General features: G+C 35.9%; 7 protein-coding genes and 1 pseudogene across 14 annotated transcripts; 7 read left to right on the top strand and 1 right to left on the bottom strand.

The window, feature by feature from the left end:
• Positions 1 to 8,794: 8,794 nt before the first annotated feature.
• On the top strand, positions 8,795 to 12,741 carry LOC133863667 (AP2-like ethylene-responsive transcription factor TOE3). Of its 4 annotated transcripts, none has more exons than XM_062299705.1 (9): positions 8,795 to 9,577; positions 9,752 to 9,777; positions 9,898 to 9,928; positions 10,021 to 10,108; positions 10,212 to 10,357; positions 10,580 to 10,624; positions 10,732 to 10,835; positions 10,937 to 11,064; positions 12,235 to 12,741. In XM_062299705.1, exons 1-9 carry the CDS (start codon positions 9,087 to 9,089, stop codon positions 12,505 to 12,507), a joined length of 1,332 nt encoding a protein of 443 aa, XP_062155689.1. In that variant the 5' UTR covers positions 8,795 to 9,086; the 3' UTR covers positions 12,508 to 12,741. The 4 variants fall into 4 exon arrangements, with proteins under 4 accessions (XP_062155689.1, XP_062155690.1, XP_062155691.1 ...); XM_062299706.1 differs by having other exon boundaries at positions 8,798 to 9,577; positions 10,964 to 11,064; XM_062299707.1 differs by lacking the exon at positions 10,580 to 10,624 and having other exon boundaries at positions 8,798 to 9,577.
• A 4,096-nt stretch (positions 12,742 to 16,837) lies between these two features.
• On the top strand, positions 16,838 to 20,890 carry LOC133863842 (protein RETARDED ROOT GROWTH-LIKE). The gene is made up of 7 exons (XM_062299960.1): positions 16,838 to 17,326; positions 17,857 to 17,965; positions 18,086 to 18,245; positions 18,986 to 19,134; positions 19,220 to 19,371; positions 20,345 to 20,459; positions 20,575 to 20,890. The coding sequence occupies exons 1-7, from the start codon at positions 16,956 to 16,958 to the stop codon at positions 20,710 to 20,712; spliced, it is 1,194 nt and encodes a 397-aa protein (XP_062155944.1). The 5' UTR covers positions 16,838 to 16,955; the 3' UTR covers positions 20,713 to 20,890.
• A 2,674-nt stretch (positions 20,891 to 23,564) lies between these two features.
• On the top strand, positions 23,565 to 32,556 carry LOC133864106 (protein NRT1/ PTR FAMILY 2.7-like). Its single transcript, XM_062300326.1, has 5 exons — positions 23,565 to 23,959; positions 24,673 to 24,856; positions 24,968 to 25,185; positions 29,349 to 29,887; positions 31,632 to 32,556. Exons 2-5 carry the CDS (start codon positions 24,739 to 24,741, stop codon positions 32,482 to 32,484), a joined length of 1,728 nt encoding a protein of 575 aa, XP_062156310.1. The 5' UTR covers positions 23,565 to 23,959; positions 24,673 to 24,738; the 3' UTR covers positions 32,485 to 32,556.
• A 1,936-nt stretch (positions 32,557 to 34,492) lies between these two features.
• On the top strand, positions 34,493 to 38,646 carry LOC133864223 (protein NRT1/ PTR FAMILY 2.7-like). The gene is made up of 4 exons (XM_062300501.1): positions 34,493 to 34,685; positions 34,807 to 35,024; positions 36,089 to 36,627; positions 37,601 to 38,646. The coding sequence occupies exons 1-4, from the start codon at positions 34,568 to 34,570 to the stop codon at positions 38,442 to 38,444; spliced, it is 1,719 nt and encodes a 572-aa protein (XP_062156485.1). The 5' UTR covers positions 34,493 to 34,567; the 3' UTR covers positions 38,445 to 38,646.
• Positions 38,647 to 40,995: 2,349 nt separating this feature from the next.
• Positions 40,996 to 44,764, top strand: LOC133863380 (protein NRT1/ PTR FAMILY 2.7-like; annotated as a pseudogene).
• Positions 44,765 to 46,009: 1,245 nt separating this feature from the next.
• Positions 46,010 to 47,241, bottom strand: LOC133863379 (uncharacterized). The gene is made up of 2 exons (XM_062299321.1): positions 46,451 to 47,241; positions 46,010 to 46,259 (listed from the first exon to the last, which is right to left on the bottom strand). Exons 1-2 carry the CDS (start codon positions 47,239 to 47,241, stop codon positions 46,010 to 46,012), a joined length of 1,041 nt encoding a protein of 346 aa, XP_062155305.1.
• Positions 47,242 to 47,612: 371 nt separating this feature from the next.
• On the top strand, positions 47,613 to 55,924 carry LOC133862461 (uncharacterized). 2 transcript variants are annotated; one of them, XM_062298294.1, is made up of 8 exons: positions 47,613 to 47,703; positions 47,787 to 48,261; positions 48,419 to 48,536; positions 51,623 to 51,744; positions 53,126 to 53,211; positions 55,128 to 55,237; positions 55,345 to 55,377; positions 55,602 to 55,924. In XM_062298294.1, the coding sequence occupies exons 1-8, from the start codon at positions 47,613 to 47,615 to the stop codon at positions 55,653 to 55,655; spliced, it is 1,089 nt and encodes a 362-aa protein (XP_062154278.1). In that variant the 3' UTR covers positions 55,656 to 55,924. The 2 variants fall into 2 exon arrangements, with proteins under 2 accessions (XP_062154278.1, XP_062154277.1); XM_062298293.1 differs by having other exon boundaries at positions 55,599 to 55,924.
• A 2,210-nt stretch (positions 55,925 to 58,134) lies between these two features.
• Positions 58,135 to 66,396, top strand: LOC133864565 (nuclear transcription factor Y subunit B-1-like). 4 transcript variants are annotated; one of them, XM_062300944.1, is made up of 8 exons: positions 58,136 to 58,397; positions 58,583 to 58,831; positions 59,133 to 59,262; positions 60,034 to 60,117; positions 60,249 to 60,287; positions 64,965 to 65,039; positions 65,607 to 65,709; positions 65,982 to 66,396. In XM_062300944.1, exons 2-6 carry the CDS (start codon positions 58,611 to 58,613, stop codon positions 64,983 to 64,985), a joined length of 495 nt encoding a protein of 164 aa, XP_062156928.1. In that variant the 5' UTR covers positions 58,136 to 58,397; positions 58,583 to 58,610; the 3' UTR covers positions 64,986 to 65,039; positions 65,607 to 65,709; positions 65,982 to 66,396. The 4 variants fall into 4 exon arrangements, with proteins under 4 accessions (XP_062156926.1, XP_062156928.1, XP_062156927.1 ...); XM_062300943.1 differs by having other exon boundaries at positions 65,601 to 65,709; XM_062300942.1 differs by lacking the exon at positions 65,607 to 65,709 and having other exon boundaries at positions 58,135 to 58,397; positions 58,554 to 58,831.
• Positions 66,397 to 69,601: the final 3,205 nt, after the last annotated feature.

Here is a 69,601-nt window from a genome sequence, read left to right as displayed (position 1 = left end):
AAATAGAATTGTAAAAAGACGTTTGAAAAAAATCAACAGTTTAAATCATATTCTTTAAAATACACGATTTTAAAATCAAAATCGTGATTTTATCAAACGCTAATTACGTTTTTAACATGTAAAATTAATAATGACAGAAACAATAAGACAGGGATAGAGACTTATCAAAAAATAAAATAACACAAAGACAGAGAAACAAACAAAAGAAACAAAGTTCCAAGCCACAAAAATGAAGGAGTGTTGGACTGGACGGTGGACATTTAACAACACGTGCAGTAGAAAAGGAGAGGACAGTTTGGTAAATTACCGCAGTATAACTTTATTGGGATTTACAAGAGGAGAGAGAACTCTGTCCTGTATTGAAGGGAGAGGAAGAGGCCACGTCACTCAAGGAACCTAAAACCTCGTATCCTACCGACAAGTACACAAGAAACATTTTTCTATTTAAATTCTCATCTACTTTCCCAATTTCCGAATATTAAATTAATATCTTTACATTATATTCCCACTTGCAGATTATTATATACTATATACCTAATCCAATTATTGTCCCTGATCTGAAGAATGAATATTAAATTATTTATAGTATTAATATTATATTGCATCATAAATTTATATTTATTAATATAATGAAGTTAGGAATTAAATATTAATATCATATTGCATCATAAATTTCAGTTTATTATTACAATAAATTTACAGGTACAACTGTATGTGATGAATCATATGTCTCCATGATTACGTGCATGATATAAAAAGCGTGAGACTAAAAATTAAATTATATTTTTCTCTTACAATTATTTTATAATGTTAATGCAATAATTTCTACCGTCTCATATCATATTATAAAAATGCTTATATAAAGATGTCACAATGAAAGAAGTTTAGGGTACTATCATTCTTTTATAAAAAATCATTTGACATGTTACAAGATTTTATAAAAATGAATGTCATGTTAATTGTCAAATATCAGTTTACATTTTAATAACTAATATCATAAGTGTCATGTTGACAATCACGAGATAATTTGTAAAAAAATATATAGCACCTAAAATGTTCAACTTTAATATATAAAAGTGCTGGGTTGGACAAAGCAAATTGGCAAATAAGCCTTGGGATGATTGCACGTGATTACAAGGATTTTGTGTTGGTTACCTGTAGTATCACTAAAAAAATTGCAAGGTGGGAATATAAATTTCAAAAAAATTAAAAAATATAAGGTAAAAAATAAAAAATTAGCTTACTTGGCCACTACAAAAAAATAAAAAAGTAAAAAAATTGGTCATTGACCCTTGTCTATAAGAACTTATGACTCCGTCCCTGATGGAACTTATAGCTACAGAAGCATTAGCTGCTTTATATGCCACACTATTTAGCGGGGAAATAGGCTTTTTTTAAGTTATATTGGAAAGGGATGTGTTGCATATCGTGAAGGAAGTTAATTATGCTACACCATGCTTTAGCAATTTTGAACATTTTGTGGAAGATTTCAAACTAGGTCTGGGCTCCCTCATGACATCCAGTGATGTACATGTCAAAAGGGAAGCTAATTTAGCTGCACATAGTTTAGCCCAAGAGGCTATCACTCATGTCGTAGATGCTACACGGATGGAAGAGATTCCTAATGTCATTTACGGTATTATTTGTAGGGAACTATGTATCTCTTACTTCTTTATTTCAGTTTTTGCTGAAATTTATATAAATGAGAATTTGTTCAAAAAAAATAATATATAAAAGTGCTCATGGTAAAACTTAATTATTGTTGATACAGTTTTTCGATCGATGACGTGTCACCTCACAATTCGTCTGAGTTTTCCTTCTCTTGGGATCTAAAAAATAAAAACTACATCGGAAGATGCCGACAATCCATTTCTAATGCTTAAGTCAGCACAAAATTTAAAAGAGAATGCCTAAAGTAATTTTTAGGAGATCAAAAGTAGATCTAATCCTGAAAAATCTTTGTATTTATAAAGGTTCTAGAGGTAGTTGAAGAACCCTGCATGTTCCCAAATTCTCGAGAATCTACAGTTAGTGGCGACTTGGGTTCGGGGCTTTGCATGTCCCGAATTTTCGGGGAATTGCAGTTAGTGGCGACGTGGGCTTAAATGTGCAGATCTTTCAGGGTTCATGGAGCAATCCTGGTTGCACGTCTGGGGGCGAACTATCTAAGACCTTTTCAGAGTTTTTTGGATGATCCCGAGATATCCGGGAATTTGGGTTCCCGAGATTCTCAGGGTGGTCCAACTCAAGTTCTGGGACATCGAGGTGCTTTTGTGTCTGTGGATATTCAGTTCTGAGATACTTCAACTCCGGGACGTGCTTTTTATCCGAGGCTTTATAGTCTGAAGGGGTCTTGTCACATGAGGTTGCGGTATCTTCTGAGGTGGTTTATGACTGAGGCAATCTGGCCAAGTTGATCCTTCAGGTCAGGCCCCAAGATCTGACTTTGGGCCCAGGTGTCCTTAGAGCTAATTGTTTCTCCAACAATTATAAAATAACTTCATTTCGTGTATGATATATACATTTTGGAATCCACTTATGTACTATGGTTAATTAATTTCATAAACAATGTTCTAGACGTTTATCTTTTGTCTTTGTTTGGTCAGGCATTTTTTTTCTTGTTAAATGTATAATTCTTGTTGACACTTCTCAACATGTCACTGTTTTTTAATTAAGAAAAAGAATTTATTAGATTTAATCCATGCCAGTACAATAAAATTGTTTCATTAGTTCATTGCACGAGATCCCATTCCATTTCTTCCCAGGTGAGGACGTTATATATATATTATAGTTTCGCATGCTTCTTTATAAAATTGATAGATAATGACAATTGATAACCATAACATAAAATATAGACTTAGAAAATATTTAATTCTTATTCTAATCTTCTTAATTAAATCAATAAGATTTCTTATTATTATGTATTTTATTTTCACAAGAATCCGATCTGACTCAGGCAATGACGTATCTATCGCCGAGTGGCGCTCGTGTGATTCACGCTCAAACGTACGGTCACATCCTCCAACCTACAGAGATGACTTTTTGACTAAGTACGCGCTGGTTAGCGCGTGCCATACCTTAAACAGCTGGTTTTTCACGCCGTCGCACCTTATCCTTTTCTGCAAATGGAAGGTCTCTGATCAGTACGTGGCAAACAAATATGTGATTCTCTTATTGTGGAGTTGATGACGTGCAGCTTACTGCAACCGGCCACAGCCGGTTAGGTCTTGGAGTTCTCTTAATTGGTAAATTTCATAAGCAAAATGATTATCAATTTTGGGTATATTATTATCGAAAATTTTAAATACTCAATTCTTATCTTACTGTACTGATTTGTGAGTAATTCTAGACGTTATACATGTGTTATTCGAGTCATTCTAATAATGATGTGGCTTTTAAAATCACTATTTAATTAAAATTTAACAATGATCATGAATATGACATCTAAAATTACTCATGATTTATCAATTTTCATTAGCTCGTTGAATTTTTTTAATTTTTTAATTAAATATAATCTAAGAATTAATAAGTATTGTCACATCAACTTAATAAAATAGGAATTGAGTATGTATCATTACTCCATTATTAGACGTGTCCAAATTATGCATTGAAGTAGGGTGGGGTCTACCATCTAATTATTTTTTGTTTATTTCTGAGCAATTATTTTAAGGCTTGAGGATTACCTAAAAATGTCGGTATTATAGTCAAGATCAAGTGGGGACTGTTTACTTTTACCGGAAAGAGAATCTCCAATAAAGAAAGATTTTTAAGGTAGAAGGATTACCCTAAGAGGAAAGGTTCCTACGTGGGAGCCTATGACAGATTCTCGTTCCTATCTCTTATCTCCGACTCCGACCAATCATTCATCCCCTTTCCTATTCCGTTCACTTCTGTTTCCAAATGAAGAACTTTGACGGCCCAGATTTGTCCATCGTTTCATTGCTGTTTTTGGGTGGCATTTATTGGTTTCTTTAGTTGGTTGACAACTGACAAGACCTCCTGTCTCCATTAAGGTTTCTCTCTCTCTCTCTCTCTCTCTCTCTCTCTCTCATCATTGCTGATCTTTTCTCCCCACCTAATTGGATTGGTTGGTTCGCAATTTGTCCTTAGATTACTTGGATTACGGTCAAAGTTTTAATAATTATTAATTGTTCTGGCAAGTTTAAGGGCTTGTTTGGTAAGTGATTGGGTTGTAGAATATTTGTGTATTGTGTAGTAAAAAGTGATTGATGTGATATAAAATTTGAAAATGTTTTATAGAAAAGTGAAAAAGTTTTATTTTGTAGTGAATTTTTTTATTTGAATAATAATAAAAAATGATTAATATGATATAAAAAGTGTAAAAAAGTTAGAATGTTTTTGATTTGATATTTTTGAAAGAAGTGAAAAAAAATTAAGGGGGAAATGACAATGGGTTGCCAAATAATTATTTACTGATTCAAGGACTACTAAATTAACCTTAACACATTAACAATTTAAGGGCGACTAAACCATATCCTATCAGCTTTGTAAGATATATGTATAATATTTATGTGATATTTAACATTACTCTAATAAAAAAGAGTAAAGTTGAAAATCACATTTTTTATCTCACAATTATTATATTGTGTTAATGTTGCCATATATCAATTTGCCTTTTCATAATTTTTTTAAAAAATAATATTATGTTTTACACTCATTTATTTATTTCACACCAATTGATGTGCATGTTCTAAGTAGCTAACATGAAAATAAGCCACTTATAACACGACACACCCAAAAAAAAAAAAAAAAAAAAATGTCAAAGTATTAGTTAGTTAAATGTCGTGGCGTTTGTGTCTTTGACAATTCCCAGGTAATGCAGTTAAGCATAAAATTTAGTTTGTCGTTTAAACACCCAAAAAGAAAAAGAAGAAGAAGAAGGTAGAAGAAGTTGTCGTTGCTGATGGCCCTTAGTTCTTAGATAGTTATGGGTGAAGACGAAATTTTCAAGGAAATAGCGTGGAATGAGTAATTTCATAGGCGGTGGCCCGCAACGTGGTGGTCCACGAATGGCAGAACACTGCCTTTTGATGCAAGGAAGAGGCACTTTATGCACATCAAACACGCGATTCTCTCCTTTCCAACCACAAAAGTCTAACCATTGAATTTCCATTCATTGTACGACTCTCTAGCTTTAGCCTTTAGATTATATTTTATTAAGAACAAATTAATATTGAAATTAAGAACTTCACAATAAAATTACCTACAAAAATTAATATCAATTATCTTAATTTTTGTGTAAAAATAGTAGACGATGTTTAAATACTAATACTTACGTGATCAATATTGAAAATCAGGTTAAAAATATATAAGGTTAATTTATTAAATTGAAGAATTATTATTATTTTTTAACTAAATTTTAAAAGAAAATCCTGTACATATATTAATCTTGATATAATTAAAGAGAAATTAGAATTCATCATTAAGGATGTTAACCTTGTTCGTTCTGATTGGATGGCGCGTGATCTCACAACCATTTTGGAATTTAGATCCAAAGACCAATGTACTTATGATGGGTCTGAGAGTAGTGTAGTACAGAAGAGGGCTCCCTTTTTTACACGTCAATGATAGGTACTCGCATTTTTAAGGAAAGGACAAATCCGTATAAATCGACGTTCCTCGTCCGTTTCTTTCGTCTTTTTTCCACTTAAAAAACAAATCTGAAATACACCCAAAAGTAAATAAATAAAAAATCTGAAATTCATAGCCTATGCATAGGATTGTTATAGGAAGTATACTTTCTTCCAACAAAAATCAATTATATTTTAATATATACATATATTATGGTCTGATTTTATTTTATTTTATTTTTAAATGTGAGATGGATGGAGGGTGGTAAGACTATAATGGAGTTGAGTCAAACTGAGCCGAATATTGAATGTTCAGATTCGGCTCGATTGCATCATGTATTTGTTTAAATTTGGCTCAAACTTCAATCAAGTGTTGGGTTCAAACTCGGCTCGTGGGGACCGCTGCCTTGTTTGAACTTGGTTCAAACTCAGTAAGGTCCCATTATAACATCCCTAAATAATTTAACTAGTTAATAGCTTAGAGTTTTACTTTTATACCTTATATTGGTTATAATATTAGGGAAAAAAAGAAAGAAAGAGAGAAAGATATATGCAAGCTGTGTTCTTGAACATTAATCGAGTCGAGTAGCATTTATACGAGTATGCCTTGTTTATTAAGCAAGTATATTTATGTGTTCATAATCGTCTCATTTTTTAAACGAGAAAATCTTATTTGAATTTACTTAAGATTTTTGAAATTCATTTATTTCTTTCGAAACTGGCTTGTGTTTAGGTTTGGTGCATTTCATGTAATGAAGTTGTATGATCCTTTGCAACACCATGAAATTCAACCAGTGAATTTATAGTCTTAAAGATTGATCCTTCAATCTTCTTCACAAGAATCGAGTCATAGATTATATTAAAGAATTTCGGATAAAGCAAAGGACACCATACAATCTATATATAGGATGTCAATTTTTTTTTGTTTAATTTTTTCATTAATGTTGTATTACGGGGCGTTTATTTGGACTGACACGTGAGTTTGTAAGAGCCCAACAACATTCATTGAAAAATAAAAGACTATAAATTTATGCCATTAGGGGCATAATATTTTATTTTATTTTATTTTTGAGGTGTCCAACTCAACTGTTGGATTTATTGAATCCGTGTAGAAGGGACCATCTCACATAGTCACATAAATTTATAAACAAACTTAGGGGTGGTCCTTTAAAGGAGGTCCCTACACTTGGAATTGTCAACGTTTTCCAGCAAATTTTCGTATGAGGCTGTGATATCTCCGTCCGTCCTTGGAGGTATTAGGCCTATCACGAGTCGCCACATGGACTATCAAAAATGGGATGCGTGGGATATCGTGCGGGGAAATTAAACTCACGCGTACGTATATTGCTGACTTTCCCACTTTTTTTTTTTTTTTTTTTTTTTTTTTCTTTGGAATACATGAGAAAATAGATTAGAATAAGAAATAAAAAACACAATAAGGGCCGGACAACTCAAAAACAGTCTTAGGAACGAAAGCACGTGAAATCAATGCTTCTAAAGATGTGGACCATTTAACTCAAGGCACGAATATCATAAAGTCAAAATTACTATTAAAGGTGATTAAAAAATTGTATCGACTTTTTCACTTTAAGGGTATGCCTTTACCACTTAGGGCAATGACGCTCAAATTGTGACAACAAACCAATAATAGTAAGGAATTGGCAATTTCACAGGAGAAATGTTTTTTTTAGCATAATTTCATCCCCACTTTCATTTCATCGAGTTCACTTGACTGTTCTCAATCAATTTTTTTTTTTTTTTTTTAAAAAAAAAGATATAAATAAAAATAAGGGCAAAGAAAATGTACTGGTTATTACAATTTTTATTACAAACTTTTATAAAATGATGTAACAATTCATATGATATGTAGTACATCAATTACAATTAAATTTAGTTATTTAATAGTAGACATGGTAAGTATCATGTGTCCTAGGAACGAAACTAGAAATTTAGCTTAAGGGAAGCTAGATTAAATTATTTTTTTTTAAGGGTCAAAGTATAAAAACAATGTTTTTAACAAATTTAAAAGGCTAAAAAAACACTAAACCCTTTTTTTTTTTTTTTGTTGTGGAGGAGACATGGCTCTCTTAAGTCCCCCTCGTCATTGAAGGTGACAATCTATTTGACACTTATCACGTTAGTTATAATTAAAATTAATTATTTATTATATAACGTGGCTAGTACCACGTGAACTGTCACGTGATCACGTGGTTCTAAAAGCTATATAGGTGCCCCTAACAGGATTATGCACTGAGCTTGTTTGTAAACATGAATGGAATCCTGTTGTGTATTATGTCTAACATCAATATAATTGAAAATGGAGAAAAGAGTTGACATTCCCACATTTAGCCTTATATGGGCCACAGGATTAGTAAAACCACAACATTTATTGGATTTTAATAAGTTAAATTAAACACTGTGATATTGATATTATGGTATACTTAGTCAAGTAATTTAATGATCTATCTTTAAGAGCCCACCTACTCCAAACGGCAAGAAATGAGAGAGACTGAGAGAGGGAGCATGCCTTTAAATATAAAAAATTTATTACCATGAAGAAATATCAACAATCCAGACTCCTACAGTCCTTTGCCTTTGCCTTTGCCTTTACCATATCCATTATTCATTCCACTCCTTTGCACCTCTACATTATTATTATTATTATTATTATTATTATTATTATTATTATTATTATTATTATTAATTATGGTACAAGCTAAATTAGCTAATTAGTTTGGTTGTTGATTATTCTTCTTTTTGAGAAAAGAAACTTTGTTTGCTGTAACTATAATGCAAAATTCTTGGGGATAGTACAGTATGTAGGGCCGAGGCGAAGCTAGCATTTAGGATTTGAAAAAATAAAAATATTAAGGACAAAATTTTAAATTTTAAAAAAATGATAAAATAATTAAAATCATATGGTTGATAAGTCCGTCGTTAATTAATTAAACTGACAAATCATTTTTTCTTTTTTGCTTAAAACATTTCACCAATTACGGTTTGTACCTAACAACATTCAACTAGAAAATTAATGCTTAAGTTGAAATAAACAGCTTTTACTATAATTTATTTTCCATTGAAATTAGGAGAGTGAAAGAATTGCAAAGTGTAAAGACAAATCCAAAACGAAGGGGCAACCTAGTATAACCAGGCTCTACCTTCACAGTTAATACGTCCCCCATCTCTTTCTTTTAAGCCCCCAGCCAGTTTCTAACCTCTGATCGATCATCTATTATTGCCTCTCTCTCTCTCTCTCTCTCTCACTCTCTCTCTCTCTCCCCACCACGTTACGCAGAGGAAGCTATCTACCTTCTTTCCAATCTCTCTGTAAAAAAAGGTTATATTTTTCTTTTTTAATATTAGCAGCTTTGGTTGAATATTTCCTGAAGAAAATCTTGCTACGAAAATGGGTTTTTCATGTCAAACATACTTGGCTATATAAAAAGCATTTTTCTCTGAAGATCATCGATAGCCAAGGCAGAGCTTAACAAAGATATGTTGGATCTCAATGTTGATATCCTCTCCAGCTACTTACCTTGTGGGGAAACGGAGGAGACAGTAATTGTAAAGATGGAGAAGGCGCTTCCAGAGGGCTCCAGAACCCAAATGGAAGACTCCGGGACCTCCACCTCCTCCGTTGTAAATGCCGAAGAAGCTCGAAGCTCTGCCCGGGACGCTGACTCTCCGAACAACGCCTCCGAGTTCATGTTTGACATCTTGAGAAAAGGGAAACGCCATGTCCCCAGAGACGAAACCCCGGCACCGGAGCCCGTTACCAGGCAGCTTTTCCCGGTGACCAGAGAGCCGTCGAGGCCTCAATGGTTGAACTTGTCGTTTGCCGACTCCGGTGGTCAGGCCGAGCTGAGTATTTTGCAGCTGAAGCAACCGCAAGTGAGGAAAAGTAGGCGGGGGCCGAGGTCCCGGAGCTCGCAGTACCGGGGCGTTACGTTTTACCGGAGAACCGGGCGATGGGAATCCCACATATGGTATTACTTGTTTGTTTGTTCATAAATAAGCTGCTTTATATGTCAACAGCTTAATGTTCTTTACTGATCTTAACTCTCATTCTATGAGCCGTTACATAAATGAATGATTTTGTGTACTTGGAGGGTATAATATTCTTGGCTGGTCTTAATTCTCCATCTCCTTTTGATGTATAGGGATTGTGGGAAGCAAGTATATTTAGGTAAGTGGATGATCTCTTTTGTGTGATTTGATTTCATCTTTGGGAAATGAGAATTCTCTGAATAATTTTATTTTTTCTTGGATATTTTGATGAATTCGGGTGGTGGGATTAATTTGTCAGGTGGGTTTGACACTGCTCATGCCGCGGCTAGGTGAGTTTATTTGTTCAGTACTATGAATGAACATACTTAATTTGTCTCATGCTTGGTCGAGTTTTCCTAAATTTGGACATGGTGATTTTCAGAGCCTATGATCGGGCGGCGATTAAGTTCCGGGGAGTTGATGCTGATATCAATTTTGATATAAGCGATTATGACGAGGATATGAAACAGGTGGGAGTGGAATGAATTCGTTTTAAGTGCTAAATTGCTGCAATTTTCTGAGTTTTTTTTTTTTTTGGTTGCATATTGATTGTGATTTGATTGAGTTTTGCAGACGAGAAGTCTGGGTAAGGAAGAATTTGTTCATATTCTTCGTCGCCAAAGCACTGGATTCTCACGAGGGAGCTCAAAATACAGAGGTGTAACCCTTCACAAATGTGGTCGATGGGAAGCTCGAATGGGACAGTTGCTTGGGAAGAAGTAAGGAACATTTTTTTTTTTTTTTTTTTTTGGGTTTTGATGAAACCATATTTCTGGTGATTTTATGGCTGGATGTGGCCGGCTGTCAAAATTTTGATGTATATTTTGGCATTTTGGGCTTCCTAGAATGGGAATGAAGCTAATATAATATGGCTATACAAGAAGGAGAAAGGCTGGGGCAATCCTCTTTTTTATCTATAAAATTACGATGCTTGCTTGCAGGTATATATACCTTGGATTATTCAGCAGCGAAGCAGAAGCTGCAAGGTCCTTGTGATCATTAATTTATTGCCCTTGACACTAATTTGTGGTCTGAGATCTGATTTAGGTGGGGTTTAATCTAACACAAATCTTCATTTTTATTTTGAATTCAGGGCCTATGACTTGGCAGCCATGAAATATAATGGAAAGGAAGCAGTAACCAACTTTGAGCCAAGCAGCTATGAAGAGAAGATAATTGTGGATGAAAAGGGTCAAGGTACTAATAGATTCAAGCCTCTTTTATTTAGCATTTCGAAGGGGATTTTTGTTGTTGCATTTTACAGGATAAAAATAAGTTTCCTGCTACTGAATATGTAGAATGTATTTCTATTGCTATGAATTCAGGAAGTGGACACAATCTTGATCTAAGCCTCGGGATTTCTTATGGTTCAAAGGGAAAGGACAATGAGGGGAGCTGTCATTTTCTTTGCAACAGAGAGAAACTGGTAACATTCTACTTATATTCAGTCCTTTTTCAATGATTAGACTTCTTTTATTTTTTTAGAGTTATCCTTTAGAGCTGTATGTGAATGCATGTGGCGAGTGTCAGCCCTTTATGTTCAGGAAATTCTTTTGATATATCCTGGTTAATTACCAAACTACCTAGCTATGAGGTACTTCTCTTTCTTGATTACTTTATGCAGGAACTCTACCTTGTGGAAGTTTAGGAAATATAACCCATATCTGCAATAACAATGCCTTGTCAATCCTTTCTTCATTGTTTTAGGCTTCGTTGTATATCCATGTATGGAGTATATTTTGCAGTCACTATTTCTTAATTTGTAGCTCGGCCAATTTTAAGGTGATGTATTGAGTTCTGATTAGTGGTTGTCACCAGATTATTTGTAACGACCCAGAAAAAGTGCTAGTCAAATCTGCGGTATCACCCCAAAAGAGCTGACGTGGCTAACGCTTTCTCTAGGTCGTTACAAATAGTATCAGAGTCGCTTAGTAACGTCGTGTAGTAATACTATTGCACTGCATGACATGTCCCTGACGAGGACGCTAGGGGTTCAAGGGAGGGAGATTGTAACACTCTGGTTCCCTATTAGAAAAACGAGTAGCCCACATATAGTGGGTGACTTAAAAAGACACTCATAGATGCTAAGTCTCACATAGGTTTTATAAGTGATTATAGAGAAGTTCCAAATTGACAAGTCTTTCCCTCGGTCGTTACATTATTCTTCAGATTATTACTGAACTTTCCCTTACTATCTGATTCTTGGTTAAAAAGTTGGTGGATTGTCTTGTTTGCATTTCCTTGTTTTGTTGCTGAAAATCAGAACCAGGGTTGAAAAAGATTCACACAATGGAAGTAGTGCCATATATGTTAACAATTAAGAAGAACTAATAGTGCAGTTCATATTTTCATTTAATTATGTGTTATTTTCCTCCCATAAGCTAATAATTCAAACAGGGCATATTTGTGAGGTTTCAGGCATCGTCTACTGATCAAATGCCCTTATTCTAGGACTGCTATTCTTTTTCCATATACTTTGGCACTCTTTCCTAAGCTCTTTTTTAGTGTCATTCATGATGTTTTAAGCCTGCTCTCAGATCATGCAAACAACTTTGCCAGATGTTTTAAGCTAAGTAAATTAACCTTGTACTTGCAGGGAGGCGCCACAGAGAAGAAAGTTGAGACAGTTTCTCTGCCAAGATTTTCGAGCTGGGCATGGCAAATGCAAGCCAATGGCATTGTTACCCCAATGCCAGTATTCTCTACTGCAGCATCATCAGGATTCTCTTCTTCGACAACTACTGCTCCATCAGCTACCCTTCAACCCAACTGGCAGAACAATTCTGTCTACAATCTCAGCCTTCCTTTACAGGCGGCCTCCTCATCCAATACCAAGACTACTTCTAACTACTTCAGTTATAGGAGCTGAAAACCAAAATGCAGCCATTTGTCTTTATGCATTTAGAAGGTTAGGTATGGAAGACTAGTTCTTCACCACAATTCTCTGTACTGTGTAGAGATGTGTACCATATAATATTAAGCATATATTGCTTTTGTGTGGTCCAAACAATTTTTTATCCTTTTGCAAGGCTTCTGTTAATAAGCAGGTCCCTGATTTTGGTCCTCTGGATTAATTCAATACATCTTAAAATAGTGCTCCTCAGTCTTGCCTATTAATTCATCACCTTCCTTGGCAAAGCAATTAGCTTTAGTTTGTGTATCAAGATATGGTTATAAGACTATATACGTCAACTTTAACCCGATTCATTTAATTAAACGGATAGACAGGTCAACCCGACCGATATGGCTATATAGTGCAACCCCAGTGGCTAGCTAAAAGCTTCCATTCAAGCTTGCACGTCGGACGGACGGGTCAACTTCAACCTATCCAAGTTATAAGCATGCAAATTAAGATTAAAGAAGAGGGGAATGACGTTTCATCTGCTCTTACTGCACGCGCAAATCAGCAGATATTTCGGACTTAGACTCACATTTTCAACGCAATTCATCAGGCGACGTTCCAAAGCTTCTGTCCAGATTGCAACTTGATTTGCATGGGTCAACGTCAACCCAACCAAGTTGCAAATGCAGTTTACGAATATACCACTACAAAGCAACATAAACTTGAATAATTATTATTTTTTTAAAAAATTTTAAATATATAATAATAATTTAAAACGCTGACTTGCTCGTACTGAAATTTTCCGTATATAATTTTGTCTCCATTCCTATTGTAGAAGAATTATCTCCGTTTCATTTGAATTCAACTAGTACATTTAAGAGGGGTAAAATGGTCTAAACAAAAATAAAATGACCATTTTACCCTCCTAAATGAACTACTCGGCTCCTCTCCATTTCACAATTATTTGTAAAATTTGCACCAGCATCCGTAAAATATGGATATTACTTTTAGATGTCTACATCCGCACATTTTTTTTTTTTTTTACTATCGGCATCCCAACGATTATTGCGGTTACTATCCGCTATCCGCAAATAGGTCATGTGCTTATTTTAAAAGTTTTTAAAAATAATTTTGACCAATTTTTAGTTTTTTGGGCTTGTTTTAAAAATATAATGCAATACCGAAATTATGTGGAAACGAGAAAAAAAATGGGATGATGGATACGACATCAAGACATTCATAATAATCAATGCTCACAAGAGACACTTTATGTTTTTTATCCATGATTCAATGAACATAAAAATGAAGCCAGCAAACATAAAAAAAAACATAAATTACAAATCAAAAATTTAAAAGAAAAAAAAAATATTACAAATTCACATTCATAATGGCCATTTACTTTAGTTATTACTAGTATAGAGTAATTCTAAATACTTAAATCTCATCTCACAAGATATATGTGGCAGTGTCATCAACTCTTAATTATTATTTTTTATTTTTTATTTTTAAATGAAGGTTTATCCAAGAGCTGATACATACTGCTATATTAACCAAGTAGAAGGAGAATATGACGAGAATATGTGATTGAGACACCCACGTGAAATACTTGGACGCAACCCAAAGTTGGTGTCTAATTGGGCTGGAAACTAGTAATACGAAGTCCGAATCTCAAGGAATTTAAAAGAGTAGAACAAGAATTGCAGAGGTAGACCCAATCTTGATCCTGTGCCAAAAAGAATGACACCAAAATGGAGTGCATCCCTTGCGTGTAAAAGCCAGCAAACCAATCCCATCATGGAGCTATGTCAAAGTGATCACATCCAAATTCTAAGTCATGACCACACATTAAGAGCACCAGAATGGTGATTAGGGAGAAATTTTTGCAAAGAATGCTGATAATTCTTCACTAACTTGGGAGTGAAGAGTTCATGTATAATTCTTAGTAAACACGTTTGGCCAACTCATGGGCTTTGCAAGGGATCAACTAGGGTTGTAGTCTAACCGAGCCGAGTATTGCACGATCGGAATGGATTTGACACAGTTATAGTAAATATGGGTTCCAACTCATCTTGAAGCTCTGTTCAAACTCAGCTCATTAGGACTTAGGACCCTTGCCGTGTTTAAGCTTGGCTCGAACTCAACACTTGACAGCCTTCAATATCATTTTTAATAAAAGCATATATGCATAGTGGATCTTTTATTATTATTATTATTATTTTAAAAAATATTTATATATAAAATGGTGTTGTTTTGATTAAAGTCCAAAATGATGTCGTTTTGAGGAAGCTATAAATTCGTTCAAAACCTACATGGTTGCACTTGTACCGTTTTGAGCCTTATTCTCTCTCTATCTTTGAGCTCTCTTGAATCTTCCTCTATGAGAAAGACAAATTTGGAAGAAGAAAAAGAGACAGTCTCTTCGTTTTTGACAAATGAAGACGATGATGTTGGCAAATACAAAGATCTCTTTGTCTTCGACCCTGGCTCAGAACTGACCATTCCGATTGCCTTCGACTCAAACTTTTCAGAAGCAGAGGCAACTAGAAAATCACATCCATTGGATGTGATGTAGGAGTTTTTCGACTATTCCAACTCCGAGAGAGGTTTTCAACTCCATCGGAGTTGGTTCCCGCCCTTAGATATGGATGGACAATGAAATTGGAGGGAAGAATTTACTCACGGACAGTCCAAAGCATGTCATGGCCTGAGCTGCTTAACACCATTTGGATACGCATTATGGCCCAAGTTAAATCTCGTTTAGATTGACTTTGAAATGGGTCGATTTTTAATTAGAATTAACTCGTTCTGAAATTTTGGTTTTTGGATGTACTAATTTTTTTTTTAAACAATACCACATTAAAATAAAAAAAAAAAAAATTAAAAAAAAAAAAGTGGGGGGAGTGGGGTGGGGGGGAGGATGAAAATCCTTTCCAATAATCAAGAATCAACATGAAAGTGTGGACACATCAATTGTTAATTATATATATATATATATATATATATATGGGGTGGCCGCTAGCTAACCCGTCAATTAGGGGTGATCACAAGCAACCTCATTTGATGAGAAATATGTTATTTGCACAACTATTTTGCACAACAATTGTACAACAATGATGAAGTGTCCAACTTTTTTATTTATTTTACTTTTCTAAAAAAAAATGTTGAACACATCAGCACTATTAAACAATTGTTGTGTAAGGATTATACAAATAACATATCTCTTTGATGGGATGGCCATGAACCACTCTCTTTGATGCCACCACCCCCAATAGAAGGGTGGCTCCTTATGATTTTTTTTTTTCTTCAAAATTAAATTCCTATTTTTTAATTATTTAGTGAAAGGGTATAATAGCTTTTCAAATATTTTTGTTATTTATTTGAGGAAAATATAGTTAGAAGTCTTGCATTTAAAATCTTTATAAAGTCAGGAAATAAATTGTCCAAATTGAAAACTCAAGTCTAAAATGATTTTTATTTTTATTTTTTGGGTTTTTTATTTTTTGGGTTTTTATTTTTTTATTTTTTAACACGTAAGAGTTTTGTTGTTTGAATATTTGCCCCTTTTAAAATATATATATATATATATATATTTAAACAATTATTTTAAAATTAATTGATTGAGATGTTGTCTTAATATTTGTCATGTGTTTTTTTGAAAATGTGAGAAATATATGTTATTTTAATAGTATTAACAGAGTTGAAGGAAGTTCTATTAAAAAACTTGAATTTCTAACATGCTCAGAGATACATAACAATTTTATAGACTGAATTAGAGAAAATTCTTCGAACCTAATTTGAAAGAAGAGTAATGCTAGGTACTATATTTTCATCATACAATTGTCTAATAATGTTGACATGGCACTCAAAATCAACCATTGGATCTTTTTATTTATTTATTTTATTTAATAAGGAGAAATCCAAAGGTCAGTTGAAAGTGTTGCGCCAGCCTTGTTGCCTTGTTGGATATAATTATAGTATCTATCATTTCTCTAGAAAGAAAACTATGTCCATGTAATAAAATACAATAATGTTACATGCCAAACAAATATCTCACAAAACTAACGTAGCAAAGTGTCGAGGTCTAGTGGACATTGAATATATATTTTTTTAATAAAAGTTGATTCAAGAGCTACTAGACTTTGTCACGTCAACTTTATAAAATATTTGTCAGATATTTGTTTGATATATAACATTACTCAAGGTATCAATCAAATATGATAAATATTTGATAATAAATATTGAGTTAATAAAAGTGATAAATATTGATATAAGAAAATTTTTAAAATGTAAATTTGAAAATATTTGTTGAGATTTAAAAAGAAATTTTGGACATAAAATATCGAAACTCGCCCCCTTTACTAAAAGGAGAAATCCCTTGTCCCAAACCAACCAAAAAAGAGTGACGGCGAAAAAAGCCAAAACCAGTTCTTAAACCCTCGACACAGTGGCACAGAGACACTCCCAAAACCCAGAAAATGTGGCGGACCGTAGACGTCCACCTGAGAGCGCTGCGTTTCTTCCCCTCACCACAGCCTTCCTTCACAATCAGGCCCGTCCGTACAATTCTAACCCCAAAGGCTCACACTCTCATAGCCCCACAAACCCTAAGCCTCCGCACCATCGTCACCACCTCCGTTTTCTCGATCTTCAAAGGCCTCGGAACCCGCGGTTCTGGCTCGAATTTCGGTCTGACCGTCGTGCGATGCGTTTCTTCCGTCTCTCCGGCGCCGACGTTGGAGTGGAACGAGCCGGTGTCGTGCTCCGAGGTCGGCAATGGCGATAGTGGCAGCGTGGAGGAGGATAGTAAGTCCTCTATTCCTGTCAGAGCCTATTTCTTCTCTACCAGGTTTGCTTCTATTTGTTTATTTTTTTACAATTTTTTGAGAATTAGTTTAAATTATGAATGTTGGGTGTTCTATAGATTTATTTATTTGGCAATTTGAAAGTGCATTGTACGTGTTTGGTAAAATGACAAGAAGGTGGAAAACAGTTTTGACGTTCGAATTAAGTTTTGTGATTTTTTGTTCTTTTAATTATATAAACTGCACCTAAAACGACTTATTCTATTTGCGAGGAACATTTATAAAAAAACGCTTTTTTCAATTTCTTTTACTTTTATATCTGCTATTCAAAAAGATCCCAATGGCAGACATTCTCTTTTTATTGGCAACCTTGTTTTTTTTTTTTTTTTTTTTTTTTAATTTTTTTTTTAAATTTTTATCGCTATTCAGAGAATTACAAGGGAAATTTTCAGAAATAGAACTACATTTGGCCTAAACTACTGGAAGCAAAAAAAAAGCTTCCCAAAAAAAGGAAGCTTTTATTGGGTACTTATATGTATTTTAATTTTCTGGTTATTCTTTTCTTTTGATGTAGTGTGGACTTGAGAAGCTTAGTGGAACAGAACAAACCCAATTTCATTCCGCCAGCATCGCGTATGACTAATTATGTTCTTCTTAAGTTTGGCAAACTTTCTGAGACCAATGTAAGTTTGCATTTTTGGTTTATGTGCCATGAATATGCTCATCTTCTGCATCTTAACCGTAATTTTTTTGTTTTTGCTTATTAAGTTGATTGTGTTGCTGAGGACAGTTCTTTGTCTCAGGGTTTGGGGAATTCCTTAAGTGGAAGTAACTGCTGTTACATGGTAGTTTTTCAGTATGGCTCCATTGTCTTGTTTAATGTCCGTGAACATGACGTTGATGGGTATTTAAAAATTGTAGAGAAACATGCATCAGGATCACTCCCCGAAATGAGAAAGGACGGTAAGAGCTTATGTTCAGAATGTTTTTGGTTGAATGTAGAGTCACTAGATTCTCTCTTATAAGTATCTGTAAATTGTTATATAATGAGACCTTTTTGGAAAACTTCCTTCATTAAGAGTCAGTGTTTCAGTGTTTACCCGGGAAGCAAATGAAGTACTAATGATTAGAGCTGAAACTTATGGTTTTGAGTGTCCTGCTACCATAGAAAAAACAGTATATGTCCTACTTTGCGTCAACACTTACCTTTGCATTTGTTCCAATCAATTCATGGCAAAATATGCACTTATAGTTTGCCTGGAAAATCCATTCTGGACATAACTAAGGTTTTTGTTAGAAGAGAGAAATAAAGGATAGGATGGCAAATAGACTTTTCCAAGATTTTGAGTGGCTGATTTGCCTATCTGTCCTGGAATCTCAAAGAGTTTCTTTTGAAGTCACATTGAGCTTCTTCTGTTATCCTCTTTTGGGGATTATCTGGTATGCTTTCTTTCATCTTGTCAGAAATGTGTCAATGATCTCCCTTCGAAATAATATGAATTTTATCATTAGCTTTAGATAATAGATACGGTTTTTTTTCTTCCTTTATTCAATTTCTATGATATACCTTGTATCTGTCATTACCATCTGTTCTTTGCTTGAGGGTTGTTATACTCTTTGCCTCAATGAATGAGAAATGCTTGAGTTCTTATATGTTAGGAGTTCTTACTTTATCTGAATTTGAATGTGTTTTGAGGCTTCAGAGTATGAGGTGAGAGAGAAGCCTGCTTTGAGCACATGGATGGAAGGTGGATTAGATTATATAATGTTGCAGTACCTGAATATTGATGGGATCCGTACTATTGGTAGTGTTCTTGGCCAAAGTATTGCTCTTGATTATTATGTACGCCAGGTATGTTCTATATCAGAAGAGAAGTTTTTCCATTGTGAAGTTAATTCTTGATATTTCATGCTCATTACTATATCTCTTCTCTTAGGTTGACGGAATGGTTGCAGAATTTACTGATATAAATCGTGAGATGGAAACAACTGGAAAATTCAAAATGCAGAGGAAAAAACTTTTTCAGTTGGTGGGAAAGGCAAATTCTAATCTTGCTGACGTGATTCTTAAGCTTGGTCTTTTTGAGAGGTAATAGTTTCGCGGCCTGCATTAAAAAAAAAAAAAGAAAAAAAAGAAAAAAAAAGAAGAAAAAACTGTGTGATGGTGAAAAGAGGTAAAGTCTAGGTAACATGACTTTCTCGATGCTTTTTCCCAAGAAAGAAAGTGGGAACTGAAGCTGCAGGAATTGACTTTTAGCGTTCTCAAGAAATTGGGAACAGCGTACATGTGGCAAGAAGAGTTAACAAAATTGAAGTTTAAACCACTTTTCCCTAATTCATTCTGTTTGCTTGTAGCAAGAAAGCGCCAACCCTAGTGAAAGTGTTTGATTTTGTTAGAAATTTTTCAATGGATTTTTTTATTAGACATTAATTGATTTTCTTACAGAAATCTTCATGCGAGCTTTTTCTTGTTTTCTACCCCTGCCATATAGCATGATACTTGTCTTTGTTTTCATGATCTGTAAACATGTTTTATGTAACACTCAAATTGTTCGTAGTACTTTGTTATTTTGATCTTCTCTAATTTATTGTTTTATATATTATTTATTTTCATTAAATTTTGATTTGGAATTTCTTTGTGAATTTTCATAATATTCTCTTACTACTATCATTTTGCGTCACCGTCTGACTATTGAGCTGAGTAGCAATTTTATTACTGTTTTTTTCCCCATGGATGTTGGTAACACCTGTCTCTATTGAATAGCTTTGAGTATGATGATAATTTTTAGTGCTCTGTTTGGTATGGTGGATCTCTATCTTGGAATTCATACTTGGTTCCATTGAGGATGATCCATCATAGCTTCCTGACCTCATACTTCATATCTCTCTCTCTCTCTCTCTCTCTCTCTCTTGGAATTCATACTTGGTTTCTATCGACGATGATCCATCATAGCTTCCTGACCTCATACTTCATATATATCTTATATTCTCTCTCTCTCTCTAGATTTACATCTTATTTTCTGTGCATGCGCAACTATTGAAAACTGGATTGATTTTAACAGGTCAGACATTGCGTGGAAGGATGCAAAATATGCTCAGATATGGGAATATCTCAGAGATGAATTTGAATTGACTCAGAGATTTGCAAGTCTTGATTTTAAGTTGAAGTTTGTGGAGGTGAAATTTTTCTCTCATCCAAGGTTATATTTAGTTTTTAAAATAAAATTAAAAAAAAATAAAAATAAAAAACTAATTTTGCATATTGTGGCAACGCCTTGTTTTCTATTTGCAGCACAATATCCGGTTTCTTCAGGAAATTCTTCAAAATAGGAAATCAGATTTTCTGGAATGGCTCATCATTGCGCTGATAGGTGCTGAAATACTTTTATCTGTCTATGACATTGTCCATAGGTCAGCAATTAAGCTTTAGCACTAATTTCCGGTGGTGCATTAAGCCAGAACTAATGCTTTGTTCTGACTGGATGTTCGAGTTGTTGTACAATTAACTCTTTTTAACTTTTTTGTTACTTCGAAGCGTTTCACACCAGTCCATTTTGTATTTTGTAAATAAACTGTTTAATTTATTATAATAATATTCTTTTGAATCATATGTAAATAGTTTTATATTGGGATTTAAAAGAAAATTGTGCCCTCTTCATTTAGTTCTTGTCCATGCAATTCTAATTTTTCCTTTCCAATGTGCCCTTTTTTTGGAGCTCGGATGGAGTGTTGGCATGTTTCGGTGGCGTCAAAGTCCAACATAAATCTCTTTTAGAATGGAGGAATCGGCAGTAAATGCGAGAGAGTTTTTATGGGGTTTATCTGTCCATAGGAGCTTTCTTAACTTTGCTAGGGATTTGGACTCGGACGAATACGCTTCTCAAATTCTAAAATTACAGGAATTGCACTGGGTTTCTCTTCCGTGGATAGCCACATGGCAGTCATTTATTTTATTACTTGCAATCACCTGCTTGGCAACATCTACAACATTAAAGCTTTTCTTATAACCTTCTAGCAAATTCACTTGACAATCTTCATGTTAGTGATTAACATCAGTTTGTAAATGCAAATGCGATAATCACATTTTAGTGAATGATCATTTGAGAAGTGTCGTGTAGAAGCTTAGAAACTCCTAACAGCACTCAAATACAACATCCAATCGCAACAAAAACAAAACAAGATGATTATCTTTGACTGTATGAGAGTGAATGATGAAAAGATTCGAATGAGTGGAGCTTATACGTTTGTGAGATCGTGGGCTAGTTTTATACATAAAGCTAAGGGTCTGCACTTACCTTATTTTTTTTTTTTTTATTTTTTTTTTTTTTTTTTGTGGGTTGGAACTTTAATAAACCTTGCTCTAAGATTTCCAAACATCCTACCACTACTAAAACTATGGCTTTGATCGGTGTATATTTTTTCTACAACCAAAACAAAGGCTGATATAAATGTTAATTTCCGTCTCTTTCAAAGGCCGTAGGTAAATCACCTAATTAGTTTGTGTCGGAAACTATAAGTGTTGGAAATGTGAAATATTTATCGACATTTTTTTTGGTTTTTTTTTGTAGTATTGTAACATGCCAAAAGTATGCTCTAGCTCAGTACCGTTATTCAAGCCAGATAAGAATGGAGATGATTTATTTTATGATCAATATTATATATTTTACAAACCTAATAGTTTATATGTTACCACAAGTCATAGGTAGGAAAAATGAAATAAATCTCAGTAATAGATTAGGGGAGCCATTTTTGGTGTCATAGACTTCATTTGAAGTCCAAACCGATCGAGCCACGAAGAGGAGACAGATCGAGAGTGGGAATGACGTCCAACTCCATTATATGTTAATTACACAAACAGATAAGTGAGAATTTTTTTTTTTTTTTTTAAAAAACAGATAATTGAGAAAGGGCCCATGAATATGATCCCCACGTGCATTTCATTGCCTCCAATCCGACCAGCATTTTGTCCATGAAAAATAGGACTCACCACTTTACTTAATCCTCGCATCTTCTATTTCAATTACTGTTTTCTTCGCTTAAAAAAAATAAAATAAAATTGGAAAAGAAGGTCAAGCAGTAGGTGCAGGCTGTGGAACTGGTGGAATTTATTAATTTAATATGGGAAATCATGGCTGTTAGTGAGGGCGCGCACTAGCTTCCTCGGGGGTTTTTTTTTTTCTTTTTTCAAAAGTGAAAGAAAAACAGACGAGAATAAGCTTAACTGCATCCCCACTTGAGACCTGTAACAACTATTAAAAAGATGGTAGCAATAGTAAAAATGCTGTTAGAATCTAAAAAAAGGACTGCAGAGAAGAAATAACTCAATACAATTTCCAATACATAAGTTTTCCACGAAGGAAAACAAAATCCCAAACAACATAAAAAAACAACAGATAAAACAAATGGGCATAGTTTTCCTTTAAAATTAGGTTGGAGGAACTTTCTCTAATTTAATCTATAAAAATGTTATATGTCTTTTTGCACGTGAGAATGACATGCTTTTATTATTATTATTTATTTTTTTTTTTATTTTTTATTGTAAGGATAAAGTTGAAAGAAATTTTATTAAAAAAGCATGTACTCTTCCAACTTTTTCCTTCTAGTTATATATATATATATATGTGTGTGTGTGTGTGTGTGTATGTGTGTGTGTATGTGCGCGCGCGGGGCCGTGTGCGATCGCGTGCTTGTCAAATGCAAAAGGACACATGTCATTTTTATAAATTGAAGGAATTCCTTCAACCTAGTTTGAAGAAAATCTTTTTTTTTTTTTTCAAATTTAATGGAAGACCCTAATGGTAAATTTAAAACTTAATTATATGAAAATTGAGTAAGAAATGATTAGATGATGGATGTCTAACATGTCTATTGTTCATGGGCGTTTTTGTCGTGTCAAAACTTTTGTCCATCCCTTTCTTAGCTAGTGACATGATGATATATGTACTTCCTTTTCTATTTCTTATTTTTTGGAATAATTATAAAAAAGCCTCACAAACTACCCGTCGATTTTAATGTAGCTTTCTGAACTATGAAGTGTACTAATTTGACCTCTCAAACACCAAAGAGTGCCAAAAATGCTTATTTTGTTAAAATATTCCTATGATACTCTTGATACGTGTTATATATTCAATTAAAAAATAATAAAAATTTAAAAATCAAAGAAATATTAAAAATATTAAAAAAAATCTAAAAACTAAAAAATAAAAAATATGAAGGGGTGGCTCCTTTTGGGCCAAATTTTGGCTGGCCACCCCCAAATGGCAAATTAAGGAGGAGTTTCAGGTTCGACGTGTGGATCTTAACGACGACGTGCAAGAAATCCCCAAAGAAAATGTTCAGCACGCTGGACTTGTACTAAGCTATCTCCGGTCTCTGGCCCGAGATCGAATCCATCTTCTTGAACGAATCAACCTCCAAATCCATATGAAACAAGGAATTTAAAGACGACCCACGATTTCCATTACCGAATTTAGTAACCTTGTCTCTCAACTTCGCCTACCCATCTTCGTCCGAGTCCTTCGAAACCACTCTAAGTTCTGAAGCTCACCGAATTTCCTCCAAATATAATTCACAACCTCCTCTGGCTCCAACTCTTCGATTCCCTCAACCTGCTCGGTCTCTTCCTTCTTGGGGTTCGACTTCAGAAGCCCCTTCTTCAAGAACTCCTTGGCTGCAAGGTAATGGCCTTGTCAATATCGCCGAACAAATTGTCTCTAGAGTCTTCCTGATTGAGATTTTCTGCCTGGTTTGGCTTCAGGGCCGGGGGTGGCCAGCAACCTCTATTGGCAAAAATGGGAGTAGCCGGCCACCCCCATTTGCCAAAATTTGGCCTAAAGGGGTGGCTCCTATATATATATATATATATGTATTAGTTTTTTTTTTTTTTAATATTTCTTTCATTTTGAAATTGTTTTAATTTTTATTATGTTTTAATTAAATATATGACATGGGCAAGGATATTATAGAAATATTTCGACAAAATAGACTTTTTGGTATTTTTTAGTAGTTTAGGGATCAAATTAGACTAATTAGTCCACTTGATTGTTCAGAGACTACTTTAAAAAGGGCCGATAGTTTGGAAACTTTTTTATAATTATCCTTTTTTTTTTTTTTTTTTTTTTTTTTTTTTTTTTTTTCTTTTCTGTTTCTTAAAAGAGTAATGATTCACTACCACCTAAATATACAACTTTTCACCATCTTGTCCATGTGGTAAGGTGGTCCCTCACCTTAATTTATTTTTAAAAAATAAAAAAAATTAAAAAGTAGTGGGGAACCACCTTGTCACATAGACAAAATGGTGAAAAGTTGTATCTTTAGGTGGCGGTGAATCATTATTCTTCTTAAAATGTGCGCGATCATAAATAATGCGAGTGTGTATGGGTGTACGCAGGAGTGTGTGTTTGGGTTTATATGTGGGTGTCTGAGAGAGAGGAGAGAGAGAGAGAGTGTGGAAGCCATGGAAATGCAGCACGTTGAAGGGAAGCTTTCTATGCAGACTACACCCAGAGAAGAAGGTCCACATGCATCTAAGGAATCTAAACGAGGAGGGTGGATTACCTTCCCCTTCATTACAGGTTTCTCTCCCTCTCTCTCTCTCTCGGTGCTGTAACTTAAGCTCTTTCTCCTTCATTTTGGGTTGGTCTAACTCTAAATAGCAACGTGTGTGAACGCACTGTTTTGAGCAGGAAGCGTGTTGGGTCTGTCCATAGCAGCCGGTGGGTGGTCGGCGAATCTGATAGTATTTCTAATGACAGAGTTTAACGTGAAAAGCATAGCTGCTACAAAAATATACAACGTTGTACTCGCTTGCAGCAGTCTCTTTCCTATCGCCGGTGCAATCAGTGCCGACTCTTTCTTCGGCTCCTTCCCTGTTGTTTCCACCTTTGCCTTTGTTTCCTTACTGGTAATAATCTTTTTCTTTTTTCTTTGCAGTAATGTTTTCAACTCACAGTTTTTTTTTTTTTTTTTTTTTTTTTTTTTTTTTTTTTTTTTTTTTTAAAAAAAAAAAATTTTTAAACGAAAGATACGAGGATTTTATTAATCAATGATCGCGAGCATAAAGTTCTTACATTACAAAGTATAAAACTCTGCAAAATCATAGCCACATGTTAGAGCATTCCTAGTAGCCTCATCAAATTTTACTCACCAAAATAACTAAAAATCATTTTTTTCTATTCTGGTGAGCCACTTTATTAAAACTCCCCCAGCAGCTTCACCATTTTAACTAGTCAATATTCACTATTCCATTTAAATAATAATTTTTTCATATTTATTTATTTTTTCTCTATATAATATTTTTACAAAAAATCATTCATATCCATGAAATAAGGACATTACCGTTTGAGAGATGGGAGATGGGAGAAGAAACTGAGAGAAAAAAGGAAAAAAAAGTGTGCTAATCATGTGAGAGAGAAAGGTGAAACAAAATTTGGTGAGTGAGTTGTTGAGTGAAAATGCCTCATCTAATTTGGTTAATAATTTCAGTCATCAAATTTTTTTGATTAAAATAGTGAGGTTGTTGGGAGTGGTTTTTCAGGATTTTCATCAAATTGGCTTACCAAAATAGCTAAAAAACTATTTTGGTGAGGCTAATAGGAATGCTCTTTATGAGACTACATAGTCATAGATATAAACAAAATTCTTACAATAAAGTGTTATCTATGACTTTCATCTTTCACTAATCTATGTATAAAAATAGTTAAAGAGCATATTTGATTCGAACAGACTAGGCCTAAGACAAGGGTAACCAAATATCCTAAAAAAATTTATTTAAATTGTCCGTGAGAGATAACCACTCACATTAAAATATACAGGCCGTGAGAGATAACATTTCATACTTGACTAACCTTCATCCTATAGATCGCCCATGAGGGCAGGTCTAAAGAAAATAAAACTCTTATTCAAAGCAAAAACACAAAACTATCAAACAACAGCAACGACCACAACACAACACGGAAGTAGATGGACGAATGCATAGCAGAGATGCCAAAATTGCTAATTTAGTCGGAGAACACCTACAAATAAAAGAAAAAACCATCTGAATGGGAGTGAGAGAGTAGGAGTGGGGAGTAGAAAGGAAAAAGAGAGAAGATGAGGGAGCAGATCTACTCCCTCTATCACTCAGATCTGTTTTATGAAAGGTAAATTAAGTCTTTCCCTACATTTTATTAGAGTTTATAGCTTTTGCAAATGTTTTTTTTTTTTTTGTAAGTACAACATTCATCCATCAAAGAGCAGGGTAACAAAGATAATCCAAGAGGGATAGGAAACCCAACAATTAATAAACCCAAACTTGATAAAATAGTGCCAAAATTCGTAACACCATTAGGGAATGGGTATGTTTTTGATTCCAAAGGAATAAAAAATTTCTCGGCCGTATATTCCTCTGGACAAAGCCAAGGATACATCCACATAAAGCAAGAGCAACACCAAAATAGTGAAGGGCAGGGACATGACCCTAGGAGGAGCCATCCACCCTGTCAAGAGACACAACTCCTTTGCAGGAGTTGAGAGGCGAGCACTGAGTACGTTGGAAATGGCAGCTCCTTTGCAGGGGTTGAAGAGGGTAGGTACAGCTAAAATAAGCACAAAAGCTCTAGAAAAATAGTCTCCCACATATACCAAAACCCTACAACAGAAATTAAAAGCTTGTAAAAGCAAAAAAAATAAAAAAAAAAGTCGTAACAAAAAATCGACGGCTTGCAGAGCGGAGGATAGCGGAGTATCCCGGCAAAAGAGCTTTTCTACCCAATTCCAGAAGTTCTTAAACGATTCTACACCAATCGTTTTCAACTTACTTAATTAAACTAATAGTCGTCGGTGGGAAATGGAAATTCACTTTTGAGCTGCTTCAACCACAAAATCTTTTTATGGCCTCGTGATAATCGCACACTATATATATATATATATATTTATGTAATTTATTAAGCGAAAAGTAATACAGTACTTACTGGTGTTATTGTATTTGTACATGTAATATATAGTCGCTACAGACTCTTTTGAAAGTCCATCATCACTTTCTCATAATTATGGAGGCTAGGCTCCTTCATAATTACTGTATAAATTACTTAACAATTTATTGCCGAATTAATTACCGAAAATCTCTTAAAAGTACTGCGTAAGGATGGGACTTCATGAATTAACGCATGCACTAGCAGGTATACATTTTCAATGGATCAATGAATGATGGGACTTCAACAAATAACGTGCTAGGATTAATTAATACAATTTCAAATTGATGGCAAATGGTTGCTTCATATAGCTAGATGTGCTTAATTTGGGCTGCTTCATCATTCTAACATGACGGGTAAGATTGGTAAACGATTGTGTAGAAAATTTTTTGTTTGAATAGTAATAAGAAGTTTTTAATATGATTTAAAGAATAAAAAATTTTGAATTTATTTTAAGAAAAGGTAAAAAAGTTATATTTTTTTAATATATTTTTTTTTGGGTAAAATAGTAATAAAAAATTTATTAATGTGATCGATATAAAAATTATAAATATTTTTAGTTTGACTTTCTTAGAAAAATTAAAATGATTTGCCAAACGGCGCCATTAATGTGTCTGGAGATCTAAAAATACACCTAAATATCATATATATTTTGAGCTGCATTAAAGGAATTTTTTTTTTAGTCTAATTTGAGAGAAAACTTTTCCCATCCTTGCAAATTATAAATTCATGTAAAAATTACACGTATTTTAAACAAATCAATTTAATAGATTGTGTCAAAAGAATTGTCATCAATCATGTTAAATCATAATTTATTCCAAAAGTTTAAAGTGATAGGAATGAATGAATTTAATAATTTAATTAATATTCTAACACTTCCCCTCACGTGTGGGCTAAAAAAAAAATCTCTCTCTCGAGTCCGACCTCATCTCTCCCTCTCCCTCTCGTTCTTCTTCTTCTCTCTCCGACCAGCGACTGAGACGGGCGATGGGAACGGGACAACAGGATCTGGACACGGCCGGAGTCGGTGACGTTGCTGAGGTCGGATCTGAAGAGGAAGGTCAGATATCCGGCCGGATCAAGCTGAAACCCACGGCTGGCCAGATCTTAGTCGGGATACAGAGACAGATCCGGCTGGAATACATGGATTTCTGGCCGGTTCTCTCTTCCTCTCTCTTTCTCTCCCCCCCTTCGGCCTCCTCGACACCATTCTCTTTCAAACCATCGGATGAATGTTTGATTTTTTTTTTTGGGTAAGTAAAATTCTTAGGTTAGATTTACATTTTGTGTTTGTATTGGGTTTGGATTGTGAAGGATTGTTTGATTTGTGAAGGATTTTTCCTCTGTTTTGGGTTTGGATTGTGATTCTTGGGTTTGATTTGTGAATGATTTTTTGAATCCCGGTGACCGGATCTACCGTTGATTTCCGGTGGAACCCGAAGGAGACCGGCAATGATTGAAGAAGCCCGTCTCTCTGATGGATTTTTGATAGAACCAGAGCTGATTTACGCTGGTAGACGAAGCTCGATCTGACCACCGGACATAAAAATAAGAATAATAATTATATTAAAATAATAATTATAATTATGATTTAAAAAATTTAGAAAAAAAAAAGAAGAAGAGAGAAGACAAATTTTGGACGATTTTGGGCAAAACCGTCTAGAATTGCGGACGGTTTAACCCAAACCGTCCCGAACCATAATTAGCGACGCATTTTCCTGGACGGTTTTAAACCGTCTGGAATTGATTCCAGACGGTTTTTCTGCATTTTTGGACAATTTTAAACCGTCCAGAATTTGCTTTTTTTTTTTTTTTTTTTGTAGTGCCTCTTAACAAGTGAAGTCCAACACGTGAAATATTTAACTAAAATATGGAGTAGATTGTGGAGTCAAGGTTCGAACTCATGACTTCTTGTTCTAATACAAAATTAAATCATCACTTGTTCTAAAAATTTAACAAAACTAATTTAGAATTGAACTTTATCCCTCTCTCTCTCTCTCTCTCTCTCTCTCTCTCTCTCTATATATATATATATATATATATATATATATATATATATAGATGAAATTAAAAGCATTTCTTTTCATTCTATATATTTCCTTTGTGAGGAATTCAGGGTATGATCATGATGACCCTAACGGCTACAATACATTCCTTGAGGCCACCACAATGTGCAATTGGCTCACTCACGTGTGAAACCCCGTCAAATCTTCAATATGCAGTCCTCTATATAAACTTAACGCTGGCTTCACTAGGGCTTGGAGGCACGCGCTTCACAATTGCGACGATGGGAGCCGAACAATTTGACAAAACCAAAGACCAGGGCACTTTCTTTAGCTGGTATTACTTCACCTTGTACATTGCTAATGTCGTCAGCTTCACCGCCATCATATATGTTCAAGACAACGTAGGCTGGGGGTTAGGGTTTGGAATATGTGCCATTGCAAATGCCATCGGCTTAGCCGTGCTTGTATTGGGGAAGCAATTCTTTCTCCGAGTTAAGCCAAAGGGAAGCCCTTTCACGAGCATAGCTCGTGTCATGGTTGCAGCAATTAAGAAGAGGAAAATTTTGACAGCTTCTGGAAGCCATGATTATTATTTTGGCACCACCGGGATGTTAAAAATGGAAGACCGTTCGCCAACTAAAAGTTTCAGGTATGAGTTATAATAATATCTTTAAAAATTTTGTTATTCAAATTGCTAACAATCTGTGTAGTATATATATATATATATATATATGAGATCAGAGATTTCTTATGGGATTTACATATTCGAGCAGGTCTCAAGCGGCTCGCCTACTTGTTTTTTGGCATGGAGTTCCATAGAGATTTTCTCATATTTCTTATTTGAATTGTGACGGCAAATTGATAAATATCCATATGTTTGTTTTTGGTAATTAATTTAACTAAATCACTGTTTTTGATTTGCACTTATTCATTTATACAATAATTGAGTGCAAAAAACTAAGGATCAATGCAATGTACGTAAAAATTATTATGTTTGGACATGATGAGTACTTGAACATGATACACACACAGATATATATATATATACAGAATATTTCTCAAAAAATAAATACAGAATATTTTTGGAAAACTTAATCAAACAGGCTCAAAACCTTTCTCTCGATGCATGATAAGATATTATAATCTCCAAGATTTTCCGGTGGTCAAATGAGAAAATTAATAAGCTAGTGTACGTATATTGTGTCATGCCATTAAAAAAATATAAATGATGGGCTAATATATACATGTATTATATCTGTAAAATCTAATATGAATCAAGAAATGAAAAGAACCTTGATCCTTTTATAATTAATAGTTGTTCACAGGATGATATTAAATATTAATTGCTAATATTATATCTTGATTGAGTGAAATGGAGAGGACCGGATCCTTTTATATATAATTGATCGATCTTCTGCTTCATACTAATTTGTTTTATTTTTTTATTTTTTTTTTTATTTTTATATTGTAGGGAGGGGTTGCTTCAAACTAAATACTGTCCAATATGTCATAAATACCGAGGCCACACTCATCATCATGGCCCCGCGATGGATATATATATATAATGTTACTTATAAATTATTTGCACTATAATTATATATTTCTAAATATACTATATATTGTGCGTCTTGGTTTACTATATATATATATATATATATTGAAGCAATGGCTAGTGACTTGTGCACTACAAAAAAAAAAATGCCTCTCGATCTTGGCATTTATTATGTGTCAAGAAGTAGGTATTAAATGTCAAGAAACCATTTCTAATCTTTAATTCCTCACCTATTTCTAACGTCTTAGCATTGTAGTTGAGAAAGTTTGTTTCTTGACACAACTTATATGATAGGAAAATTTCCTGACATATAACTTATGTGTCATTAAAATTAGTTTTCTTGCACATATATGTGCCAGGCAACATAATTTTCGCACAGAAATATTGTTAGCAAACTGTGTTTCATGGCACATGATTTATGTGCCAGCAAATTTAATTTCTTGCACGTTTCCTAGCACATATATATGTGCCATAAAATCGTCTTTCATTGCACATGATTTATGTGCCCTAAAAATATGAGTTGATTTTGTTATTGTGAAATTTTGAGATGAATTGTAAGTAATAGGTAGTTTGTTTGCTGTTTGCGTAGATATGAGTACGTACTAGTTAAATCTTTGGTGTTTTTTCGTTTGTTGGTTTAAATATGAAGCTTATTCATCCAAAAATAAATAAAATTAAAAAGATGGGACTGGGTTGTCAATTTAAATGGCCAAGATTCTTCAATTTTGTATGCTCAACTTCAATTAATAGAATAAGAGTAATGCTACTTTTCACGCTCATTTTATATCAGTGATGTGTTTTAAATGGTATTTCTTAAGTGCTTGCTCCACTTTCCATGCAGATTCTTGAATCATGCAGCACTGAAAACTGAAGGTGACCGGCAACTAGACGGCTCGTATGCAAGATCATGGAGGCTATGTGCCGTGGAAGAAGTGGAAGACCTCAAAAAACTAATCAGAATCCTTCCAATATGGTCTACTGGCATTTGCTTGAGCACTACAATAGGTATTTTCAACAGCCTCACAATCCTCCAAGCCCTAACAATGGACCGCCACCTCGGCCCCCACTTCAAAATCCCAGCTTCCTCCTTCCTAGTATTCAACCTCTTAGCTACAACCATCTCAATCTTCACCATCGACAATTTCCTCCTCCATACATGGCAAAATCTGACCCGCAAACATTTGACACCCCTCCAGCGTATCGGAATTGGCCACTTCATCAACATCCTTGGCATGGTGGGGTCCGCCCTAATCGAAACTAGACGACTCCACGTGGTCCGAACCCATCAACTCATGGGTCAGCCGAGCGGCTTGGTTGTGCCCATGTCAGCTTTGTGGCTCGTGCTGCCGCTAGCCGTTGTGGGCATTGGTGAGGGATTCCATTTTCCAGGAACAGTTGCACTGTATTATCAAGAGTTTCCAAAGTCGCTAAAAAGCACGTCCACGGCGATAGTGTCGTTGTTGATCGGAATTGGGCTTTATCTAAGCACAGCGATCACTGATTTGATAGATAGAACGACGGGATGGTTGCCAGACAATATCAACGATGGGAGAGTGGATAATGTGCTTTGGGTGGTGGTAGTGATAGGAGCTTTGAATTTTGGGTACTTTTTAGGTTGTGCCAAGATGTTCAAGTACCAACATGTTGAGGACCATGATGATGGCATTGATGGGCCTTCGGGGCTGGCTCACTGAGATCAGGCTTTTATAAGTTGGTTAATCTAGGTGGGAGTCCAATCAGGAGGTTTCTTATCAATTTGATAATAATTTAATGCAAGTGTTTACAAAACCTAGTGTATTTTCTTTCTCCTGGTCCTTTTGAAAAGTTGTTCCCTTTTCTAGACAGTTTCTTGCAAGATTTTGAATGTAATCAAAGATTTCCAAACATCCAACCACTAGCTACTAAAAATAGGGCTTTTATCGGCTTATATTTTTCCTACAACCAAAATAAATGCCGATATAAATGGTAATTTCCGTCTCTTTGTCCCTTTTAAAGGCAACGGGTAAATCACCTAATTAGTTTGCGTCGAAAACTAGGAAGTGTTGGAAATGTGAAATATTTATCGGCATTTTTTTTGGTTTTTTTAAGTACTGTAACATGCCAAAAGTCTAGTACTCTTGTTGATCACCATTTTTCAAGTTGAATAAGAATGGAGATGATCTATTTTATAGTTAATATTAGATTTTACGAACCTAACGGTGTATATGTTGCGTTAAAAACCAAATAAATTTACCTTTGAAAGTAACAAAACTAAGTACTTGTTTGAGAAATGCTATATTTTTCATTTTTTTTCTCCAAAAATTGATTCTTAAGTGATGTGTACGTCACCATATTATAATATTTTGTTTTGAAAATGTACGTGTCACATTACTTGAGAACCAATATATTCATTCTTAGAGAAACTTTTTGAGAATTACAGCATTTCTCAACTTCAAAAGTTCACAAATTCCTAGCCGACGAAGTCATAGGTAGGAAAAATGAAATAAATCAGTAATAGATTAGGGGAGCCATTTTTGGTGCCATAGACTTACTTTGAAGTCCAAACCGAGCCACAAAGAGGGGACAGATCGAGAGTGGGAATGACATCCAACTCCATTAAATGTTACACGAACAGATAATTGAGAAAGGGCCCATGAATCTGATCTCCACCTACATTTCATTGCCTCCAATCCGCACCAGGATTTTGTCCTAGCTTGAAGAATAGGATTCACCAGTACTTTACCTAAAAAAAAAAAAAAAAAGGGAAAAGAAGGTCAAGCAGTAGGTGCAGCATGGGGGAATTTATTAATTCAATATCGGAAATCATGGCTGCCAGTGGGGGCACTTCCTCATTTTCTTTAAGGGGAATTAATGATACAAATTCATCTCGATCTTATTTATTTTTTATTCATCTTAATTATTTTTACATGGACATAATTTTCTTCTAAAATGGATTGGCCTAACTCTTCTTATTCGGTCTATAAGAGTATCATGTGTCTTTTTGCATGTGAGAAACAATTTTTTTTTTTTTTTTTTTTTTTTTTTTTTTTTTTTTTTTTGTAAATTGCAAGGATAAAATTGAAAGAAATTTTATTAAAAATACATGCGGCCTTTCAATATTATCCTTCCAATTAAAAGAGATATGTGTTTCTTATATGCAAAAAATTAAAACGCATGATATTTTTATAAATTGGGTTAGAAAAATTTTCTCCAATTTAATTTGAAAAAAAAAATCTTTATTTTTTTCAAATTTATTATCAAATTAATTAGACCTCACAAATTTAATAATGAATTTAAAATTTGAGTTCTACATGGATTGGATACAAAATGATTAAGGGATAGATACGTGTCTCTTATATTTATGAGTGTTTTTGTCATGTCAAAACTTTTATCAGTCCCTTCTCAGTTATATATATATATATATATATATATAATTTTTGTACAATTTTAACAATTTTTTTTTCAAATTAACCATTAGATCTGTTTTTCTACATGTAAATTATACAAATTTTAAAAAATTTTATTAGACTTGTACAAGAGTCGTACAAAATTATAAATGTATCGTATCTTCGGCTTTCTTTTATGTAAGTTTCTTATTTTTGTCCCTTTCTGTTTCTTAAAATGTACGCGATTATAAATAATGCGGATGTTGATGGGTGTACGTAGGCGCGCGCGTGTTTGTGTTTATATATGAGGACCGAGAGAGAGAGAGAGAGAGGAAGCCATGGAAATGCAGCACGTTGAAGGGCGTGTGTGTGTGTGTGAGAGAGAGAGAGAGAGAGAGAGAGAGTGGAAGCCATGGAAATGCAGCACGTTGAAGGGAAGCTTTCTACGCAGACTACACCCAGAGAAGAAGGTCCACATGCATCTAAGGAATCTAAACGAGGAGGGTGGATTACCTTCCCCTTCATTACAGGTTTCTCTCTCTCTCTCTCTCTCTCTCTCTCGCTCGGTGCTGTAACTTAAGCTCTTTCTCCTCCATTTTGGGTTGGTCTAACTCTAAATAGTAACGTGCGTGAATGCACTGTTTTGAGCAGGAAGCGTGATGGGTTTGTCCATAGCCGCCGGTGGGTGGGCGGCGAATCTGATAGTATTTTTAATGACAGAGTTTAACGTGAAAAGTATAGCCGCTACAAAAATATACAACGTTGTCCTTGCTTGCAGCAGTCTCTTTCCTGTCGCTGGTGCAATCATTGCCGACTCTTTCTTCGGCTCCTTCCCTGTTGTTAGCACTTTTGCCTTTGTTTCCTTACTGGTAATTATCTTTTTCTTTTTTCTTTCCAGTAATGTTTTCAACTTAATTAATTAAACTAATGGTCGGTGGAAATTTACTTTTGAGCTGCTTCAACCACAAAATCTTTTTTTGGCCTCGTGATAATCGCACTATTGATATATTTATGTAATTTATTAAGCAAAAAGTAATACAGTACTGGTGTTATTGTATATGTAATATATATATATATATATATAGTCGCTACAGACTCTTTTGAAAGTCCATCATCACTTTCTCATAATTATCATAATTATGCATGGAGGCTCCTTCAACAAATTAATTATTACTAACAATTTACTGTCGAATTAATTACCGAAAATCTCTTAATGGTGCCTAAGGATAGGACTTCATGAATTAAGGCTAGGGATACATTTTCAATGGATCAATGAATGATGGGACTTCATGAAATAACGTGCTAGGAATACAATTTCAAATTGATGGGAAATGGTTGTTTCAGATAGCTAGATGTGCTTAATTTATGCTGCTTCATCATTCTAACATGAATGTGCTTGGAGAACTAAAAATGCACCTGAATATCATATCTATTTTGAATTACATTAAAGGAATTTTTTTAGTCTAATTTGAGAGACTTTTCTCATTCTAACTAATTATAAATTCATGTAAAGATCGATTACACGTATTTTAAACACATATCAATTTAATAGATTGTGTCGAAAGAATTGTCATCAATCATGTTAAATCATAATTTATTCCAAAAGTTTAAGGTGATTAGAATTAATGAATTTAATCATTTAATTAATGTTCTAACACTTTCCTTTACGTACATGTGGGCTCAAACTCTCCTTTAACAAGTGAAACCCAACACGTAAAATATTTAACTAAAATATCGGGTAGCTAGATTGCGGAGTCAAGGTTTGAATTCATGACCTCTCGTTCTAATACAATATTAAATTATCACTTGTTCTAAAAACTTAAGAAATCTAATTTAGAATCGAACTTTATCCTTACAACAAATTTTATATGTATATAGATGAAATTAAAAGCATTTCTTTTCATTCTATATATTTCCTTTGTGAGGAATTCAGGGTATGATCATGCTGACCCTAACGGCTACAATACATTCATTGAGGCCACCACGATGTGCAATTGGCTCACTCACCTGTGAAACCCCGTCAAATCTTCAATATGCAGTCCTCTATGTGAACTTAACGTTGGCTTCACTAGGGCTTGGAGGCACGCGCTTCACAATTGCGACGATGGGAGCTGAACAATTTGACAAGACCAAAGACCAGGGCACTTTCTTCAGCTGGTATTACTTCACCTTGTACATTGCTAATGTTGTCAGCTTCACCGCCATCATATATGTTCAAGACAACGTGGGCTGGGGGTTAGGGTTTGGAATATGTGCCATTGCAAATGCCATCGGCTTAGCCGTGCTTGTATTGGGGAAACAATTCTATCTCCGAGTTAAGCCAAAGGGAAGCCCTTTCACGAGCATAGCTCGTGTCATGGTTGCAGCAATCAGGAAGAGGAAAATTTTGACAGCTTCTGGAAGCCATGATTATTATTTTGGCACCACCGGGATGTTAAAAAGGGAAGACGGTTCACCAACTAAAAGTTTCAGGTATGAGTTATAGTACTATTTCTGAAATATTTGTTATCCAAATTGCATGCTAGCAATTCGTGTAGTAAATATATATATATATATGAGAGAGTGCTTATTATGAGATTCATCTATCCGAGCAGGTCTTGAGTAGCCCACCTACATATTTTGGGGCACGTGAGTTCCATAGAGATATTCTCTCACATTTACTATCTGAATTGTGACAGTAAATTGATGACGATTCATAAATTTGTCTTTGGTAATTAATTTAACTAAATCACTGTTTTGGATTTGCACTTATTCATTTATACTATAATTGAGTGCAAAAAACTAAGGATCAATGAAATGCACGTAAAAATTATTATGTTTGGACATGATGAGTTGAACATATATATATATATATATTGCGGGGCCATGATGATGAGTGTAGCCTCGATCAGTACGTATGACTTATTGGACAGTATTTAGTTTGAAGCAACCCCTCCCTACAATAAAAAAAAAATACAAATTAGTAAGAAGCAAAAGATCAACATGATAGGAGTAGGTGACCGGTTTAATTAATTAATAATTATTACAACCAACCAATATATAATATTAGCAATTAAAATTTAATATCGTCCGCATCAACATCTATTATATATAAAAGGATCCGGTCCTCTCCATTTCACTCAATCAAGATATAATATTAGCAATTAATATTTAATATCATCCCATCAACAACCATTATAAAAGGATCAAGGTTCTTTTCATTTTATGATTCGTATTAGATTTTCAGATATAATTATACATGCATGTATATATTGGCATATCATTTAATAAAAAAATATGTGCTTCTCACATGTTTAAAAAATACATGTCAATTTTATATGTAGGTTGTAGGCTTGTAGGAAATTTTTGTCATTAATAGAATATATAAGAGTAATACTGCCTATTTTATATAGGTGATGTGTTTTAAATAGTTTTCTTTTAAGTGTTTGCTTCACTTTCCATGCAGATTCTTGAATCGTGCAGCACTAAAAACTGAAGGTGATAGGCAACTAGACGGCTCGTATGCAAGATCATGGAGGCTATGTGCCGTGGAAGAAGTGGAAGACCTCAAAAAACTAATTAGAATCCTTCCAATATGGTCTACTGGCATTTACTTGGGCACTGCAATAGGTATTTTCACCAGCCTCACAATCCTCCAAGCCCTAACAATGGACCGCCACCTCGGCCCCCACTTCAAAATTCCAGCTTCCTCCTTCCTAGTATTCAACCTCTTAGCTACAACCATCTCAATCTTTACCATCGACAATTTCCTCCTCCCTACATGGCAAAATCTGACCCGCAAACATTTGACACCCCTCCAGCGTATCGGAATTGGCCACGTCGTCAACATCCTTGCCATGGTGGGGTCCGCCCTAATCGAAACTAGACGACTCCATGTGGTCCGAACCCATCAACTCATGGGCGAGCCGGGCGGCATGGTTGTGCCCATGTCAGCTCTGTGGCTCGTGTTGCCGCTAGCCGTTATGGGCATTGGTGAGGGATTCCATTTCCCAGGAACAGTTGCACTGTATTATCAAGAGTTTCCAAAGTCGCTAAAAAGCACGTCCACGGCGATGGTGTCATTGTTGATTGGAATTGGGCTTTATCTAAGCACAGCAATTACAGATTTGATAGATAGAACAACAGGATGGTTGCCAGACAATATCAACGATGGGAGAGTAGATAATGTGTTTTGGGTGATGGTAGTGATTGGAGCTTTGAATTTTGGGTACTTTCTAGGTTGTGCCAAGATGTTCAAGTACCAACATGTTGAGGACCATGATGATGGGCCTTCGGGGCTGGCTCACTGAGACCAGGCTTTTATAAATTGGTTAATCTAGGTGGGAGTCCGATCAGGAGGTTTCTTATCAAATATTTGATAATAATTTAATGCAAAGTGTTTACAAAACCTAGTGTATTTTCTTTCTCCTAGTCCTTTTGAAGTTGTTCCCTTCTATTTTCTATGTATGAAGAAATAAAAAAATACAAGGTAAATCTTCATTTACCCTTTAAACTACCACCACATACGGCTTTTTCAATGTCTCCTCTAACTTTAAAAGTTACAATGCAGGTATATATCCAATGTATCAGTCTATTTCAATCATCTTCTTCGTTATGATTTTTTTGTTAAATCTTAAGATAAAAAGCAAAAATAACCAAAATACTTCAGTTTATAAACTATAAGTTCGGGAATATCCTAGCTTTGTTTGGAAGTAAACTTGAATTCTTGCTTAAATATATCCGTTTCTCAACTTTCTTTTCGTGAATTAAGTTTTGAATATGCCTAATTTGGTAAATACCTAGTGAAGAAGTCTTTTGAGTTCATTTTGTGGAGTAGTGCTTATAGTGCTATCCGGCACCCTTTTATTTCGTCATAGTCCGACTTTCATGCCCACGTGGCACATGTTTTAAAAGAAAATATATGAAAGCTTCTCAAACACGCATTGTTGCACGTCTCCTACAGGTTATTCCCTTTTCTAAAAACATTTTCACCAAATTTTTCAAACTCTCCATCCCAACCCAAAATCCTCAGCCCACTGCTACCCAAAATTTTTCAACTGGTGAAGGGAGAGCATGTTGGAAAATAAAATAAAAATTCCAAATGTAGGGGGAGAGAGAAATCGATGGGGGGAGCAGAAATCACTAGAAATAGAGAGAGGGGTTGGTCTAGATCTTACCGATACCGGTAAGGACGACCGGCCGGAGTGAGAGAGAGAGAGAGAGAGAGAGGGAGATGGGAAACCATGCGTGTTTTGGACTAGGCGTGATTTAAAAGCATGTGCCATGTGGGCACGAAAGTCGGACTATGATGAGATGAAAGTGTGCCGAATAGTATTACTCCATTTTGTGAGATGGGGTACCCTTTGGAGAATTTCAAGAAAATAGTCCTATCATCTGGCGGGACTTCTTTCTCTTCCTGATCATGATCACCAGCGCTCAACTTCAGCCGGCTCAAAACCTCACCGATTTCAATATTCAAAATATGCCGCTGAACCGAAAGATCATAAGGATCAAAACCCTGCAAAATCTCCGAAGGCCCTCCTCCTCCACTGACATGATCAGGAGGCAAAACTTGTAAAGCCCCCATGTGATGAGGTGGATCGATGAACCCCAACCCTAGGATTAGAATACCAAGCAGGCAACAAGGGATCAAAAGGAGGATCGATGTTGTCAGTGCTGTCGTAAAAACGGGAAAGGAAGGTCAAGCAGTAGGTGCAACATTATGGAATTTATTAATTTAATATGGGAAATCATGGCTCTTAGTGAGGGCACTCCCTCAGTTTTTTTATGAGTGTTTTTGTCGTGTCAAAACTTTTATGTACGTTTGTTATTTTTTTCAGTTTTGTTTAATCAAGTCATTGTTTTTTCACTAAGCTTTTATTACTATTCAACCAAAAATACAAATACAAAATAATTTGTTTTTTTTTTTTTCATTTTTTTATACAAATTTATTTTATTTTACATCACATCAATCACTTTTTACTACTATTAAAAACAAAATTCACCTCCATTTTGTGTGGGTCTAAATAGCAAATTAGCTCACTTTGAGCAGGAAGCGTGATGGGTTTGTCCATAGCAACCGGTGGGTGGGCGGCGAATCTAATAGTATTTCTAATGACAGACTTTAACGTGAAAAGAATAGCTGCTACAAAAATATACAACATTTCACTCACTTGCGGCGGTCTCTTTCCTGTCGTCGGTGCAATCATTGCCGACTCTTTCTTCGGCCCCTTCCCTGTTGTTACCACCTTTGCCTTTGTTTCCTTACTGGTAATGATCTTTTTCTTTATATCTTTTTTCTTTTTGGTAATGTTTTCAACTTTTTTTTTTCTAAGCCAAATTGGAAACTTTTAAGCTGCTTCAACCACAAAATCTTTTTATGGCCTAGTGATAATTGCACTATATATATTTATGTATTTTATTAAGGAAAAAATAATACAGTGGTGTTGAATAGTATATGTAATATGAGAGCTGATTGGTGCACGTCGCACCGTATGGGTCTCACTTCATGTGTCTATAAACCCGCACAACAGTTACACAACTGTTGTACAAGAGTCTTTTCTCATGTAATTATATATACTCGCTACATAATCTTTTGAAAGTGATGGTCATGATCACTTTATGATCACAATTTTGACTTATGTTCCGTTTGTTTTGGTGTAAAATAGTTTCCGTCGTAAAATATTTTCAGAAAAGTCATTTTTCAGAAAAAAAAAATATATATATATATATATTTTTCATTGAAATTATTTTTCGGTGTTTGGCGCGTACGGAAAATTACAAATATTTTTTATATTTTTATTCAATCATATTAATTTTAAAAAATTAAATTTTATTCACAACATAAAAATATTAATATAAATTGGAGGCACACGCTTCACAATTGCGCTAATGGGAGCTGAACAATTTGACAAGATCACCAAAGATCAGGGCGCTTTCTTCAGCTGGTATTACTTCACCTTGTACATTGCTAATGTCGTCAGCTTCACTGCCATTGTATATGTTCAGGACAACGTGGGCTGGGGATTAGGGTTTGGAATACGTGCCATTGCAAATGCCATTGGCTTAGTTGTGCTTGTATTGCATGGGGAAGCGATTCTATCGCCGAGTTAAGCCAAAGGGAAGCCCTTTCACGAGCATAGCTGGTGTCATGGTTACAGCAATCAGGAAGAGGAAAATTTTGAGAGCTTCTGGAAGCCGGGATTATTATTTTGGCACCACCGGGATGTTAAAAATGGAAGACAGTTCACCAACTAAAAGTTTCAGGTATGAGTTATATATAGTACTATTTCTGAAAATTTTGTTATCTAAATTGCTAGTAATTGGTGTAGTAAATATATATATATGAGAGATTTCTTATAAAATTCACTTATCTGAGCAAGTCTCGAGCAACCCGCCTACTTGTTTTTGGGTATGTGAGTTCCATAGAGATTCTTTCACATTTAATATCTGAATTCTAACAGCAATTTGAAAATTGATGAAAATTCATATGTTTGTTTTTGGTAATTAATTTAACTAAATCACTGTTTTGGATTTGCACTTATTAATTTATACTATAATTGAGTGCAAAAAAACTAAGGATCAATGCAATGCACGTAAACATTATAATATTTGGACATGAGTTGAACGTGATATATATTAGTCTTTGAAAACAAAACACTTTTCAATTTTTGTTACTTTTGAAAATATTTTTCAAAAAAATCAAAACACAGAATATTTTTAGAAAACTTATTCAAACAGGCTCAAAACCTTTCTTATCATGACAAGATTATAATAAGACATAATTAGATATTATTAAGCTACTAGCTTGCTAGCTAGTATAAGCTTGTTGCTTCTTTGCGTAGGTTTCACTCTTCGATCAACTTCCTCTCTTTTTTTCTCCTTTGCTAAGAACAGTCAGTAGTGTTTAGTTTGAAGCAACCCCTCCCCACGATAAAAAATAAAAAAATACAAATACAAATTAGTATGAAGCAAATTAAAAGATCAAATATCATAGGCGTAGGTGCATGGTTTAGTAATTATTAGAACCAACCAAGATTTAATACATACTAGCAATTAAAATTTAATATCGTCCCCCATCAACATCTATTATAAAAGGATCCACGTCCTTTTCATTTCACCTTATCAAGATATAATATTAGCAATTAATATGGTCCCCATCAACATCTATTATAAAAGGATCCAGGTTCTTTCTACTTTATGATTCATATTAAATTTTACAGATATAATAGTGCATATATATATTGGCAAATCATATAAAACTTTTAAATGGCGTGATTCAATGTACACCATTAGTTAGATGCAATAAAACAAAAAGATGAGTTGGCTTTGTAATTAATGGTGATATTTTGAGGTGATCAATTGCAAGTAGTAGGGAGTTTGGTTGTTGTTTGTGTAGATGAGTACCAGTTAAATCTGGTGTGTTTTTTCGTTTGTTGGTTTAACGAAGCTTACTCATCCAACAAAAAAAAAAAAAAAAACAGATTAGAATTGGGTTGTCAATTTAAATGGCGCCCAAGATTCGTCAACTTTGTATGCTCAACTTCAATTAATAGGATAAGATAGAGTAGTTCATTAATTACCAAGAACATTTGTTGAAGCGGAAAGGTGAAGACTTGAGATTTTTTGCACTCGTAATACTGAAATCAAGAAAGTGATGCCTTAATGCTACTTTTCACACCTATTTTACATTGGTTAACATGATATGTTTTAAGTGATTTTTCTTTTATTTTTTCAAATAGCTAACATCAAAAACCACTTAAAACATGTCATATATGCCACATGAAATGTAGAAATAACTTCCACGTCATGATGGGTTCTATCCAACATCCCTACCATTATATCCATATTAATTAGAATAGTGGTTTTTACTTTTCCTTAATTTTACTGGACATGCAGCTATTATATTGTTTGTGGAACGTCTTAATTAGCTAGTGCTTGCTCCACTTTCCATGCAGATTCTTGAATCATGCAGCACTGAAAACTGAAGGTGACATGCAACTAGACGGCTCGTATGCAAGATCATGGAGGCTATGTGCCGTGGAAGAAGTGGAAGACCTCCAAAAACTAAGAGAAACGCTAAGGGTACTTACAAACCTTTACAAAAGGAAGTTTACAAACTAACGTGGCGTTTTACATAGAATAAATGTTAAAATACAAAAATTCCCTTCTCCCCTCGAGTCGCCGGCCGTCCACTTCCATGGCCTGTTTCAGAGCTCCAGTCGTCGGCCGATTGGCCGGACCAACCAAACCAGCCGGATCTTGGTTTTTGTAACCCACACCGGCCGAATCTAGGTAATCATTGAGATTTGGATCAATGATCATTTGAGATTTGGATCTCCTCAATCCTCCTGAGTGTGGGCCGGATCTGTGACGTTTTGAGATCAGGACAGATGGACGGCCGGATGAGTGACGTTCCAAATTTAAAGGTGAGTTTCCAGCCGAATCTAGGTTTCCGGTTGGACGAACCAAACCAACGCACACCGGCGTGGGTTTGGTGGAAGCCAAAAACTCTCGACCTCGACCATGGGCTGCCCACACGCCGTCCTCTCCCGGGATCTCTCCCTTCTCCCCAATCGTCCATCTATCCCAACCTCCCATCACCAGCCGTGCATGGCCTTTGGGAATGAAAGCCATGGACGGGCAAGTCAGTTTGTGGAATCCAACCTTCCACTTGGATTTAGTGTGGACGTGGAATATTATACTAGGTGTTTAATTTTTTTAGTTAATAAAATGCCACATGCATGCTATGTTAGTATGTTTACTTTTTTTTGTAAGAATTTGTAAGTATCCCTAGCATTTCTCAAAAACTAATTAGAATCCTTCCAATATGGTCTACAGGCATTAATTTGCTTATGCACTACAGCAGGTATTTTCATCGGCCCCACAATTCTCCAAGCCCTAACAATGGACCGCCACCTCGGTCCCGTTTCAAAATCCCAGCTTCCTCCTTCCTTGCCTTCAACCTCTTAGCTACGACCATCTCAATCTTCACCGTCGACAATTTCCTCCTCCCTAAATGGCAAAATCTGACCCGCAGACCCTTCACACCCCTCCACCGTATCGGAATTGGCCACGTCATCAACATCCTTGCCTTGGCGGGGTCTGCCCTAATCGAAACTAGACGACTCCACGTGGTCCGAACCCATCAACTCATGGGCCAGTCGGGTGCGCGGCTTGGTTGTGCCCATGTCTGCCTTGTGGCTCATGCTGCCGCTAGTCGTTATGGGCATTGGTGAGGGATTCCATTTCCCAGGAACAGTCGTTGCACTGTGTTATCAAGAGTTTCCAAAGTCCCTGAAAAGCACGTCCACGGCTATGGTGTCGTTGTTGATCGGAATTGGGCTTTATCCAAGCATAGAGATCACAGATTTGATAGATAGAACGATAGGATGGTTGCCGGACAATATCAACGACGGGAGAGTGGATAATTTGTTTTGGATGATGGCAGTGATAGGAGCCGTGAATTTTGGGTACTTTCTAGACTGTACCAAGAAGTTCAAGTACCAACATGTTAAGGACCACGATGATGGGCCATCGGGGCTGGCTCACTGAGATCAAGGTCGATCTTATAAGTTGGTTAATCTAGGTGGGAGTCAGGAGGTTTCTTATCAATTTGATAATAATTTATTGGAAGTGTTTACAAAACTTGGTGTATTTTCTTTATCCTATTCCTCTTGATGTTGTTCATTTCTAGTTTCTGTGTATGAAGACATAAAAAATACAAGGAGAATCTTGACTTTATACCCTGTAAACTACCGGCCACTACATACGGCTTTTTCAATGTCTCCTTAAATTACCACTAACTGCACGTGGTTACACATGACTAACTACAAGTGACTAAAAATTAAGTTTTTTGTAGTGTTAGTATCTGATGTATCAGTCTCTTTCAATCACTTCATTCTTAAATTTTTTGTTAATTAATCCTAATAGAATAAGCAAAAATAACCAAAATACTTCAGTTTATGAGCTATTTTTTTAAAAAAAAAAAAAAAAAAAACCCTCAAGGCAACGGCGTGGGTATATATCTTTTTTTTTTTTTTTTCCTGTAAATTTTTGGAATTTTTTTAATGAAGTGTATATTTATATTTTTTAAAAAAATTTCAAAGATATAAAAGACATCTGACTTATTAGACGTCGTTTGAGTGAAGGAAAAAACCTTATGATGGGAGGTGACTGAAAGGGGCTTATAGAGATCAAAATTTGTGAATTTTTGAAGTTTGGGAATATATATATCCTATCATTGTTCGGAAGTAAACTTGAATTCTTGCTTTTATATATATGTTTCTCGACTTTCTTTTCGTGAATTAAGTTTTGATCGAATATATATGTCTAAAAAATATTACTGAAACCTTTTTATATAAGCTTTAATTGTATATACATAATGAACCAAAATCCATGCACATATTCCCTTGATTCCATCTTAAATTATGCACAAATTTCAAAGTCCGAGGAATCATCTCCCCTTCGGCATTGTTTCTTCTTGCGCGCAAAATATACATAAAGGAAAAGTGTCATTGAAAATCTCACAAAAAATTAAAAGATCATGATCATATATAATTGCAATAGAAAAGATCGGGAATTAAACGAGGTTTATGCTCATTTTTAAATATTCTATACTGAAAAAATCTAGTATTTTTATGCATCAATTTGGGAAAAAGAGTAATCCAATATATAAAAAGAAGAAATTAATTAACAAAACGCAAATATTTTTCACAGTAGACATATATATTAAATATAATAGATTAGGTAGTAATCCCATATAATGGAAGTACAAGAATATATATATAACCCAAACTGGCCATACACATTACACAGCCGTCCAATACAAATGCAAAAATTTTGACACATGCAAAAGCTTATATATAATTACGCTTTATTTGCTTGGTGAAGTAGGTTGGGAGGGTGGCGGAGATGATTTCGGTGGCGACCTGATGGGGCTTTTACGCACGAACTTACGCGCCCAAACATGCTTCCCGTTGATGGAGAACTTGGCTCTGCTCCTGCCCTCAAGGACCACTTCAATGGAGGAAGCTAAACGAACAATAAGGCGCGCATAAAGCGGTTGTTCCTCTGGAAGAAGGACCTCTTGCATGTAAATTGCTTCAACAACATCTCCAAACTTCCTGTTTGTTTACAGAGACAACATTCTTAGACGCGTTTGAGTTTTCAGATTGTAAAATCGCGATTAAACTTTTAAAATTATGCCTTGCATGCAATTTGACGATCATAATTTTTTAAAAACGTAAAAAATTTAATTTAAAATTGCAGTGCCGAAAAGCCCAAAACGTAATCTTGGTCCTAATTTGGTACGTACCTAGTGAAGAAGTCTTTGAGTTCATTTTGTGAGATGGGGTACCCTTTGGAGAATGTCAAGAAAATAGTCCTATCATCTGGCGGGACTTCTTTCTCTTCCTGATCATGATCACCAGCGCTCAACTTCAGCCGGCTCAAAACCTCACCGATTTCAGTATTCAAAATATGCCGCTGAACCGAAAGATCATAAGGATCAAAAACTTTTAGAGCCCCCGCGTGATGAGGTGGATGAACCCCAACCCCAGGATTAGAATACCAAGCAGCTTGCAACAAGGGATTCATCAGCGGGCCGGAAAAGTTAACCGGGAAATTGACGATCTCTTCGGTTCCCTGTGCAAGTTTCACTATGTCCTCGAACGCTCTCACGCAAACCTCATTGATAATCCTCGTGACGCCACGAATAATTCCGGTGCGATTGTCATGGAAGAAGCGGAGTGAAACCCCAGATTTTGTTAGGCTCTGGATCAAAGGGAGGATGTTGTCGGCGCTGTCGTAAGCGAAAGGGAACTTGTCGCTCTCTATGCAAGCCAAGGCCATGACCGACTCATCGACAAGCGCATTGAGCAAAGCGTCGGGCAAGGACAATATTTTGGAGTACACCATGTCGATTTCCTCACCGACCATCTCGAGCCAGAGCCAGAGCGCCATCACTTGGGTGGCCTCGGCGGGATCACGGAAGAGGTTGAAGACCAAGCGGGTGAAGAGAGTGCGGTCGATGGTGTGGAACATGTTGAACTCCTCTTGTGAGACTGAAATGGCAGCAGCCGAAGAGTGTGAAGAGGAACCATCCATTGTGGACGTTCAAGGTCTGGTCTGGTTAATTGTGAATGTGATTTTGGGAGTAAAATGAGTTGGGTTTTATAGGAATGAATAGTTTTCATTTGTAGCCTTTGGGAGGCGACTGTTTGACACGAAGCGCCGGTTCGAAGGGGTGCCATTGTTGTACAAATGGAAGGTGTTCTGGAGTTTCTGTCTTAAGGTTTCAAATGCAACGGTCAAATGCCACGTCAGGGTAAAGATCGTTTATTCGTTTTCTATATGCGAACTCCACAATACTACAAACTTACAAAGTGCAATTGTCGTTTTTTTCTCTATCTACGACAGTCGTTTAGTTTTACGTATAAAAATAGCGCTTTCAAGCTCTTCAGATTCGCCCTCTCCAAATGACGATTTCGAGGTTTCTCCTCAGCAACGGCGTCGTACTGCGCTCCTCCGACACTCCTCCCCTCGCAACCTTCCTCGAATCCCATACAGGTACTCCTAGTCCCACTGCTTTTCTCCAAGCAATTTTCAGAAACGGTGTCGTTGTCTTACAAGAAATAAATACTTTTTTTCAGGCGCTTACACGACCACTCGTACTCACAACAGTGCTTCGTACCTCTTGTTCTGGGAAAGGCACGTTAAACGACTCGCCGATTCGATCAGAATTCTATGGAATTCCACTCCGCAGCTTCTGTTCAAACCGAACAATGCTACGCTTTCATTGCCACCGTTGCCGGCGACATCGCCGGCGTGGGAATCGGCGGTTCGGGCGCTTGTGAACAATCCGATGAACAAAATGTTGCCGGTTGCAGTGAATGAGAGGAGTGCTGAGGAGGAATTTTCGGTTACGGTGCTCGTCAGTGGGAATTCGGAGAGATTGTGTGGAATTGAGAATGTGGATGAAGAAAGGGCGTGTGAAGCTCTTGATGTGTGTGTTTATGTTGGGATTTATGTGCCTCGCGTGTTCGGTGTACGAGGAAATGGCGCGCGCGTGGCTGTGGTGGGTCACGGAAGGGATTTGGCGAATGCTAAGTATTCGGATTGGGTGAGGTACTTCGGAAGTATTTCTATGTTTGGTCTCTGGGAAAATTGAGAAAAAAGAAAAGAAATTAACGTTTTGGATTTATGTTGCATTTAGGTAGTTTAAGCTCTTCTTGTTGTGATGCTTTTTGAGAAGTGTGATTTGGAGAATTCATTGTCTTGGCAGGATTAGGAAGTCCCTGGAAAAGCTGAGGCCTCCTTCGATGACTGAGCTCTTGCTGTCAAATGACGGTGATCGGATACTTGAAGGCTGCGTGACAAACTTTTTTGTTGTTTGTCGCAAGGTGAGTGGCTAGGAATTTTAGAAATGTTCAGCTATTGCTGGCTTAACTCAGTTGAGCTTTGCTTGAATTTTTTGTGGAGATTATTCACCCGGTAGCATCTGTTCTTACCATCTATGGTCCATATGTGAGCATTTAACTGCCATTAGATTTAATTGTAATGAGTATTCTGCTATGAGGTTGTTGTGTTGGGAGAAGTTGCTCGATATTTGCTTTCGGCGCATACTTGTTGCCATTTCGAGAGTGCTTGGGTTTTTAGAGTTTAATTAGTATGCAATCAAGAACTAGAAAAGCAGGTCATAATCTGCAGGGCTTCCAAATATTTGTGTCACATAGAAACTGTAGAACTACCGTTGATTAGAACCTAGTTTCCATGGAATTGTGAAGTGCATATTGGGTCTATTATAGCATAGCCGTTTATCATTTGGATAAGTGTCAAGTGGAAGTGGAATGGGCTCTGCGTTCATTTTGTTGGCAGATATAGAAATTTATGTTTTTCATAGTTAATTATTGAATCTGCTACTCATTGGAATCAATCCATTGACTTTTTTCAATGTTAATCTTTGGTGAAGTTTATTTTTTTGATAAGATAAAGAGCAATCTTTGGTGAAGTTTATAACCACACCAACATGTTTTTTTTTAACTAGGAATTGCATGATGATCACTAATTATGAAAATATAGGGGAAAAACTATTGATTAAGGTAATTGAAAGATGATTACCCTTGTTTCTGAGAATGTTTAAGGGCATGGGTCTTTTTCAAGGGACGATTTACTAATTTTTGCAATAAATAGTAAGGAGTCACCACTTGTGCTTATGGCCATGAGAACCATTACACTGACTTCGGGAATTAGGGTACAAAGAGGAGAAGTTGTGAGGCACCCCTCTTTTCCCAATTTGAAGAGTGGCCTCTTATGTAGTGTTAAACGATTAGTTTTAGTGAGAATATTAGGCCTACTGCACTCAAAGTCTTAAGTTTAATTTAATTCCTACTGCTTCAAGATTTTGATTTTAGGTAAAGCATATCCAAAAGGAACCCATTTTCACTGAAACATTGCAACATCTAATATGGGAGCCTGTAGAGTGCACAGTAGTATTTTAGGGAATTTATGAATTTAAAAAGGAAAAGAAGCAGTAGGTTTTGCTGAATAGTACTAGAATTGGATAAAAGAGCGTTTAGAGAAGCTCGGTCTCCTGGTTACAAGTAAGGACTGATAGATATTCTGCTCCCCTTTTACTATCCTCTGGCCCTTCTATTTATAGAGTTACCCTTCTAGAATTAGTTCTAACCGAATGCCAGCTCATTACATTTCCTACCAGCAGAATATTTCTTCCCAATGCCTAAACCACCCAAAAACAAACTAGCTGAAAATAAGGAAACAAGACGACAAATAAAAGATGCTGACATGCAAAGTTCTAGAACACTCTGCCACCTCACTACTAGGACTCAACCAAATCCCTAATAGCAGTCAACAAGTAAAATCCCCAAATGTAGTAACCCTAAATCCCCAATTGCAGTAACCCTAACTTCCCAATTGGGACCACAACAGAGCCTCACCGTAACACTACATTAAACAATAGCATTAGTAAAGATACTAAGCATGCTGATTCCCTGCAGTCATATTATTCTCTATTATGCATGCTAACATCTTAATCAATCAAACTACACCTGATACAGATATAAATAGGAGCATGGGAGTGGTAAAATCCCCATCAAGCAATCCAGCAAACGAGAACATGTTAATTTCATTAGAACAGGTGAAAACATAAACTGCATGAAACAGTCTTAAGAATCATAACACTCAAGGCCCATTGTTAATCATGCTTGTTTCCACGCATGAGACTTTCAGTCAAAGATATCTGTTATGGATACAAATGAAAATTTCAGAGCCCATGACAAGTAAAAGCATGTGCTGTGAGACCATGCAAGCATGCAAGAAACCATTTTTTTTTTTTTTGATAAGTAAGAAACCAAGCATGCAAAAAATCATCATGGAGACAAGTAGAAATTCAGGGACATAAATCATGCACATGTGCAATATATGTACTGCTTCCGCCCAATATCATCATGCAAACACTATATCATCTCTAAGCCTAACCAAAGATCATTATAAAGTTTCATTGGTATCCATTAAATGCTGCCATACTTTTGTGACCCTAGTAATTACCACATGGATGCAATGGGCCTGGATATAAAGCATGCAATGATCAATTAATTATAGCATGCAACGCAAATGATCAATTAATTATCATAAAACACATGTGATTTAAACAGCTCACAACAAAACAGAAATTCATGATGCTCACCTTTAGAGTACCCTCAAGAAGGAACAACAGCTTGCTTTTCCCTCTCTCTTAGTAAGCTTGATGGGATTTCTACGGCATTAAAATTTACTACAGCAAATTTAGAACCCAAATTTATCTTGTAAAACTCAAACAAAAGAAAAACTCAGACAAAGCCCTGGTCATATATACTCCTCAACTCTCTGAAAACATCCCCCTTGTTGAATGAAAAACATGCATTTTTTAGGAAAAAATAGGGCTTCCATGTTATATTTAAATTATCTAAATACACCCTAGATGTTTTGGACAGTTAAAATCAATTCAATTTCATTTACTTTCACAATGCCTTAAGCTCGCATGGAGAGTGAGAGCAAATCCATTGCTTAGTTATTATTATTGGGGCCCACCTAAGAGTAGCTTCAGTTTATTAACCAGTACAATTATGGATGTCTGCACTTTGATGTTCAAAAAACTATGGTATTGTCTTTGCACTAGAGTGTTATTCCTATTCGTAAGAAGAAGGGTGTTTATGCTTTACAGTGTTTTGGAGCTTTGGAGTTTCAATATTTTTCGAATTCTTATGCACATAGCATGGACTATCTTTATTTCACTTGGAACTCATAGATCAAAAACACTTGTCAAACAAGTTCTAATTGACAAGGTGGCTTGGCCTTTTAAGCTGATGTGTTGCTTTCTCTACCTAGTCTTACAATCACTCATGACTTATGAGATATGGATGGGTATAAGTGTCCCCCCATCTAGTGTTAGTTAAATAGTTATAATATTGTTTATGGAAGGTGTTTTCAGGATAATGCTGAAGCTAAGGGGAACTGCTTGCATGATCACAATAGTGCATGTGCTTTTGAAGTACAAACAGCTCCTATTCATGACGGTGTCCTTCCAGGAGTTATTCGCCAAATAGTGATCGAGTCAGTCTTTTCCTATCACCAACTGTAGATTTTGTTCTTTCTTTCTTTTCATTTTATGTCTACATATGGAGGTGTTACTTACCACTATTTTTGATTAGTAAGAAATTTTATAACAGATGAAAGCGGCCCTGAGAATGCAGGGAGTATACAAAAGGACGCAAAAACAGAGAGAACAAAAAAGACAAGAGAAACAAGAAAAAAAAAATACCCACAAGGACCTAACCACAGCAGAAAACCCAAAGCACCCCAACAAAAGCCCTATATAACATTACATCATAGCAACCCTCTTGGTTTTGCTCCGAGTAGAACCAAGACTCCTAGCATCATAATTGATATCGCACTCAAGGTTATGAAGTTCTCTATTCCCTTTAACCTTAGGAGTGGAGACTGAGACCTCGAAATGCTGCCCCTCAACCACTTGAACCATGACATCCAAAAAACCTTTTATGTTCCCCTCAAAGGAAATCCCCATAGTTTAAGGCACAGTGCAGCGTCGAACACTGCCCCAGGAGAACCTACAACCTCTTTGGAAACACCTTCCCTCGAAGATTCACCCACCTCAACCAGCGGGGAAGAACGGTTGCACGGAAGAAGGAAGTCACGCCGACAAAAGCTTACCGGAGACTCCCTAATTGCCACGGACTCCAAAGGTGGCGAAGGATGATGGCCCAACGGAGAATGAGAGGCAGTGATCGCCGCCAAGGACTTAGCTAACAAAAACTTGTTCAGCTGTGCATCATTTCTCTTCGGAGAATACCTCATCACCGACTTAGACCCCGAAGGATAGATAGGTGCCCTAGACTCTGACATCACGGGAAGCGAGAGACAAAGCCATTCACCCAACTCTTCTGCCCCTGAGGAAACACCGAGGAGTATACTTACCACTATTGCCACAAAGTTTGTTCATTTCTCATTCACAGTTTCCTCCACAAGGATTTACTCACCTGACAATGTTTCCATCTCCATACACAAGTCTTTGAAAGCCTTCTCTAATGTCCATAGATCATGTTGAGTGGAAGTGGCCCTTTCAGGAGTGAACTTGATTATCGAATGGTTTCATTCGTGAAGTGTTCTATCATGTTCTTTCATAGAATTATAACTATGAAGCATCCAGAAAATGCCTAGTGGTCTTATTGAATTCTCACTGGGTGAACATATGAGATACTTTTTAAGAATAAAAGATTGGGCACATGGACAATACTAGTGTATCATATTGTCTCGATTCACTTTCCATTATGCATCACCCTACTTTGTTAGGTAACTAAATCAATAATAATATCGCATAGCTTGCTTATTTCTTGGATATGTTATGTTTTATCCGATGTTTCCAAAGGGACTTGGATTTGTTATGTTTGATATTGCTATTTTATGATTTCTACAGTGTATGCTTGAGCAAGGGAATCTCATTCCGGGAAGTTGCACCTTTGTGGTCAAAGCATGACATTTGGGAAGAAGCATTCATCACAAGTAAATATTGTAGTTCTTTCTACAATTTTTCTGGGGGATGGTGATCACGTGTAGAAGTGAACACAAAGCATATTATGAAAAAAGTGCAAAACCGCAACCAAATTATACAGAAAGTATATAAAAGATGCACCTAGTTAGAAGAAGCAAAAAATCAAGAAAACAATTGAAGGTAGAAATATTTAAGTCAAAGGCAGTTGTCCAGTGATAAAGAATCTTGAAAGAAAAAATCATTTAATTCCTCTACCGTCTGATTGTGGTGTTCAAAACTCCAATAATTTATTTCCCTCCAAAGACACCACATAAGGTAAGACGGAACCATCTTCCACATTGCAATATTCTGAAGCCTACCAAATTGCCCTTTCCAGCAAGTGAAAAGGTCTACTGCTCAACTAGGCATAACCCAAGCAAACCCTGTAAGGCTTATGGTATTCCAAAGAGCACTAGCCATTTCACGATAGAGTAAAAAGTGGTCCACTGACTCCACGCTCTTCTTACATATACAATACCAATTAATCACCATAACATGCCGCTTTCTTAGATTATCCATAGTGAGTATCTTCGGAGCACAACTCTCATAGGAGCCCTATTCCTCCAAATACTCATCCAAGGGAAATGAGTGCTATCATGGAGAGCAAAGGCATTGTAGTAAGACATAACATCGAACAACCCTTTCTTGGAAGGTACCTTACAAAGTGTGTCTTCACCACCTCGTCTCAATCTAGAGGAGTACAATAAATTGAAGAACGAGGTAAATATGTCCATCTCTCAATCATGAGACACTCCGAGAAACTTAACACTCCACAATGAGAGCCACTAGAGAACTCCAAAAGATCTGCCATGGAAGCATCCTTACTACAGGCCAAACTGAACAATTCCAGATAGGCTGCCTTGAGGCCCTATACCTCACACCACAAATCATGCTAGGATCTAATTTCGAAGCCATCACTGACCGCAAATCTAGTATGATTAGAAAACCCCCCCAAACCCCTCTTGATATTCTTTCGTAGCCCTACCCCATACGACCCTTGAACCTTGTTTGAACACCACCCTCCCCACGAACTGTTGTATTTATAATCCACCACCACCCTCCACAAAGTTTCTTTCATGAACATACCACTAAAGTCACTTCTCCAAAAGAGTTCAATTGAACAAAAGTAAAGTACAAACCCCTAACCCTCCTTCAGAGATCAAAGAATACACCTTAAACCAACTCACCATGTGGAATTTGAACTCATCACCCTTGCCACCACACTAAAGTCATGTTGCAACTTCTCTATGCAATTGGTAACACCAATCGGGAGGGAAAAAAGAGACATGAAGTAGGTAGGCATATTAGGTAAAGTACTTTTCGTCAAGGTAACCCTCCTACCCTTTGACAAATACATCCTCTTCCATCAAACTAGACACATTCTATCTTCTCAATAATGCCTTCCCAAATAGATTTGGCATTAAACGAACCTTCCAATGGAAGACCTAAATATTTTATAGGAAGGGAAAGGGACCCTGCAACCCAAGATGCTAGCCGAACCTTCAACATGGACTAAATTTAGCTAGATTAATCCTCAAACTTTAAACCGTTTCAAAGCATAAGAACAAACAACGCAAGTTTCAAAGATCATCTAGATTTGCCTCGCAAAAAATCAATGTATGGTCTGCAAACAAAATGTGGGAAATGTTGAGGGCACCAACCTTCCAATCTCATGGAAAATCTTGACTCATGGTCCAAGTAAATGGATTTGACATTTTTCACCAGTTTGAAAACTTTAGCTTTCCCATTGCAAATGCATTGTGATGAAGGTTGATTTGTTTCGTGTGTGATTTAATCTTGTAGCAAAAACTGTATCCCATGCTAGTAGATTCCAAGATATTCGTTACCACTGCTGAAATTATACCATTAAAGTAATTTTTAATTGCAGGTAGCTTGAGACTTTTGGAACATGTGGAGACAATTAAAGTTCCAAGTTCATGGGAATCACTTAATTCAAAAACTTGGGAGGAGATATCATGGGAAGAGAAGCGGTTTGAGGTTCGTGAAGTTTTAAGAGTTTAAACACCTTTACAGCTTTGAGCTGCTGTGAGTTACTTTGTTTTTTTGTTTTTTTTCATGATTTTTTTTTTTTGAATTAAAATCAGGAGGGTCCTGGGATGATCACAACAACAATCCAGGTGAATGTTTGCATTCTTCATTACTTGCACTGTCCATCAAAATGTATTCATGAATGAAAATCTTGCATATAAAAGAACACAAGTTGATAAGTCATAAACCCGCTCTGGAAAGTGAACTGTGGCTTGTCATCAAGCCATGTACCTATGTTTTCTGATTCTTATATTTCAAGAAAATGGACATGATGAAAATGACCATTCTTCTTTTCCTTCTTGTGGAACAGAAGGAGATCATGAAGAAAGCAATTCTAGAAGGGTTTCCATTACGTGATGCTATATGAAAGGTGGAGCTGTTTAGTTTTTCACTTCATTTCCTCAAGCAAACATCGTGCCTTCTTGCCTGTAGAGGACCAAATGACTTGACTGCCGTCATGAGCATGTAAATTTCAAGTCTATAAAACTTCTAGTGCTCTTTTCGGCACTGCCAGTCTCATGCCTCTTTCGCAGTGCTGGGTCTGGTTGTGTGATGAGACCACTGACCAGGGATTTTTTCATTTTCCATAAGTTTTCCATGGTTAGTGCGGCCCAAAGCTAAAGGGAGCATGCTTAATATTTGTACTTTTGATGAGAGTGCTTCGATGAGAATTATGTTCGTTACGGTTTAAAGGGTTAATGGTTTAACCAAATAAGTATTTGTAGTTATAAGACTTTGGGATTAACGGTTAAGCCTTTGATAATTGGTATTAGGGCAAGAGAAATGATCCATACACTCATTTCTCACAACAGCCCCACAACAAGCTGACGTGGCTGGTAATATTTTATTATTTTTTTTGTTTTGTTTTCTTTTCTTTTTGTAAAAAAATAATAAAATATTACCAGCCACGTCAGCTTGTTGTGAGGCTGTTGTGAGAAATGAGTGTATGAATCATTTCTCTTAGGGCAATTATCATGTCATGGTTTCGACCAATGATACACTTACATCTTTTATACATCTCTTGTAGTACATCTACACGCAATTAAGTTTCTAATCTACAATTGAATTTGTGAGGTCCAATGTGAGTTTCATTAATCAAAAGGTATATTTAAAAATGAGATGTATAAAAGATGTAAAAATATCATTTCTTTTCGACCATTAGGCTTAATTAAAATGGCTTGGTATTATATATGTGCATAGTATTAAGTCATTAAATACTTATAGCAGTGATAGGAGAGTGAAGCTTAACAAAAGATAAATGAGTGGACCTTAATGTTACAATTCTAAAGGTTAAGGTGGATTAACATGATGAGAAATTCTTAAAATACATGTGATTTTCACATGTATTTTAAGAATTGTGGTATATTAAAAATAGTTGGTAAAAATTACTTGCATTTTGGATTCATATTAGTTTAATATATTAGATTAGAAAAAATTTCCTCCAATCCAATTTAAATAAAAACTTTATCATTTTTAAAAATGAAATCTTCACTCCGAAATGACCTCTTTTCCAATGAAAAGCAAATGGAAATCATCATCATCTGTGTTTTTTTTTTTTTTTGTGGATTAGTTATGTAATCCTAGACAATAAGATAAAATAACTAGGAATCCAATCACATATCATGGCCATTGGCTACCATCTTGGTTAAATCTAATTGCATAAATACCTACATTATCAACTAACTTAACTTGACCTAATGACGAGAACCATTATTGGGTGGGTTTCAACTTCATATGGACCATCAATTCTGCATGGGAATCAAAATTGGTTAGAATCAATGAGGTTTGGAAGCGCCCTTCTCACCTTTATTTTAAGTATAGGTGTATAAACGAGGCGGTTATAACCGCTTTAAAACCGTTCACCGCTTAACCGTATAACCGCTAATTGCCTAGGCGGAGGCGGTAAGCGGTTATAGAGTTTGAGAAAAGCGGTTAATAACCACTAACCGCCTAGGCGGAAGCGATTAGTGGTTATAGGGTTTGGGAAAAGCGGTTATATATATATATATTTGGATTTGTTACTATTTTGGATTTAAAACCTACACCAAAACCTACCCAAAAGCAATCCAAAATCGGCACAAAACCCAAATTGAAAAGCGCTTGTACAACCGCCAATTATTTACTCAATAACTGCCTCCGCCTAGGCAGTTAGTGATTGCAGTTGGTAAAATGCAATAATCGTCTAGGCGATTAGCAGTTAGCAGTTTTAGCCAATAACCATTCGTACATCTCTAATTGTAAGATCAATTACGATACAGCAATTAGAGATTATTTTTCTACTTAGTCTGCAGTTTGCAGAGATTCAACTGGTTCTATTATCAAGTGTACATCTCTTTATCAATTCTCCTTGTTCTACAATTTATGGTGAGGCTCTTGCTGCATTACTGGCTGCTGAATTGGCAATCTCTTTGCAAATATTTTCTTTTATCTTAGAATGTGATTCACTCAATATCACATTGGCTTTACAACAACATGCTTTCACTAAAGATTAGAAATTTTCTTCTACCATTTCCCAAATTCATGATATCATTCATTCCACAATTAGCTGGACGGCTAGTCACGTTAATCGAAATACAAACTTCTGTGTCATCTTGTAACAAATTGGGTGCAGCTAGATTTCATTCTGGCTGCATTCCCACCCTCTCCCCTTTTATCTCATTTTCTTCGTCCATGTAATGGAAAGACTCTCCCTCCACCCTAATTTCTATCAATTCAATTTATTAAAATATCATATGTCCTTAAATCATGTATAAAAATCACATATTGTATTGAGGAATTTCTCTCCAATTTAAAGGAAACTCTATCCTTAGAAAAATGTAGAGCACGGAAACTCAGCAAAGGAGCGAGAGTGCGTGTGTTTTGGGAGGGGGGACTAGCACTATAAATACGGAAAACCGAACCGCAACCAACGGTGGTGATAAGCGTAAAGCCAAAAAGCTCTCCCCTCCTGATCAAACTCTCCTCTTCTCTTTCCTCTCTCTCTTTCCTCTCCAGCGTCCGATCTCTCTCTCCCTAAAAAACAATTCCACCAATCACCTCTCGCTCTTCAGCGCGCGCCAAATACAAAACGAACAAAACCACCTCTCTAACGCTCTCTCTCTCTCAACAGGTACCTCTCTCTCTCTCTGTGTGTGTTTAAATCGTATTCCAAGGCGGGCCTAGGGTTTCAGTTTCCACCATTCATTATCTTCTGAATACTTGTACATACATGATACATATGTATGTGTAATACGTATATATAGATTGTTAATTACATGTGTGGCAGTGTTTGTGTTTTTGACTCTGTGAATGCAGTGATCTAGGGTTTTTTTTTTTGCCGGAGATGGCGGAGGCGCCGACAAGTCCGGCAGGCGGGAGCCACGAGAGCGGCGGCGAGCAGAGCCCGCGCTCGTCGGGCGTGCGCGAGCAAGACCGGTACTTGCCGATCGCCAACATCAGCAGGATCATGAAGAAGGCGTTGCCGGCCAACGGCAAGATCGCCAAGGACGCCAAAGACACGATGCAGGAATGTGTCTCCGAGTTCATCAGCTTCATCACCAGCGAGTGCGTACCAAATGTTGTTTTTATTATACGGTTCTGTTATTAAATCTGAATCTCTGAAATTGTTTGCGGTTGGTGTTTGCGTATGGTAAGGCTTTGTTTTATGAGATGTGATTATTGTTTTTGGTAAGCGGGGTTTTTTTTTTTCTTTCTTTTTTCTTTTTTCTTTTCCTGAGACGTGATTGTTGATTTTGGGAGATTTGAGTTTTTTTGTTTTTTGTGAAACTTGATTGGTGTAGATTTTGCGGAATTAGGTTTTTGGACTTGTGAAATCTGATATATGTTTTGAGGGGTTTGTGTGTAGGGCAAGCGATAAGTGCCAGAAGGAGAAGAGGAAGACCATCAATGGCGATGATTTATTGTGGGCAATGGCAACGTTAGGGTTTGAGGAATATATCGAGCCTCTTAAGGTGTACCTAGTTAGGTACAGAGAGGTAATTAACTTTCCAATTTCGTGTTTTTTGTTTTTTTCTTTAGACCATGCATTATATCGTTTTAATTTTATAGATTGATGTGAATTGTTGACTTGCTTTGTTGGTGTGATACCGTGAAGAAATATGGATAGAATAAAATCTTAACTTCAGGTTTAACGTCCATTTCATTTATAAACAATCAGACAAATGAATCATTGAAGCCAACTGATTTACGTTGGGCTCCACATGTCTTGGAGGCATTATCTGTTCTTTGTCCAGATGTTTAAAATCTAAACCCTAAGCTTCTCTTATCAACCGATTGGAGCATTAGTATAATATATTTTTGATATACCTCTTAGTATAGGACCTTTTCCCCGTGCATTTGCTCTAACAATGTTTTTTTTTTTTTTTTTTTTTTCTCTTTATTTGTTTGGTTGATTTCATTGGGATGATTGCGCTGCACTGTCACAGTTGGAGGTAAGTAAACCCACTTCTATACCATAATATAAATTCTCTTAGTTTAATTAACTTTGAGTTATTTAGGGCATGTATGGTTTCTGCTTTCCAAAAATGGTCCCTCTTTTGAAATTTGCAAAAACAAAAATGGTCCCTCTGTTTCGAAAAATGTAAAAGGATTGAGAAAATCATGTTTGTAAGTTTTATTTTTGTTCTCTGGGAATAGTTTTGAAAAATGATCTTCTAAAAACACAACCAAACAGGTCCACAGTTTTCCTTAGTGTCTTTCCTTTAAGACTTGGACTTACATTGTTGGTGAACTATGAATTCCATTAGGGTGATTCCAAAGGATCTGCTAGGGGTGGAGATTCATCTGCTAAAAGGGATGCAGTTGGAGGTCTGACTGCTCAAAATCCACAGGTGCAAACCCATAGTTTTAAGGACAATTTTTTTTGAATATTTCCACACATTGTGTTCTTGTAAATCAAGCTCTCAATCATTAGCTTACTGTTTTGTCTTCTTTCTGCATTGCTGGTGCACAAATATGGCAGTTTTCTCTTCAGGGGCCTTTGAACTACATAAACTCCCAAGTAATTCTCTCTCTCTCTCTCTCTCTCTCTCTCTCTCTCTGTTCTCCCCGCTCCCCAAAAAAAGAAAGACTTATATGTGGTATTTCTCTGGATGAAGAATAGAATTACTGGATTATGCATTGGAACTAACAGCTTTAGTGTACCTTTTTGGCATTCATGACTACTTATTTCCTGCAGTTCCCCCCCCCCCCCCCCCCTTCTCTCTCTCTCTCTCTCTCTCTCTCTCTCTCTCTCTCTCTCTCTCTCTCTCTCTCTTTAAAGATATACAACCTTGGTTGGATAGTCATATCAAACTTCCTTTGTTTTTCTAAATTCATGCTTGTGAGTTTGCTAAACATGGTTAGAGAAGATGCACATCTACCTTCTACATTGTTATATTGTTGCAATGTGGTCATGTTTGCCTAGAAACAAGGTGATCAATTTAGGACTCACATTGCCTAAAACTTGAATTTTCAGTTTTGTCATTTGCATATCAGAACTTATTTTCTTCTGCTGAAGAAGATTTCATTTTTGTAAAAAATCCTTGGTGGATATAAACAAGTCCAAAACAATTACAAATTATGCGTTTAACTCGTTCTGGGTAAATAAGGGGGCTTGAATTGGATATAGCATTTTCCCCCTTTCTTTCTTCACATTTAGACTTTTTTGTTGAGTTATTGAAGAATTTGAGGGCATCATAGTACCATAACTTTCTTTTATTTGTGTTTTAGTAAGCCAATTAACTATCATATATGTTATCTAAAAAAAAACCTATCATATTTGTTTGCCATCAGTTTCTCAACTGAAGAAATTTCACTTTGGCTGGAGGCATCATATAATTTCTGTTGAACATTTATAATTAATTTTGTTTTGTGGCTAAGTTGCACAAGTTAAGTATTTACCAAAGAAAGAAAAAAAGAAAAGAAGAGAAAAAGAGAAAGAGTGCACTTCCTTATCTTTGAATATTACCTTCACATCTTGCTTGATGGGTTACATGCTGTCTAAAATGAATGTTTTAAGTAACAGGCTTCTCTTTTTGTGATTACATGTTTGGTAGTCAATGTTTTCCAAATATTGTCGAAGGTTTTGGGAGGGGTTCTAGATGATGGATATTTTAGAGTAAAAGATTGAGTAATTTGCTTCTATGACTAATCTACGTAGGCATATTTTTTATGCTAACTTATCTTGGCCTGAGTTTGTCAGTTGCTAACAAGTCTTGGGTTTCCTTTTCAGCAATAGGAATTTATGCAATTTGCTATTAGTTAGGATTCTAGAGTTATCAAAGTGTGCTTCTAAAAGCCTCCTTTTTCTTGTTCTGATTAATGCAAAGATAAGTTCTTGGGGTAATTACCTTTTCTCCCCCCATGAACTACCAACTTTTGCACTAATCCCCCACGAACTACCAACTCGATCAAAATATAGCATCCAACTACCAAAGTTACAGGTTTTCCCCCCTTCTGTCAGTCAAATGGGTTAAATCCGACAGTCAACGCCTCATGTGACTGTCACATGCCGTTTTACAATTTTTTCTTCTTATTTTACCCTCATCTTCGTTGTCAATTCATGGGGGCATGTTGGAAGAGGGTGGTAGTTCATGGGGAAAAATGTAATTACCCAAAAGAATTAGAATTTACGCCAACAATTTATTTTTTATTTTTTATAAGTAAACACCAACAATTCTTTTTACAATTCAAATCATTTTTTTTCCTATTTTTATCTTAAAAGGTTTAAGTTTACGTAATTAAATTTTTATATTTAAATTCTTCCTTTATATATATGTATGAGCGATACGCCCTTCACCAAAACCAATTCAATAAAATTTCAAAACACCTTCCCATTTATGGTACAGACAAAAAAGCCTCATATGTCCATAAATCTATGTTCTGCCTTACATAATAATGCTAGTGTTGTCTGAGAAACAATAACATTATCCACCTGCCATGGTTTTGGATGATAAAAGAGGTGGTACCAGTTGTAAAGAGACTACATGCATTATGTATTGGTTGACAGCTACATGGAGATTTCCATTCCAGAATCAGACACTCAAAGGAAAGTTACAAGCAACAATTACTTGATAGGAATAGAAGGATCTAAAAGAACATTTCTAGATGAAAAAAAAAAAACTGAACTTGACTCAATTAATCTCAATTGTCTGAGATACATTTTGTTCACAAGAACCAAAAATAAAATAAAATAGTTCTCTCAACCCTAAATTGTAATCTGTAGCAACTAACTCCTCAAAATAATAAACAACTTCCTGAACTGTCTGTAGTGCAAAACTTTTAGGTGGCCCAGGCTGTAGTATGGCTCTCTTGAACACTTCCTGAGAATAATAAACAACAAATGGCATAAACATATATTGACAAAGAAACCAAGACGCTACCATCCAAATTTTGCATATAACAAGCGCGAATCCGAAGAGACACAGCGAACACCACGAAGCAAATCGAAACCCTAAACGCCATTCTCGCAATTCAGTCTGTGTTTATGGTTTTTTGGTTCTATGTGTGTGTGAGTTTGAGGGATTTTTATACTATTTGAGAGTAGAGAAAGAATGAGATATGGGGTTTACTTTTTTTAAAAAAAAAAATTAATAATAATAATAATTAAATTAAAATTAAAATTAAAAAAAAATTGTTGGTTTAAATTCTAATTCTTTGGGGTAATTACTTTTTTCCTCAATGAACTACTACCCTCTTCCAACATGCCCCCATGAACTGACAACGAAGATGAGGGTAAAATAGGAAGAAAAAATTGTAAAACGGTATGTGACTGTCACGTGAGGCATTGACCATCGGATTTAACCCCTCTAATTGACAGAAGGGGGGAAAACCTATAACTTTGGTAGTTGGATGCTCTATTTTAGTCGAGTTAGTAGTTCGTGGGGGATTAGCGCAAAAGTTGGTAGTTCATGGGGGGAAAAGGTAATTATCCCTAAGTTCTTTCTTGTGACTTGCCAGGCACGGCATTGCTAAGTCTGGCATTACAATTTGGTGCATGGGGGATTTCTGGGACAAACCAAGTGTATGTATTCCCCTTTGTGCCTTCAGGGGATTTAATAGGTTACACACAACATTTGAAATTTTTCTTGAGTCAATCAAACATTTTAAATTTTAGAGTGCTCTTAAGGTTTAGCTTCATATAATCTGAGTTGGAGAACTCTTAATGCAATAAATGTAATAGAATCCTTTCCTCCCCCAAGTCGGGAGGAAAAGTTTAATCTTGGTCCTAGAATGTCATGGGACTAACGTTTATTGCATCTCTATTTTGTCTTGCATGGGCTTTGTCCAGCAATTTTTGAAATATGTGGTTTTCTTGTCTTCCCTTTGCATTCTTTTCAATTGATTGTGGATTCCATGGTTAGTTGCTGGCAAGGTTTATTTCATGAGTCATTTTATGGTAGTGACAGGGAAGGTTTGTTTCATGAGTAGGCCAGGATGATATGGTTAATAAGAAGGTTTAAGACAAGAGAGGTTTTTGTCTGTTGTACAAGAGGGAGCTAAATTTCCATGAGGGTTTTGGGGGAGAAAAGGGTCAAGATGCACCACGGGTGATTGTTTTTTTAGGTGGACAGTATTTTTGAATAAGAAATGGTTGTTGAAACACCAAAGCTTTTGCAGTCATCTTTTCAAAGATGTGTTTTGAAGTTCTTGTGATTCTATGCAGTTAAATGCTTCTAGAACAAGCTCTTTTCTTTCCCTGTTACGAGATTGTCCTCTTTTTGGTGGTACCATGATTTCTGAAAAGCGGGTGGGAAGCGAACCAATGCCAGAGCCAAAATCATCACTTTCTGCTTAGGGTGGCATCTTTAGATAATATTTTGAATAAGCGTCTAGTAACAAGCTTCCAAAATTTTGCAATAATTCCATTTTATCACAAGTCCAGCGGCATAATATGCTGGAGAGCAATATGCAAAATTTAAGGATGTAACTAAACAAGGCCAACTTTTTCGAAATGCATTGCTTTTAGAAGGAAACTTAAAGAGTCTCAGCTCAGTCTACATCAGTTCTGTTAGGATGATGAATAAAGCCCCTGTTTTATTTTGGTTTAGTATTGTAGTTTCTATGCTCTATGGAGGTTACTAACATTGTTTCTGTGGTTGTCTTGAAGGACTTTTATGTGCTTTTAATATTAATTAGTTCCCAAATTAACCTATATTGTTTCAATCTTGAAGGTCAAAGTTAAATTTAAGGTTAATGACAATGCTAAGGAAACCTTGGGAATCATAGAAACCAGAATAAGCACCATCGTCTTTCACATGATTAGCCTTGTTGGCAGTCCTTACAAAATTGCTATGCAGTGATGTGCTGCAACCTTAGATGTATCTTTTATGATACAATTGTAATACAATACTATTGCTGCACTATTTCTCAGTTGATCTTTTCACGAAAGACTGATGTGCATCTAGGCTTCAGATTAATGTGTCTGAATTTGTAGACCTCAATATGGGATTGTTGTTAGATGTGATTTTGAGAAGGCTTATCATTGTCTGACTGGTGCTTATCATTATCTCAATTAGAAGGCTTATCATTGTCTGTGTCTCATCCATTTATCTGCTATTCTTCATAACAGTCTGCTAAATTTGCACGAGCCTCTAGTTGTATCCGTCAATATATTTCCTAGCCTTCTCATCTTAATACTTGTGGCAAATTTGTCATAATTGGTAATGATAACCTTGAATGTTTCTCGTGTATTCAGTTTGCTGATGCTGAAGGTTAGGACTATATCCAGATCTTTCCTCCCAGAATCCTGCTTTGCTGGGAGCAATATTGGGTAATGGACCTTTTGATTGCGAATTGGGAATTATAAGTTCTTTGTCTCTGTGCTTTATCCACGTTTCATTTAATATTTCAGAAGACTTCTGCTGGCTTTAGTTGAATGGCAGAAAATGTTAGTGACATCAGCCACATTTATAACTTATTCAGATTATACATTGCATATTTTGACACATACAGAGCATAATATGGTCACTCTCTTAATGTGATATATTTTGGGTGTGTTTGGCTGGCTGAACTCGAGCCTCTCTGTGATTATTTGTTGGAAATAACACACTGTTGTCATACATTAAATATCCCATTTAATTTCCCTTTCTGTTTTGACCTGTCAACCAAGATTGGTTTTGGGATTGAGATTCTCCCATGAGTTTTAGTTCTCTGAAGATGATGAGAATATCATCTGATGGGGCTTTTTTATGTTTATTGCCATAAATCTCAAGGCAGCCTGCTATGTTTAGAGAACAAGGCTTTTTCTGTGCAAAGTCTTGTATGCTATTTAGTCATCTAAGAATTTGATAGACACGCTAAAGGATTTTGCTTATTCATGCGTTTTTGCTAGAATTAGAACATGTGGCATGTTGCAGAAGCAGCTGTTTCTAGATATGTTTTTTCGTGGTTATCACAACATATGGCCATTCAAAAGTTACTTGAAGGATGTTTGCTGCCAAGTAAGATTTTTGAAAGAGCTAAGCCTATAGCTCTCTTCATCGTAATTTTATTTTCTTGGAGTTTTTTTCTGCCTCATAGCAAATGACATCATTCCATTTTTGTTAGAAACAGTGATGTTTATTTGTGGTTTGGTAAATTTCTGTAATGGTTCCATTCTTTTCTTTGAAAACTGAAAATGATGCATTTTGTTTTTGAGGTTAAGAGGGTTAGTGCCTAGTGGGTGTAGTGTACGGTTGGGTTGTAATAACGCAAGTTTTCTGGGGTCTTGCAGGCGCATGGTCAGCATCTGGTGGTTGATTCTATGCAAGGAAATGAGTAGGGAGTTCTAGCTTTTCGATAACCATCTTTGCGAATTATAAGACTGGTAAAAATTATTTAGTTTCAACACCAATAGATTATTTATTGGATTTATCTTTTTTATCCAAAATACTATACATTCTGGGGCTTTTTTTTTTTTTTTTTTAATTTGTTGTCGGGCAAATGGGAGGGGAGGGGGTGCTTAGGATTGATCTCATCACCAGAACAGATTTGATAGTCTGCTAAGCTCTGTAAATTTGGCTCCATCTAATTTAGTTGCCTGACAATGTCAAATGCTGGAACATGTGGAGATTTGGTAGGAGTACCTACCCTTGTATTATTTTTGTTTTGGATGATTGATGATTTATGAAGTTTTCTGCATATCATAACTTGACCACCAAAAAAAAAAAAAAACGTGGCATCTCGAGGACCTGCTGCTGCTGCTGCTGCTGCTCTGTCTCTCTCTCTCTCTCTCTCTCTCTCTCTGTCTCTCTCGCACACCCACATATGATTCATAGCAAATAAATTTATCTGGTAATAAAGGATTGCCTTCCCATCACCTTTTATAAACGCTTGTCAGATTACTGTTCCTGAGAACATGGATTCCAGTATGATCATTGGATTCTTGTCGCTACCTTTTGGACTAATTGTGGTTTATTGCAAGAACATCATCGCAAGGGTATGGACAGTACAAGCAAAAGGGGTTTGAAAGCAGGTGAAGGAATCATCTACCTATTTACAGTGCAATTTACATGACTAATATTATGTCATCTTACAGCGAAATTTGATGATATGGGCTCTGGAAGTCCACACGGGTTAGCTCGAATGGAAGCCTTAGTGGTGTTATTCTTCAAGGTCTTCTGTTGGGGCCCGGACTTGACCAATACCTGTGGAAGTATCTGGGTTTACTCTACAGAGGTGAGTCCAAAGGGCCTTGCTTTGAAGAGGGTTCTTTTTTATCAAAAAAAAAAAAAAAAACCCAGATACGGACTCAGAAAAAAAATAAAAAATTTAAAAAATTGAAAAAGAAGGAAAAAGAAAAGAGGGTTGATATGGGATGACAGTACCGTCTAATGGGACCTTTTAAACAATTGAGTCCAATTGTTTTTTATTGGAGTAGTTGTATCAGATACTGGAGAATAGTACAGATGAGATTTGCTTTCTAGTCAGTTTTTGCGTAAAAAGCATCTCGGCGTGTGGCTTGAGTACGGGTATAAATTCGGTTATTTACAATATTTGTAATTGTTTTTATAAAATGTGGATATTATTTTAGGCTTAATGTTTTTTTACATAACTTTTGTACAACTCTAATAACTTTTTTAAAAATCAATCATTAGATATTTAGAGCTTACACGTAGAAAAACAGATCCAATAATTTATTACAAAAGAAAAATGTTTTGTATGAAAGTTACAACAATCATTTCTTTTATTTTAAATATCTGCATTTGTATTATGTTTTACTAATCGCATTCATACGGTTATTGTGGTTATTAAATGTGATTATGATTCTTTATCCGAATAGTACATAATGGGCTTTTAAGGCCTATTTTAAATTTAGAGCTTACACGTAGAAAAACAGATCCAATAATTTATTACAAAAGAAAAATGTTTTGTATGAAAGTTACAACAATCATTTCTTTTATTTTAAATATCTGCATTTGTATTATGTTTTACTAATCGCATTCATACGGTTATTGTGGTTATTAAATGTGATTATGATTCTTTATCCGAATAGTACATAATGGGCTTTTAAGGCCTATTTTAAACGATTTTGAAAGTAATTTAGGCTGATTTTTAGTTTTTTTAGTTTGTTTTAATTAATTTTTTTAACCCCTAATCTTGTGAAAATAGATTGTTTTACATTACCTTTATCTTTTTGCCTCATGTTACACGAGAAAGTAATATTGCCAACAAAATCGATGTCAACATAATCTATACTTAATATAAAATGACGTTGTCTTAGTAAATTTATTAAATAATAAATAAATAATATATTATGTATAAAGGGTATGCGGAACTGCATTCGCGTACTCTAAAATCGTTCTCTACATTCGCACATGCAGATAATTGTTTATGTGGGTGGGTTGCACATGAAAGTCTCTACGTGGCTGCTAGGACTTTATGGTAGTATGAGAACTTTGATCCTCCTGAGTCTTACTCAGCTTTGGTGATTTGGAAAATCAGTGTACGCAATGATAGGGTACAGGGAAAAAAAAACAAAAGGAGGATAGACATAACAGAAGCAGCAACGGAAACAATGGAATATATTTATAGTTAGATTTCATAAAGTCAAAAGAAAAATGCTAGATATTTCAATATTTTTTTTTTTTTCAGAATTTGGTTCCAATCTAATGTGTCACAATCCTATGAGATTGTGGCACACTTCCCAAAATGATAAATCTCATGGGATTGTGACACATCAGGTTGGAACCAAATTCAAAAAATAAAAAATAAAAAATAAAATTTAAATGCCTAGCATTCCTCAAATAAAAAATGGCATAAGTTTACTATGCACTTTAAATGTCTCTTTTAAGGAAAAACAGCACGTTTGTGTTGCTAACCATGCAAAGATGGTATTGCAAAGGCAACCCTTTCTTTTTCTGGATTAGAATACTTTGATTCAAATGCTACTTAGAGCCCCATTAGATTAGACTTTCTATCATGGCCATTTCTCTGGCCATGACCGTAAAAGGGAAAGCTTGAAGGTTGGAGCTTGGAGTTGAAGAGAGAGGAAAGAGATTGCGTGAAGTGAAGAGAGGAGTTCTGAGAGTTCTAAAAGTCCCTTTCAGATGGACGGCTATGAAAGGAACACATGGTAGCAGGAGGAATAAAGACAGTAGGCTAAAACGGTGCGTGGAGGATGTTGCTGAGCCGTGCGTTTTATATGCTACTGAATGTCGTTTTGGTCATTTAGTTACAAGTTACGTTTTGTTCGTAAGGTATGTCGTTTTGGGTGTTTTCCTGTAAGGCCAGTATATAAGGCCATGTTAGGTTAATGGGTATCTCATCTAGAATCTGATTATTTGTTTACTTGTAATTAGATGCTGAGCACCTCGAATGCTCTTAAAGGACAGGCACCCTTGAAGTTGCCATATCTTAATTTCCAGCATTTTCCCAATTCAATCCATTAATTCTACTCCCAATTCCCTTTCAATTCATTTAAACCCTAATATCTTAAGATACCCGTTACAATTGGTATCAAAGCCCAGGTTCGAAGCTCATGAAAACTAGATCCCAAACCATGGCAGAAGAAGCTCAGAATGTTAAAGAATTGCAGGAACGGGTAACACGGATGGAGCAGGTGATGGTAACAACGGAGGATTTGCAGGTGGCTATGCAATCCTTAAAGGCCCAAGCAGCTTCTCAAGAGGCCAGGCAGGAGACTCGGGCTAACAGATTGGAGGAACAGATGCAGCGGTAGGAGCAACGAATGCTGGCGCAGATTCAGGAGATGTTAGCTAATAAAGGTGGTCACGGAAATGGGTCTGGAGAGCATGTGCCTTTCTGCGGACATTCCGACAAGAACTTCGCTACCGGGGAGACTTCGTTTTATGAAGGATCTACCTCAGGGGACGCAATTGTCAAAGCCAAGAC

The sequence above is a fragment of the Alnus glutinosa genome, chromosome 3 (genome assembly GCF_958979055.1).
Source record: "Alnus glutinosa chromosome 3, dhAlnGlut1.1, whole genome shotgun sequence".
NCBI lineage: Eukaryota > Viridiplantae > Streptophyta > Magnoliopsida > Fagales > Betulaceae > Alnus > Alnus glutinosa.
This window is presented reverse-complemented; position numbering and strand designations above follow the sequence as displayed.

What these genes read in the sequence shown, in the direction of transcription:
- LOC133863667 (XM_062299705.1), top strand. Translation starts at nt 9,087, where the DNA reads ATGTTGGATCTCAATGTTGATATCCTCTCCAGCTACTTACCTTGTGGG. An exon ending in CGATGGGAATCCCACATATG is followed by an intron (nt 9,578 to 9,751) that starts GTATTACTTGTT and finishes TTTGATGTATAG; the next exon opens with GGATTGTGGGAAGCAAGTAT. An exon ending in TGTGGATGAAAAGGGTCAAG is followed by an intron (nt 10,836 to 10,936) that starts GTACTAATAGAT and finishes CTGAATATGTAG; the next exon opens with AATGTATTTCTATTGCTATG.
- LOC133863842 (XM_062299960.1), top strand. Translation starts at nt 16,956, where the DNA reads ATGTGGCGGACCGTAGACGTCCACCTGAGAGCGCTGCGTTTCTTCCCC. An exon ending in GCAAACTTTCTGAGACCAAT is followed by an intron (nt 17,966 to 18,085) that starts GTAAGTTTGCAT and finishes TCTTTGTCTCAG; the next exon opens with GGTTTGGGGAATTCCTTAAG. An exon ending in TTGATTATTATGTACGCCAG is followed by an intron (nt 19,135 to 19,219) that starts GTATGTTCTATA and finishes CTCTTCTCTTAG; the next exon opens with GTTGACGGAATGGTTGCAGA.
- LOC133864106 (XM_062300326.1), top strand. Translation starts at nt 24,739, where the DNA reads ATGGAAATGCAGCACGTTGAAGGGAAGCTTTCTATGCAGACTACACCC. An exon ending in TACCTTCCCCTTCATTACAG is followed by an intron (nt 24,857 to 24,967) that starts GTTTCTCTCCCT and finishes TGTTTTGAGCAG; the next exon opens with GAAGCGTGTTGGGTCTGTCC. An exon ending in TCGCCAACTAAAAGTTTCAG is followed by an intron (nt 29,888 to 31,631) that starts GTATGAGTTATA and finishes CTTTCCATGCAG; the next exon opens with ATTCTTGAATCATGCAGCAC.
- LOC133864223 (XM_062300501.1), top strand. Translation starts at nt 34,568, where the DNA reads ATGGAAATGCAGCACGTTGAAGGGAAGCTTTCTACGCAGACTACACCC. An exon ending in TACCTTCCCCTTCATTACAG is followed by an intron (nt 34,686 to 34,806) that starts GTTTCTCTCTCT and finishes TGTTTTGAGCAG; the next exon opens with GAAGCGTGATGGGTTTGTCC. An exon ending in TTGCCTTTGTTTCCTTACTG is followed by an intron (nt 35,025 to 36,088) that starts GTAATTATCTTT and finishes TGAGGAATTCAG; the next exon opens with GGTATGATCATGCTGACCCT.
- LOC133863379 (XM_062299321.1), bottom strand. Translation starts at nt 47,241, where the DNA reads ATGGATGGTTCCTCTTCACACTCTTCGGCTGCTGCCATTTCAGTCTCA. An exon ending in CTCAAAGACTTCTTCACTAG is followed by an intron (nt 46,260 to 46,450) that starts GTACGTACCAAA and finishes GTAAACAAACAG; the next exon opens with GAAGTTTGGAGATGTTGTTG.
- LOC133862461 (XM_062298293.1), top strand. Translation starts at nt 47,613, where the DNA reads ATGACGATTTCGAGGTTTCTCCTCAGCAACGGCGTCGTACTGCGCTCC. An exon ending in GGAAGAAGCATTCATCACAA is followed by an intron (nt 53,212 to 55,127) that starts GTAAATATTGTA and finishes TTTTAATTGCAG; the next exon opens with GTAGCTTGAGACTTTTGGAA. An exon ending in TGATCACAACAACAATCCAG is followed by an intron (nt 55,378 to 55,598) that starts GTGAATGTTTGC and finishes CTTGTGGAACAG; the next exon opens with AAGGAGATCATGAAGAAAGC.
- LOC133864565 (XM_062300942.1), top strand. Translation starts at nt 58,611, where the DNA reads ATGGCGGAGGCGCCGACAAGTCCGGCAGGCGGGAGCCACGAGAGCGGC. An exon ending in ACCTAGTTAGGTACAGAGAG is followed by an intron (nt 59,263 to 60,033) that starts GTAATTAACTTT and finishes GAATTCCATTAG; the next exon opens with GGTGATTCCAAAGGATCTGC. An exon ending in TGACTGCTCAAAATCCACAG is followed by an intron (nt 60,118 to 60,248) that starts GTGCAAACCCAT and finishes CAAATATGGCAG; the next exon opens with TTTTCTCTTCAGGGGCCTTT.